A 71,890-nucleotide genomic window follows, 5' to 3' on the forward strand; every position below is an offset into this window, starting at 1 on the left:
TAAGGCTGAATGCTCTTATCTACTACTGGAGTTACTAGTCATTTACTATGATACTCTAGAAGGGAGGAATCAAATATGGAACCTCAGTACATGAGCGAAAGCTCTTGACAACTTCAATTATTAGTTCCTAGCTTCTGATCAATTTCTAACTGATGCGTGAATTTGAGTATACGGACATAGAACCAAATATGTAAGTTTGAATGCTCTAAACGAATCTACAAATCCCGTGCGATGATATTGTAAACAAAATCAAACATAGAGCATTAGATGTAAGAGTGAATCCTCTTACTTCTAAGTGCTAACCGGTGAGTGCGTTTGAGTATATGAACGTACATAATTCGATTGACCCTTTGCTTAATTAAATGAATTGATCGTGAAAATGACATGCATGAAGAGATAAAAATTGTAGTGTGATTAAGGCACTGCTGGCTTCCAATGAATTTCTTTTGTACTTCTTTTGACTATTATAATAATATTCTGCAGCCATGATCCTATGAGCAAGACAATTCCATCTCTCTCTCTCTCTCTATAAATACGTCCCTAGGCTTTTACTTGTTCTCTACTACCATAAACCACATCCCTCTCACTCCTCTCATTCTTCGCACTTCATCCTTACTATTCCTATACTACCCGCACCACCTTTTCAGTCCCTCAGTAGACGCCATGAGCAAGCTTAATGAAAAATCTCAGATTCTTATGTTTTCTCTGCTAGTTTTTCTTCTCGTCCTTGCACCTTTGTTGTCCTCCTCACTAAGGACTCCTTACCTCTACATCATCACTAACCTCCTCATCATTGCTCTCGGAGCACAAGCCGGCGTCCTCTCATCCTTTTCCAAACCTGATTCAGACCATGACAAGAAGAACGGCTCTGGCGCCAGTTTTTCTTTTGCTCCCAAGCCTGTGGTTCCCACGGAGCTAGCCTCAGACGAAAAAAGGGTTGTTTCCCGTAATGATGAACATCAAACGGTTGTTGCTCCGCAATATGTCGAAAAGAAGGCTAGGGTTGTTGAGAAATCCAAGTCTGAGAAGATTGTGGACACTGTGAAAGTGGAGAGTGTGAAGAAGTGTACTTCTATGCCTAGCCTTTTCTTCATAGGGGGAGGTGAGACTTATCATGGAGATCACGAAGTGATCGAGGAAAAGCGTTACATTGAGGGAGAAGAAGAAGAAGTTTTCGAGGAGCTTAGTGGGCAAGAGCTGTTTGCCAAAGCTGAGAACTTTATTAGCAACTTCTACAAGCAGCTGAAGATGCAGAGGGAAGACTCATGGAAAAAGATTCATGAGTTTTATCACAAAGCCTTCTAATATTTCTGCTGCAATTTTATAAATGTTGTTATTGTATGTCATAATCTAGGTCATTGGTTTTTTGGGGATTATGATGGGTCAGAGGGAAACAATCCATGTAATTTAAGTAATGGTTCCTCCTTAATATCATTATTTGCGTTTGTACAGAACTACTGAAGTTACTAGTTCAGACATATTAAGAAAAAAAAGAAAGAAAGAAAATATAATCTAATTATACATATATATAATTCCTTGTACTGAATCTCCATATATTTGAATATTATTTTATGGGTAATGAGTGATGAAATTTTATGATTATCAAAAAAAAAAAAAAAAAGTGATGAAATTTTATGTTTTCTATTAGATCCTTACTGAAACATGTTATAAATTGATTTCAAGTTTCTCTTTTTAGTTCTTGCAAGCTTAACATTTGCAGTGTTTGTCTAATATACTCATCTGCAATCCAAGAACTGTTGACATCAGTGAAAATTAATCAACTCTAGCTCCAGTACTGTTTAAAAGAAAATCAAAGTACAATATTAAGATGTTGTGGAGACGACGGTAGAATGTAAGAGGTTATACCATACAAATAATATTGGGTGTGTGGATAACAATAGCCATAATATTTGCTTTATAAGATAAAAGGTACTTAAGTAGACATGCATGCAGTGGCGGATTCAAAATTCTAATTTTGAGGGCCCAGTGTATAATATTCAAGTTTTATTTAGATAGAAATTTTGCATGTGCAGGTAGCGTGCAAAATTTTTTAGCGGGGGAATTTGTCATGCTCTAGGTGGGTCTATAGTCATCTGCATTCATGTCGACAAATGCCAAAGCAATTTGCCGAGGGATATCAAGATCCCATGTTGAGGGTTGTCGATACGTTTTGCCAAATGTTGCCGAGATATTCTTAAAAGACAGTTCATCAAACACTTGATGGACACAAAAATGTCTCATATCAAACCTTCAGAGAGTTCTAGAAGACCTTCACATGCATTTTTCCTGACTTTCAGAGGGTCTTGAGACCACCAGTTACTTATTTCCACCATCTAAAACAATTAAAGAATATAGACATAATTAATGTCTTCTTTTTTTTATAAATGATAGGAACTATACTTACACGGGGGTGTAGTCAAATAAGGATTTAGAAGGATTTTAAAAGGTTTTAGAATCTTGGTGTAGTCAACTAGGATTTTACAAGATTTTAAAAGAATCCATTCAAATACATGGGTAGTCAATTAAAGGATTTTAAAAGACTTTAGAACCCTGATGTAGTTAACTAGGATTTTAAAGGATTTTTATAGAGTCCATGCAAATCTATAGGTATTCAAAAATTCATAAATTTTGAAAGATTTCCTTCAATAAAAGATTTTGTAGGATTTGAGAAGGAATGGTAAGTATAACAAAATCCTACCTCCACCTGTAGGATTTCTTTTCAACCTTTCACTTTCTTTCTCTCTCTCCCCACACTGCAACTCTTGCTTTCTTTCTCAATCTCTATTTTTTCCGAGAAACCCATCCTTCCTTCCTTCTGACATCTCAGCCACCCACCCCATCCTCTCAATATACAATCATTATTCCATTGTATACAATCGTATACAAAAGATAGCAAAGTTGATCATACCTTTGGAGATAGGACTAGAAGAAAGCGAGAGAGGGGGTGTGGATAATTGAAGGGTTTGAGTTTCATTTGTTGATGGACTCCATTTTTCCTACCTTTGCAACATCCATTCTTCTCTCTCGCATTTGCTGATAGACTCCTTCATTTTTCCTACCTTTGTAGCATCCATTCCTCTCCCTCTCTCTCGAATAAGAGGAATCACTTTTTAGAAAAATTCAAAAGCCGAAAGCGCTTTCATGAATGAATGATTATGGTGGAAGGTTTCTGCCGTGGAGGACCATGGACATGGAGGATAGGGGATAGTTGGGAGAACTGGGCATAGTTCTTCATTCACTTTCAAGTTTAATCTTATTTTTTATTTAAAAATAAATTTTAAAATGGCAAGAGAGTCTCTCCAAATCCATTCAAATCTTTAATCAAAGTCCATAAGAATCCTTTTAAATCTTAATCAAAATCCATAAGAATCCTTAAAAATCCATTTGAAAGTTGTCAGGATTCTACAATCCTTTGAAATCTGTTACTTAAAAAAATCTTTTAAAATCCTGTGAAATCCAAATTGACTACACCCCATAATTCATCTAAATTGTGAGAAGGAGAGTTTGAACTTCAATGCAAAGCATAGAACACACTATGATCTAGCCAACTTGGCTAAATCTAGTTCTAGAAACATAAGTAGTGTTGAAGAAGAGAATATTTAGTTGTTGAAAGTTTGGATATTAATGAGTAAGCTTGTACTAAAGCAATTTAACATGATCAGAAAAAAAAACAAAAGGACATAGTTTCTTGGAAGAATCATGGTTGGTGCCAAGAGAACAATCCACCAAAGCAAAAAAGATAATTTCTTAAAATGTTAAATATTATTTTTCCCATAAAAATATTAATGGTAACATTTACAAGCTAGCTATACAAACACTAAAAAAGGAGGAGATATTTGTATCTCCACCTGCTCTTTGGATGGTAGTGCGTACGGTGCCAATAGACTGGAAATTCGAAGGATCTAATTGGTGTCCAAGTTCGTTAAACATCTTTTTTTTTTATCATTTTTTGTATCTTATATTTCTCTTTCTGGTTTTTTTTTTTTTGGACAAATATTTCTCTTTCTGGTTATGTATAAAAAGATGAATCCCTTTTGCCCTTTCTATCTCTGTTGTGGTGGTAGTGAGTGAACAACAAGGACAATATTCGTGATTTAAGTATTCGGATGATCACATGGTCCTAAAGATCTCTCTATTATGCATATTGGAATGGACCATTTGACGTTATCAATTCATTTCCTCACTTATTTTAAGGGTTCATAGTTCTAAGTGCTTAAGGATATTTATTCCAACACTCGAGATCATGTATTTGATTCTCTGTTTACGTTGGATATATAGTAGGAAATAGCTAGGACAAGGATTAAAGATAAAAATTTGAGAAATAGTGTCAAACATGTCTCTTTAGTTGGAGTTGTGTTTGAATTGCTTAGAACATGTTTGTGAAGTTATTTCAATGTGATACACATAGTATCAAAGCTTGATACCAAACAAACACACTATACCTACAAAAAAAAAAAAAAAAGTGAAAAATTCAAGTTCAAATCGCAAGCCGACAGATCATTAACATTCATTTGATCAGTCGGAATTTTCTCGGAAGCTCAAGTTCGTCATTTTGGCACGGACGGCCGGCCACTATTTTGGTCTGGTCGATTGCCATGTACAAATCAACATTATGGACATTTTGCGAAATTTTAACCGGTCACCATATTGTTGCCCCCTCGATTCCTTTATTTTGAAGACCTTCCAACAGTTTACATGTCTTTGGAAATTTAGGTCAAATATACCACATAAACTCTGCAAGTATTTTCCAACTTTACTTTGGAAGATGTGGAAAAATCATGTGTAAATGTACACTCAACCTAAAATAACTAAAGCAAACCTCATTAGATATTTCACCAAAGTAGATAATATGCGTATTACATCATGCTTCTACCCAGTGGCGAAGCCAGGATTTATCGGGGAGAGGGGCGAACTTCCGGCAATATGTAAACCCAATCTCAGTGAAGACATCACTTCCGGCATTTCCCTCTTTATCAAAATCACACATGAATAGATAGCAATAACGGCAAAATGCGGTATCTTTTACTACACTATACTCCAACTACTTAAAATTATCAAACCAACAGGTGACAAAACATCGATTATTGCTAACTTTTCTGGGCATGATGTGATCTTTAGGTTGACAAAGTTTGTTTTGGAGATAATGTCGGCGAATTGCTTCACGATAATTAGGTGGATAATCAAGCATTCGACGTTTATGTCCAGGGTCTACATGAAGATTATCCAGTATTTCATCCAACTCAGTGATCCCACTTTGTTGGGAACTACCCGGAATACTCGAAGAAGAAATATTTGGAATATTCGAAGGAGGACTACTTGGAATATTCGAAGAAGGACTAGCCGGAATATTTGAAGGAGGATTTAAGCATTGTTTCTTATAGTATCGTTCCATTGTTTAATTGTATATGAAAAAGAAAAAAAAAGTCTTAGACTCTTAATTCTAGAGTAAGCTATACTATAGTCAATATGAGTACTAACTAATTAAACCAACAATTCAATTAATCAATACCAATATTCATATAAATTATTTAATACACAAAAATTCAATTAATAGATTAATATCAATAATCAAGAATTCAATTTTTACTCTAGACAATAATTTCATTCATCAATAATCATTCATAGGATTCATATTTATATGCAAAAATCAATAATCCATAACTATATTAATGTATTACTCTATGGTTCTATATTAATTAACTAAAATTTTGTATTAATTAATCAATTAGGGTTAGGGATAATATAAATTAGAAAGTTAAAAAATTTACCTAAAATTGAGAGAGAAGTGGAAAACCAACCCATCAGGTTTGCTGCTGCTGTGCTGGAGGTTTTCAAAAAGTGGGGTGGTTTTCAAAAGGTTAAGGTGTACTTTGAAAAATGGAAGGCACGGGGACAGTGGTCCCCTTTAAAATTTTATATTTTTTAAGCAATTAACGAAACGGTGTCGTTTGTTTAAGGATTTTTCTTTTTTTTTCAATACTAAATGAAACGGCATGCCGTTTCATTAAAGAGATTTAAAAAAAAAAATTACATAAGTTGCTGCTGTGCAGCAGCAGAAACCAGAAACCGATCTGCAGATTAGAGTAGAGTGCAGCCATTCATTCCGACGAGACCAGAGGGGCGGAACCACGTTCATGGGCTTAATTTCCGGCAAGGGGAGGGGCCGCCCCTCCCAGTCCCTCTGTAGCTTCGCCACTGCTTCTACCTAACAAACAATTATCCTCATCGATCCTAGGTTTTGGTTTGACATTCTATATGCTTAAAACTTCTGCAAGTAACAAATTTACTTAGTATGAAGCATATATAAGTCCAAAAAAGCAGATAGAGATATTATAATTTGAATGAGAGAGTTTTCAGCGTACCGGTAAGACGACCCGGTACATCAAGTGTCATAATACAAGTGGATAGACACTTGAACGAAAAAATTATACCCAATTATATTATGACGTTTGATGTTCAAAATTGTGTTTCCAGTACTCTAAAAAAATCTCTCCAAGATAAGCATGCTATATATGACCATTTTTGTTGGGACCAACAGAATATTTGTTGGGAAAGATAGGATTTGATAAAAGTTATTAAGTAAATTGACAGTCTTTAGATCAAACTTTTTCTATCCTGTGTAATTAAATTGAGCAGACAAAATATTACAATATCTTCCACTATAAAAATGGAAGTAGAAAATATAATCTCACAAAAAATATGGCTAAACTATCTCTTACATTCTCTCGAGAGCACTTTTTCTTCTCATATACGGAAGAGGTTCTCTTCGTTCTCAAACTCTCTTTAGTTTGGATTTTTTGATACATTATTTTAAATGTAAGGTTCCATCACAAATAGCCATGCATTTGTTGAATGTCATTCATCAGAACTTTTACATTCCCCCACTTCAATGTCAATGAATCGTTATCATATCATTTGTTTTTGTTAGTGTTGGTATTGGTGGCATAAGGTGAAGAGTTTAGGAAAATGAGCTGTCATCTTGTGAAGACTGAAGACGTCTCCATCTCGTACAAAGTAAGGTTGCACAAAGGTAAAACTGTGTCGTGGATCAGATCTAGAAATTGAGCTTTGTGTGGTACTTTGTAAGAACCTTATTTGCACTAGTGGATTGAACTCAGTGGAGAGTCTCGATTTTTTAAACCAGAAGTGGGTTTTTTCCGGCCAACAACTCTATCTATTGTTATTGTTTTTCTTGTTTACATATTTCACTCTTTGCATATGATAATATGGCCACCATGATTTGTAAATAGATATGTTCATGCAACTAAGTTTATAAGAGTTAGAATGTGCCCTGAACTAGACTGTGGTCAACTAAGAACACTTCAATAAACCAAGTTTTAAATTGATTAATTCCACTGTTTGAAAAGTAACAAATATGATCTTAGTTGATTGGTGTAATTGTTGACAAGTTAATCAAGCAAATCTAGAATTTTTTATTACAGGTTATTCCGCGTGGTACCAATTTCACGTAACATGATTAACATTCAATACATGACCAAAATTCTTATCCAGTCCTGAACATCAAATAAGGTCATACAAACAAGGTCTTTGAAATTCCAAGAGGAATCAAGAGTGACCTCCATATATGGAAATAAAGGGAAAGGCTACCCCGATAACTAATTTGACCTACAAAAACAAAGCTTTTTCCCACTAGTTGAGGTCGACTTAACTAAGTTGGCATTAGGTGGGGTCGGCTTAACTAAGTTGACCACAATAAAGAAAGTAACTAACACAGCTATTCCTTCAATGAAACATAAAACTAGCAGCCCTATCACCCGACGAATCATAACCCAGAGTCTGTAGAGTACTGAGGGAAAATAGCCAATCTTACTATCTGCTGCTTCTTCGATGTTGTTAGATTCTAGTAAACCAAAGATCATCAAGGCAGCCGCAGAATTATCCGCATCTTGTTTTCTTGGCTTTTCATATCCCATCGTATATAGCACGCCATCGGAAGTTGCAATTTTAGCTGATGATACATATCTCTTCTTGTGCGCAGGACCAGATTCTTTCTCAATTCTACAATAGCAAAGTAAATATGCATGGATTGTTTAAAAATATTATCAACAACATAATTCCAAAAACACAATTTTTTTAACTGAATATGTTCATACTCGTAAGTTGGTCTAGGGATCCTCTTCTTGTCACAAAGCACATTCAAATTCTTTATAGCTTCATTTTCAGCAACAACTTCAACTGACTCGGAGCTTATGCCGAATGTTTTGGACTACTCAGATAGAGCTTTTCTTGCAGCATGAAGCCTTGCAATTGCCATATGTTTATAAGAAGCCGAGGCAACTAAGATACCATCAACATACACACTAGCAGTACTTAAATTATGCCAATAATTTCTTCCCCCTTTGATGTTAACCAACTTTCCGTGCTTATGGCAAAGCTTACACAACACTGACACAGGGTGATCTGACAATCTTTCAAGAGTAATTATAGGCTCCAAAAGAGGCTTAAATTTCTACAAATGTACCACAGCAGACAATTAACACAAAAACCACTAGTTAGAGTTCAAACAAACTTCCAAACCCTAATTAAAAACTCAATGAAAGGTGTGAAGACCTGTATTTTAAAAATAATATTTATATGTTAATTAAGTGTTAAATATAGGGGTAAATATCAGTTTACTACCCTCATGTTTCGTGGTTTTCAACATTTAGTACATCAAGTTTTTTTCGTCCCAAAGTCATACATAAAGTGTAAATTTTGGGACAATCTCATACATACGCTAGTCAAACTGTTAAGTCTCTTGTTAAGTGATGACATGGCGCCCATGTGGACAATGATTGGGAGCCACGTGTCATTAAAGGGTCCACGTGAATATTAAAAAAAGGGCAAAAGACTGTTTACTACCCTCATGTTTCGTGGTTTTCAACATTTAGTACATCAATTTTTTTTCATCCTAGAGTCATACCTAAAGTGTTAATTTTGGGATAGTTTCATACATCCGTTAGTCAAACTGTTAGTTCTCCTGTTAAGTAATGACATGGCACCCATGTGGACAATGATTGGGCGCCACATGTCATTAAAAAAATATTCAAATATTAAAAATATTTATATTAAAAAAAAAACCATAATCCCCTTCTTCCCTTCAACCCGCACCCTCCCCAGATTTTTCTTCTTCTTCTTCCCATATTCGGTTTTTTTTTTCCTTTTCTTTCTTCTCTTCTTCTTCTTCTTCTTCTTCTTCTTTCTTATCTTCAAGATTTAAAAATTTAAAAAAAAAAAAAAAAATCTGGGCTTTCACCCATCCCAACACCCTCATTCCTTCTCCCTTCCCTCTCTTCCCTGCACCCATCCTCCCCGCACACCCACCCATTCCCCTCCTTCTTCCTCCCTTCTCTCCTCTGCAGTCCACACGGAGCCCTCCCACCCCACCCTCCGAAGCCACTGGGAGGAGGTCGAGCGCCGTCAACACGGTGGTTATGGCGGAGATCGAAGGCCCCTTGAAGACCCATCAAGTCCGACGACCTGCAATTCCAAATTTTAATTTTTTTTTTATAATTTTTTTATACCAGATTAATGTTAGGGTTAGAGATTGGAGGGAGGGTGAGAGAGCTTCGTGTGGACTGCAGAGGAGAGAATGGAGGGAGAATGAGGGGAGTGGGTGGGTGTGCGGGGAGGATGGGTGCAGGGAAGAGAAGGGAGGGAGAAGGAGGGAGGGGGTCGGGATGGGTGAAAGCCCAGATTTTTTATTTTTTTGTTTTAAATTTTTAAATCTTGAAGATAAGGGAGGGAGAAGGAGGGAGGGGGGTCGGGATGGGTGAAAGCCCAAATTTTTTTTTTTAAATTTTTAAATCATGAAGATAAGAAGAAGAAGAAGAAGAAGAAGAAGAAGAACAGAAGAAAGAAAAAGCTGGGGAGGGTGCGGGTTGCAGGGAAGGGATTATGTTTTTTTTTTTTTTTTATATAAATATTTTTAATATTTTAATTGTTTTAATGACATGTGGTGCCCAATTATTGTCCACATGGGTGCCACGTCATCACTTAATGAGAGAACTAACAGTTTGACTAACGGATGTATGAAACTGTCCCAAAATTAACACTTTAGGTATGACTCTGGGATAAAAAAAATTAATGTACTAAATGTTGAAAACCACGAAACATGAGGGTAGTAAACAGTCTTTTGCCCTTAAAAAAATTTAAAAAAAAAATATGGGCGTTCATCTTCACCCATCCCTTATTCTCCCTCCCTTATCTTCCCTGCACCCAACTTCCCCGCACACCCACCCATTCCTCTCCTTCTCCCTCCCTTCTTTCCTCTACACTCACAACCCTCCTCCTCCTCCTCACAACCCTCATGTCCACAACCGTCATTTCACAACCCCAACCCCTCCAGTGAAAATCAGTCTAACGAGGAGGTTAGATGCATCCATAAAGTAAACGAAAAATTACCTTGCAATTTGATTCTGTAGTTGTGATTTGCCATATTCTGGAGATGCGGTATGTGAGATATACGAGTATTTGGTGACGTCACGTGTTGATCCTGGACGTATGTTGGGATCGGGGCGTGATACCTCATCACCCCCACTGAGCAAGACACTGTCTACACAGTTCTGGGCTCCGTCAACCTCGACATCCCTTGGCACTCCCTCTTCCTTGATGACCTCTGCCTCTCCGCCCCTCATGGCATCGTATGTGACTTCTTCTACGAAATCCCCCATGAGCTTCTCGAAGCTGAAGAAGCTGAAGGTTCTTGATCTGGGTTACAATTATTTTTTTCGGAAATGTTCCTGAATTGGTGGGAAATCTCTCTGAGCTGGTGAATGAGGGGAATGATTTGGCTGCTGCGGGAGGGAGAAGGACGGGTGTTGGGTCGAAATTTGGCATGGGCATTCGGGATAGAGTTTAGGGATATGAGTTGTATGCGTCGGAGAAGCAAAACCCAAAAACCCAAATACCAAACCCCACAAAAATAAAAACCCAATTTTTTTTTTCTGCAGAAAAATCAGTCTCAAGCAAAAAAGCTTCAATCTTTACTCTACACAGTTGGGTTTTTCTCAAAGTTTTCAAAAACCCACCTCAGGAACTCCAAGAACTTACATGATTTGATCCAAAAATTAAAAAGAGCAAATGAGTTTTCTATCAAACCATGTTTCCAATTTCTCCATCTATCTGCTTTTGTTATTCTTTCTCATCGGTTTTGAGCTCATCCCAGTTGCTGAATCTACCATTGACATCACCTCCTTGGAAGAAGTGTGTGGGAGGGTGAGTGCAGAGGACGGGAATGGGTGGGTATGCGGAGAGGATGGGTGCATGGAAAAGAAGGGAGGAAGAAGAAAGGAGGGGGTCGGGAGGGGTGAAGGTGAACCCCTCATCTGAAGAGAAGAAAGGAGGAAGAAGAAGAAGAAGAAAAAAAAAATCCATGTGTACCATTTAATGACACGTGGCGCCCAGTCATTGTCCACATGAGCGCCACGTCATCACTTAACGAGAGACTTAACAGTTTGACTAACGGATATATGAGACTGTCCGAAAATTTATATTTTTAGGCGGTGTAAGTTAGGATTGGGGTATGTCTATATAGGGGTTGAAGTTTTGCTAAATTACTGCACTAACCAAATTACCTACCGTCCATATCAAAATTGTGTCACAAAACTATTAGGTAATGGTACGGTATTTGTACCGTACCATAAATTTTCGGTATGATAATGGTATTCAAAATCATTAGGCCATCTTCAACCGAAGGGGCTATGTTTAGGCGTCGTCCAGATTATAGCCCTGCAAGAAATTATTTTTAATGAACGTTGCCAGCCCATATTTATATATCATTTGCAACCGAAGGGGACTATTTTTTAGCCATCTCAATAATTTATTATTTTTAAGTTTGTTCTTTAACTTTATTGGTTAATTGAATTAAACTACCATATTTATAAATGAGTAACTTTCCATATTTCTTGTCTTTATGTAATCTTAATAATTATTTGAAATGCTACGTTTGGTTTGTTTAAAAAAAATTCGGAATCAAATCCAATGGCTAGCTGACGTCAACCAACATGTGAGTTGCTGACAACTGGCCCAACATTTCAGGCTGGCTGGCTTCAATTGCCTAGCCCGATGGCTATGGGCTGGAATTTGGCCTAACGGGGCCCCTTTTTTCTTTGGCCTACACCTTCATTAGAGATGGTTTTTTTCTTCATTTCGGGCTATAAAAGAGCCTGTAGCCTTTTGGCCTGATCCATTGGAGATAGCCTTACCGGTGGTATAACGTACGTACCAATACTATTAATACTATATTATTTATTTATTCATTTATATATATATAATTAGGTATTATTATCACATTATGTACTTTATATTTTTTTTTCCTTGTTGTTTATCCAAAATCATCCTCTCACCCTTTGACATCTGCTTTCCTGAAAAAAAAAATCTAAGCCTTCTTGCCGTCGCGATTTCATGTTCTCTCTCATCTTGCCATCAACTTCCTCTCCGTTTCTCCAGTTCTGGCGATTCCCTCTCTCTCCACAATCCATCTCATTTTCTCTTTCATCAAATTTGGTTGTCTTTTTCCCTAGCGTCGTCTACTAGGAATATATGTATTTTTTTTAGGGATGTTGGGTTCTTTCAGCAATTTTTTCATCTATTTACTTTTTTTTTAAATGAATCTCTATAAATTCTCTATAATTAAATAAAAATGTTTTAGAAAAACAAGAGAATGGCCAAAAGCAAGTCTCGGCCTTGAGTTGGGTAGAAAAAAAAAAAATCAAATTTTGGCCAAAAGAGTGGCCCAAAATAAAGTGGTAATTACCATTGTCATATCATGCAAACCGAACTATTTGGCATGTCAAAATTCGGTATACCAAAAGTTTGGCACGGTAATGGTAATAGATTTTGCTAGACCAAAAGTTTAATATGGTACTTGATACAGGGATTGTCATACAGTAATCGTACCAATACCACCCCTATACCTATACATATGATATATCTATCCTTGTCGAATTGGAGAAAAAGAGACCAGGAAAGAAGAGAGAGAGAGACGAAACTGGAGTTTTTGCTGGAAGAATATTTATACAGAGAGATATATAGAAAATAGAAAGCGATTCAGATGTTTGTTAGGGTTTAGAGAAACAAATTAATATTTTAAGGTTGGGATTGGGATGTTTAGAGAGCGGCCACCTCTTCCTGTTATAAATAGGTATCTGTGCGGCAGTGCTTGCTCTTTCGAAGCATGAAAACTGAGAGGGAGAAAGAGATCGATTGAGAGAGGGAGGGAGGTGTTACATCCCACATCGTCCAAGGGAGTGGATCATGTAAGCCTTATATGTATATCCCCATCTCTACCTAGCATGAGGCTTTTTGGGAACTCACTGGCTTCAGGTTCTATTGGAACTTCGAAGTTAAGCGAGTTCGCATGAGAGCAATCCCATGATGGGTGACCCACTGGGAAGTTCTCGTGTGAGTTCGCAGAAACAAAACCGTGAGGGCGTGGTCGGGGCCCAAAGCGGACAATATCGTGCTACGGCAAAGTCGAGCTAGAGATGTGGTGGGGGCCCGGGCCGGGATGTGATAGGAGGATCGTGGAGTCACTCTGGAGCTTGCTATGTATGGGATTTTATCAAGGTGGTGAACTCTTGTAATAGAGAGTTGGAGTAATACTTTAGAGTCTAGGTAGGGGAAATACAACAGACTTTTACAGAGATTGATTTTATTAAATTTTGTTGTCAAATTTTATATTATTATTTATCTCATTAGTTGATTACTCTTGTTGAGTGTTACTTGGATATGTGTACATTATTGTTTCGTTGGATGTCTGTTTGTTACTGACTATGGAATTACTCATGGTTGAGAATATATTGTGGAATATGTGAATGATAAAATGAAAGTCTTTGTGAATCATTCATGATGTGTCATGTGGTTGAGATTCGGAGTTGCAAAAGGAATTGTGGAAAATAGGGTAATGGAAATGATCCTTTTTGTAGTTGAGCCAAACTCTTAGTAGGTACCAAGTTTCAGGCGAGCCCATAGTGCACAATTTCTTTTAGGGTAATTCGGTATTGGCGACGAAGGGTTTTGGCTAGACAATTAACAAAAGAGAAAATTAAGTTACAGGGGGTTAATTTGTATAATAGAACATTCGAATCACCACTGCAAAGGTAATATGTATGGTATGGGACGTGCAGGTTTGCGCGTTTTATTATATAGATTAACGGGTTGAGTAGAGGATGTTAAGTCGCATTGCATTCACACATTGTCATTTTAATTTCCATGACTGGTAATATGTTATAGTTGAATTGTGTGTTGCCTCGCACACGACTGTTGACGAAGAACTAATCTCGTCTAATCCTTCTCCACAAAATTAAATATATACATAAAAGAAAAGGTTATGTCCCTATTGAGCTGTCGAAACTCGCCTCTATATTGTTACACAGATTTACAAACTAGACCGTCAAGAGGGTAGGCGGAATGAGGTCGGACTATATGTGAGGCTAGAGTTTGTACTTATTTATTTTTAGGAAAACTAATGAAAATGACTTGAAAACTTTGAGTTTTAATGATAAGGACAAAATAAAGGGTAAAATGAATAGTACCAAGATTGACTTTTTAGTGTAAAAATGTGATTTTTCGTTAAAGTGAACAGTACCGGATGCTTTTCGTTTAAGTTCCTTTTATTTTTAGCCTTGTAAAGAGTTCTTAACTTCTATTTATAAGGGAATTAATTTTTCATACTGTTTCACTAAGTTTTTATTAATTTATTTAATTTTTAGCTAGCGGTCCGGATATAGATTTTCCTACTGATCCGGTCCGGGGCGTGATAAAAGGTTTCCATAATTGTTATATAAAATGAAACAAGCAAATGAAATACGCACCATCCATAGTTTGTCCAGATCAAAGTTAAAGTCAATGTATATAGCAGCTGCCACTGACTTCACAATATCTCCAAGAACATGACTGGGTTGTATAGTCCCATCATATACAAGCCTCGTCTCATATTTTTCATTCCATTCCGATACCGCTTTGGCAAACTCCCCAAACTAAAATTTAAACCAAATTGCTCATAAAAACAAAAGTAAAAATACCATTACCTAAAGCTGCCACAAATCTTTTAAACAAATTTCAACAAGAAAAACACAATGAAAACTTACATCAAAAGGACCCGTTTTTGAAATACTAACTTATGTGTGACACAGTTTCATTTACAAACTTCTTCAGAGCAACTCCACCCATGGAGCTCTTCCCCCTGACAATCCACTATTGAATCCACCCCATTGAACAGTAACTGTCTTTAATGAATAGTAACTGCCATTAATGAACAGTAATTGCCATTTGCATCTCCACCCTTGGAGCCCTCCCCCCTGACAATAGGCAATAAAATATTAGTTTTTTTTGTTTGTTTAAATAATACAAAATAAAATTATTTGTAATTTCGAATAAGATTTTTTAAATCGTTCTCGTTGCGCCACGTGTCATTGTATCTAAAAATAATATCTTTAATTCTTTTGCCAAGAAAGTAATGATGAAAACAAAAAATGGTTTTTTTTTCTTCCTGTAATACAACACCTATCATAGAAAAAGTGAAAATAATGCATATAGATAAAAAAAAAATTAAAAAAACCGGACCCAGCCTGACACAAAAAATGGTTTTTTTTTTCTCCCTTGCGTCAGCATGACCCCTTCCCCCTCGGGCAGCAGGCTTGTCAATTTTCCACAGGCCTGCAACTCGGGCTCCCACCCTCACTCGGGCCCCCACCCTCACTCGGGCCCTTCAACGCTGGACCTCCTCCCACTGGCCCTCGGGCCCTTTCCTGGAGCCTGTCCCCCGAGCAAACTCCATGAGTGGAGTTGCTCTCATAGAAATAAGAAATTAATGTTCACATTAGTTAGTTGGTAATCAAAAGCTCATATAATATGTTAGTGACTATAATTGTATATACACATTTGTTTCTCCCTTTTATGACATATCAGTCTTTCCTCAAAACACATGGGGTCAACTATATTTAACTTCTTATTGAAAAAGATGTTATTGGCATTTAAAGAAACAAAAACCTTCATCCTGCACGAGTTTAATACAATTTTTTTCCTTATATTTGAGTGTATGATGCTTTTTTTTCTTTTACTATGCCAAATTGCCAATAATAGTTCCTCTGAAAATTAAAAACCTCTACAATTTGCAAATTCAACTTTTCAACTTAAAAAAAGTACTAAAAATGATAATAATACAGTATGTTTGTAGCAATTAAAAGAAATCAGAGAGAGCACAAACAATGACCTTATCATCGAGAGCAGGTGAATTGTGGCGAAGGTAGCCATAAAAACCATGTTTAACAGCGGCGCATGCGAACTTCACCATATTAACATTGGCGGAGCGGAGCTTAGATAAGTTGCCTTGATCAATGTTGGGGTAGGCAAGAAAGAGGTGCCTACTCATAGCGATTTCAAGGGCGGCCTGGCCAAGCCCCTTGAGACGTTTATATGAGGGAGAGTAAGTGATGGAGGAGTGTGTGAGAGCTTGCTCTACAAGTCTCTTGTCCTTGAAGTTGTGACTGTTAGAGATTTCAATAATAATAATAATTATTATTATTAATATATATATATATATATATTAATATATAATATTTATGAATATATAAATATATAAATATATATGACCTAGTGCTGCTGCCATCCGCAGCATGCATGCGGCAACATGTATTGAAAGGTTGGATTTAATTCAACCTTGTACCTTTTGGTTGAATTACAACTTTTGGTTAAAAGATATGATGTTTACTCAAATTGTATGAGTAGAATTAAAGGATATAATTAGTCAATATTTATTTTCTGAAAATTCTAAATAGAACACATGTCTTTTGGGTCAACACTCTTAAGAAGAGTTGTGTGTCTTCAACTAAAATGAAATGGCTCGATGAACGGGTACTTTGATGTCTATAAATACATGTTGTGGTATAATGTTTCATACACAATTCATTCAGAAATTTGTTGTCTACATAATTTCTTTGCTCTCTTTTCTCTCTTCATCACATTCATACAATTTCTTTCTAGTTATTTCTAAGGGAATATAATTCGGTTTTGCTAATCGAATATTCCATATTTTGTTGAAGATTCCATATTTCTAAGTGATTTGCCAAGAACCCTTTAGCAAACTCATTCGAGTGGGGGCAAATAACACTTTAAGGAAACGATTCAAGTCGTACCTCAAAGTCATTATTCGGATTATTCTCCATAATTCTACATTTAATCTAACAGTCTTAAAGTGTTATTTTCGTTATGGATAACAAATCTGATAACATGGCTTTGAAGATTATCAATCAAGATGTCTACAAGTTAGACAAATTTGATGGATCAAATTTCACCCGATGGAAGGACAAGATGCGTTTCATGCTTACTGTTCTAAATGTCATATATGTGTTGGATCCGAAATTGGAGCCTATTTGTGAACCAAGTGACAAAGACTCGGACAATATAGTTGCCGATCGAAAGAAGCGTGAAGAAGATGAATTGGTATGTCGAGGACACATCTTGGGCACATTATCTGATCGTTTATATGACCTGTATGCACACATTCAATCTCCAAAGGAAATTTGGGAAGCACTTGAACACAAGTACACAACGGAAAAAAGAGATACCGATAAATTTTTAATGTTCAAATATTATGAATTCACTATGTTTGATAACAAACCCATCCTAGACCAAGTTCATGAATTATTGGTCTTGGTCTCAAAGCTTCGTGAACTTAAAATAGTTATTCCGGATCCTATGATAGTTGGAGCTATTATGGCAAAATTACCCCAAACATGGAATAACTATAGAAAGAAACTTCTACACATGGTGGAAGATATTAGTTTGGAGAATTTGCAAAAGGGTATTCAAATTGAAGAGGAAACTCGAAATCGTGATAAGAATTTTGCAAATCAAGATTTCTCTAAAGTTCACATTGTCGAAGGAAACAAATATAAAAAGAACTTCAAAGTCAAAATTGACAAAGGGAAGTTTAAGAAGACCAATTCCAACAACAATCAAAAGAATGCAAATGGTGTATGTTACCATTGTGGAAAGAAAGGCCATTACATTCGTGATTGTAGACACAGAAAAGCAAGTGAGGAATATGCCAATAAGACCAATAGCGCAAATATGGTGGAAAACTCTGGAATTGATAACATTGTTGCAATGGTATCAATGATGCATATTGGCATAATTACCGAACTGAATATGGCAGCGGTAATAAAATCCTCCGATTGGTGGCTCGACTCAGGGGCTACTATACATGTGTGCAATGACAAGGCACAATTTAAGACATATGAAGCATCAACGGACAATCAAGAAGTTTTAATGGGGAATCATAATTCCGCCAAAGTTCTAGGAAAAGGAATCGTTGAACTTCAATTTACTTCTGGGAAGAAATTGATGTTGCTTAATGTGCTGCATGTTCCAGAAATTAGAAAGAATCTTGTGTCTGCAAATTTATTATGTAAGAACGGTATAAAGACTGTTCTAGAGTCCGACAAGTTAATAATGTCGAAAAATTGGATGTTTGTTGGGAAGGGATATTCTTGTGATGGGATGTTCAAACTAAGTATCAATAATAAAGTGAATTCTTCTGTTTATATTGTTGAATCTTCCTCTCATTTATGGCATTTACGTTTAGCACATATAAATTTTAGATCTTTAAAATACATGCGCACACTTGGTTTTATTAATTGCAATGATGATTATAATGATAAATGTGAAACATGTATTCAAGCGAAAATGACTAAGAAACCTTTTCCAACTACCGAAAGAAATACAAATTTATTAGACTTAATACATTCTGACATATGTGAATTTAATGGTGTTTTAACAAGAGGAGGAAAAAGATATTTTATCACATTTATAGATGATTGTTCTAAATTTACTTATGTTTATTTATTGTCTAATAAAGATGAAGCTTTTGAGTGCTTTAAGCGCTATAAGGCTGAAGTTGAAAACCAAAAGGGAAGGAAAATTAAATGTCTTCGTAGTGATAGAGGTGGTGAATATTTTTCACATGAATTTGATATTTTTTGTGAAGAGCATGGTGTTGTACATCAAAGAACTGCACCCTATACACCACAACAAAATGGTTTGGCAGAAAGAAAAAATAGAACACTCACTGAAATGATTAATTCTATGATGATTAATGCTAATACTCCAAAATATTTATGGGGTGAAGCATTGTTTACTACATGCCATATACACAATAGAATTACATCTATGAAGACACATGTGTCACCATATGAAATTTGGAAAAGAAGAAAACCAAATTTGTCATATTTGAGAGTATGGGATTGTGTAGCTTTTTATAAGGCACTCGATCCTAAGAGATCCAAGTTGGGTCCAAGAGGAATTAAAAGCATATTTGTAGGTTATGCAGAAAATTCAAATGCATATAGGTTGCTTAATTTAGACTCAAACACAATAGTTGAGTCTAGAGATGTCGAATTTATAGAAAATAAATTCTATAATGACTACTCAGTGTCTGGAAAAGAGAATGATCAAACACATTTCTCTAATCCGTCTACTAGTCAATCTCAAGGTGAGAAAAGAAAACAGTCTGAAACTGTTAATGAACCAAGGAAAAGCCAAAGGGTAAGAAAAGAAAAGACTCTAGGCTCTGATTTTATTTCATCTCAATCTATTGTATTTTTAGTCGAAGGAAATAGAACAAAGGTTCTTAAGAAAATACCCATATTGTTGAATGTTGAGGATGATCCTAAAAGTCTAAGCGAAGCATTGACTTCAAGAGATGCAGCTTTTTGGAAAGAGGCTATAGATGATGAATTTGAATCATTAATATCTAATCAGACATGGGTTTTAGTAGACTTGCCCCAAGGATCAAAAGCAATAGGTTGTAAGTGGGTATTTAGAAGAAAATACAATACAAACGGGTCTATTCAGACATTTAAAGCCAGGCTAGTTGCCAAAGGTTTTAAGCAGAAAAAAGGAATAGACTATTTCGATACATATGCACCAGTAGCTAGGCTCACATCAATTAGAATATTGTTTGCATTGGCATCTTTATATAATTTGCATGTGCATCAAATGGATGTGAAAACAGCATTTTTAAATGGTGATTTAGACGAAGAAGTCTATATGGAACAACCAGAAGGGTTTGTTTTCCCTGGGAATGAAAAGAAGGTTTGTAAATTAGTAAAGTCATTATATGGATTGAAGCAAGCACCAAAACAATGGCATGAAAAGTTTGATTTTGTCATTTTATCATATGGATTTAGACATAACAGTGCTGATAAATGCATATACTCTAAATTCACAAATGATTATGGTGTTGTTATATGTTTATATGTCGACGACTTGCTAATTTTTGGTACAAACATGAAAGGTGTATCTGAAACTAAAGAGTATCTAAATTCAAAATTCAAGATGAATGATTTGAATGAAGTAGATACTATCTTGGGAATTAAAGTAAAGAAGCATAGTGGGGGTTACGCTTTGTGTCAGTCACATTATATAGAAAAATTGCTTCTTAAGTTTAAGCATTTACAAATAAAAGAAGCAAATATCCCTTATGACCATAGTGAAACTTTGCTTAATAATTCTGGTAGGTCTGTTGCACAGCTTGAATATGCTAGTGTAATCGGAAGTTTAATGTATGCCATGCATTGTACCAGGCCAGATATCGCATTTGCAGTAAGCAAACTTTCTAGATACACTAGTCATCCAGGTACTGCTCATTGGAAAGCAATAAATAGAATTTTTGGTTATCTTAAAAGAACTATTAACCTGAGTTTAACTTACTCTGAGTTTCCTGCAGTACTTGAAGGATATTCAGATGCAAGTTGGATAACAAGTGCTAATGATAATAAGTCTACATCAGGGTGGATTTTTACAATTGCCGGAGGAGCAATTTCTTGGGTTTCGAAGAAGCAAACATGTATAGCACATTCAACTATGGAATCTGAATTTATAGCATTAGCAGCAGCAGGTAAAGAAGCGGAATGGATTAGAAATTTGTTATTGGAAATAGAGTTGTGGCCACAACCAATGCCATCCATTTCTTTATACTGTGATAGTGAAGCTACTTTGTCTAGAGCATACAATAAGGTATACAATGGAAAGTCTAGACATATTAGCTTGAGACATGAATATGTCAAGCAATTAATAACTGATGGAGTTATTAATATTGTTTATGTTAAATCAAGTAATAACTTGGCGGATCCGTTAACGAAAGCACTTTCAAGAGCTTTAGTAGTTAGTACATCTAGTGGAATGGGGCTAAAACCCTTTACTGAAAATTAGCCACCAATAATGGTAACCCGACTTTGTCTAGAACATCACTAGTTTAAAAGTTTAATGGGTAATAACAAGTTATTGTTAAGTGGTTGTGTAAGCACTGAAAATTATTATATAGCTCATTCCAGGATGATCAGTGCAAGACTGCTACGTTTAGGAGGATGAGTTTTAACTCTTAATGAGGTTATTTGTAGTTATGTCTATAGTAGCAGGGACATGGGAAGGAACCTCACCTATATAAACATAAGAAGTGGTGCCGCTTCTGCCAAGAGTTGGGTTTTCTCTTGTAAATGTTTATGAAACCAGGATGAAGCACAAGACCATAAATAGTGCTTAATTAGTTCAGTAATTTCTTTAAGGAAATAAGACATAATCATGTGTGTGGTGATTCCGGTTTTAACATAAGAATAGTTGGTTTAAACTTAAGTCATCATCGCATTCGTTATAACTTTGAGTTACTTACACTAATTAAAGGTTTAATTCGAAAGACACCTTTATTGTATGCATGATTATATTGGTATGCTTGTGATAATTATAAAGAGAGAATTATTGTAATATCATTTACCATATTATTGAAATTGGGAAGGATTGTTAGAGATTTCAATAATAATAATAATTATTATTATTAATATATATATATATATATATATATATTAATATATAATATTTATGAATATATAAATATATAAATATATATGACCTAGTGCTGCTGCCATCCGCAGCATGCATGCGGCAACATGTATTGAAAGGTTGGATTTAATTCAACCTTGTACCTTTTGGTTGAATTACAACTTTTGGTTAAAAGATATGATGTTTACTCAAATTGTATGAGTAGAATTAAATGATATAATTAGTCAATATTTATTTTCTGAAAATTCTAAATAGAACACATGTCTTTTGGGTCAACACTATTAAGAAGAGTTGTGTGTCTTCAACTAAAATGAAATGGCTCGATGAACGGGTACTTTGATGTCTATAAATACATGTTGTGGTATAATGTTTCATACATAATTCATTCAGAAATTTGTTGTCTACATAATTTCTTTGCTCTCTTTTCTCTCTTCATCACATTCATACAATTTCTTTCTAGTTATTTCTAAGGGAATATAATTCGGTTTTGCTAATCGAATATTCTATATTTTGTTGTATCCTGGAAGTGATTTGCCAAGAACCCTTTAGCAAACTCATTCGAGTGGGGGCAAATAACACTTTAAGGAAACGATTCAAGTCGTACCTCAAAGTCATTATTCGGATTATTCTCCATAATTCTACATTTAATCTAACAGTGACCTACAATTTTCTCCATGGACGTCACTGAATCTTTCATTTCCGGCGATGGCTGGAGCTCGCGATTGAGGGACGCTGAGGTAGTGAAGAGTTTCATGTTGCTGAATTGGAATATCGCCGTTGATGTGTGGTGAAGTAAAACTAGCTAGTTGGATTTGGAATTGGAAATACCAGAAAATTCTCTTAAGTAGTGATGGAAAGCAATTAAGTTAAGCAACCTTATTAGTAAAAGTAAGGAATCTATTCCCCATTTGCGCGGAAAAGAATGTTAAAGGAAAAGGAAAAAGAATAAGGGTAATACAGTGTGGCCGAGGTTGTCATGTAGGGATTGGTTGATGAATCATCGGAATCGATTCCCCATTTGCATCAAAAGTTTAAACATCTTGAGTTTCTCAACTGTTAACAACGGATTTTGCGTTAGAATGTCTTCTATTATCATTGTGACGGAAACACGAGTAGGGACGAAGCCAAAGATTTGTGTGAATGGGGGCATCCTCAAATAACAAAGTTATAATTATAAAAAAGCTCAAGAATTTACTAAGAATTTACTAAACACTATACTAATATGCCTAATAACTAATCAAACCAACAATTCAATTAACCAATACCAATAAGCATACAAATTATTCAACAAATAAACATTTAATTCAACTAATCATATGAATAAATGTATACCCATATTCATAGAATTCGTAATTTCATAATTTCATTCATCAATAATCATAGAATTCATATCAATAACCAATAACCATATTAGTGCATTACCATATGATTCTATATTTCTATACCAATTAAACAAAAAGTCGTCTTAAATAATTAATTCAGGTTAGGGATTATAGATTTAGGAATTAACAAATTTACCTAAATATATATATATATATATGTCGACTAGAGAGTGGCTGGCTGGAGTGGTTGGCTACTGGCGTGGTTGCACTGCATTGGCTAGGAACATCACCTTTGATCATGTTCCATTCCGTTTCAAGTTGCTGGGAATTTGGGGGCAGAGCAGCACCAAGCTGCTCTCTGATTGGCAAAGGCAAATAAAAATGAAACGGGGATGGAATAGGGGTGGACCGTGGGGACAAGCAGTCCCCCACCATACATACTTTTTTTTTTCAAAAACATATGAAACGACGTTCTTTTGAATTTTTTTTTACCCAGCTCTACTGCTGCAAAACCAATATTGAAGTTAAGAGTAGGTATTCCATATGCAACATCAATATGCGCAGTGCAGCATCAGTCACCCCATATCGTCTAATAAAAGTCAAGAGTGGGTATCCAGAGCTGTTGGTTAGGTTGATGATTAGGATGTAGTGGTCACCTTACTTCTAGTGTATCTTCTTTCCTATACTTCTAGGGTGGTTAGAAGGTTTTTGCCTTACCTTCTTTCTGCTCCCTATTTTATGGAGCTGCCGTGTAGAAGTGATTCAAGGGTGATCACTGTGTTGATCACACCTTACCCTATATATCTTGTATTCTTGTGTTGTTGTTTCTTTATGAAAAGATATATACAAACAAACACTTCAAACTCAACAACCAGATCAGTTTGAGCAGAACCAGAAAAATCTCAGTGGGGGCTCTTCTGCTGCAGAACCATATCAGTTTGAGCTGAATCAGAAAAAATTTCAGTGGGGGCATCCGCCCCCTAGGCCCATGGTAGCTTCGCCCTTGAACACTAGTGGTACATCATGTGTTTTATGTAAATGATGGAAAATTTTATTTTTTAAGTTATTAACTTTTTAACACACACATCCTACCATTTATAGTGACACGTGATATACCATATCTCTCACTTTTCAGCACCTCAACCAGACCTTTCGCATCCACTTCTACTACAATCTTCCGCAATCCCTTTTCCAAGCATTCAGTGAGGCCAGCGCGCATAGCTTCTGCCTCCGCCATAAAGCTCGACTGACAATGAAATCCTCCTGCTCCCTCAGTCATCACTAAACAGCCTAACGTCGATCTTGAGCCGCCCAGCAGTTGGTTGCTTTGTTCACTGTGGGTTTGGGTCAATGCTGGAGTCTTTGTTGAGTGAAAATAAGATTGTTCTGGTTCCACGACTGGTGAACCAGATCTTGGTAACAAAGTTGCTGGTTAAAGAGCTCAAGGTTGCTATGGAGGTGGAGAGAGAAGAAGATGAGCGTTTTTCAAAGGAGAGCTTGAGCGACGTTGTAAAAATTGTAATGGATAAGGAGAGTGAGGGGTATTACGGTGAAGAACAGCCATGCAAAGTGGAGGGAAGTGGCTATATTGATCAAGCCTAGCACGTGGACAATAGAAATGGGGTGATGTAGAGTGCGTGTGATCATTTGGCTGAGCGCATGATGCTCTGATACCATTTAGCTTCATGCAAGATATCTCCTTCCATCAATGTGGGATTCATTCTCAACAATGTCTAGGTAAGCTCCTTGCACTGACTAAGCACCATACCTCACCTGCAACAATTATGTTAGCAGTGAAACCACCTAATTGACGACTTTAACTTTTAAAGAGTACTTCTATGCCTAATCTGCTCTGGTAGCTTTGAGAGCCGAGACAAGGACAAACTTTCATTTGTTTCATGTTGTCTCTCCATGTTTTCTCAACTTTAATTCCGAGCCATCGCAGGGCTCGTAACTAAATTAGTTGCTAGCATTTACACTCGCAATCACTTTTAAGTTAAACAACAACAAAAAAAAACATAAAATTGAGCTCCTTGACTAGCATAAAACTCTACTTCATTGAGTTTCTATTGTTGATTGTAGGTCACTTGCTCTAGATCATATAAATTTTGATACTAAAGTGCTGTCGAACTTAAACTACCAGTAAACTCTATCCGACCATGCCAACACTTGAAACAGGGCACACGCGGTCTGAAAACTACGGTGAGCACAAACCGCATGTTACAGGATCAAATCCTAACCTAAATCCTATAGGCATGAAACACATTATTTTCCTATAATCCATGGTTATTCTTGCAGGACTCCAGCCATACAGAATTTTCCTCTAACCTATGCATTCAAATGTCAAATGCAACAGGAGGTACAAGAGCCTACCACACATACAAAGCACATATATATCTCAGGAAGAAGATTAAAAAATCAGAGTTGTATCATATATAACCAGATTCTTGTACAGCACAGATCATCAACGATGCTGCAGAGTTGTCAACATATCCTTTATTCTCGACATTTCATCTCCTGTCACGATAGCACACCATCCGCGCTTGCAATTTTATCTGAGGATACAAATTTCTTCATATGTTTTGTCTTGATTCTGTGCTACCCATAAAAATTTCTCCTTGTCATGGGTTGCGAAATCTGGTGGTGCACATGAATATAGAACATGATTAACATTCAATCCATGACCAACATTCTTATTTAGTCCTGAACATCGAACGAGGCCATACAAACAAGCTCTTTGAAATTCCAGGAGGAATCGAGAGTGACCTCCAAATATGGAAATAAAGGGAAAGGCTACCCAATAACTAATTTGACCACAGTAAAGAAAATAACTAACAGACTTATTCCCTTGAAACAAAAAACAAGCAGCCTTGTCAGCCAACGAATCATAACCCAAAGTCTGTAGAGTACTGATGGAAAATAACCAATCCTACTATTGGCTGCTTCTTTGGTGTTGGCCATAGCATCAGATTGTAGTAAACCAACGATCATCAAGGCAGCCGCAGAATTCTCCGCATCTGTTTTTGTCGACCTTTCATCTCCCATCATTTTTAGCTCTGAAGTTGCAATTTCAACTGATGATACAAATCTCTTCGCCTGTGCAGGACCAGATTCTTTCACTCTGGTACATTAGAAAAGTAAATATGCATGGATTATTTAAAATATTATGACAACATATTTCTATAAACACAAAAAATAATAATAATAATAATAATAATAATTGAAGAGTTCGTACTTGTAAGTTGGTTTAGGGATCCTCTTCTTGTCACAAAGCACATTCAAATTCTGTTTAGCTTCATTTTCATTAACAACTTTAACCGACTTACAGCTTATGCCGAATGAATTGGACAACTCAGATAGAGCTGTTCTTGCAGCAGAAAGCCTTGCAATTTCCATATGCTTACAAGAAGCCGAGGCAATGATGTAACCATTAACACGTACACAAGCAATACTTAAATTTTTGGTATCATTTCTCGACCCCTGGATTTCAACATGCATTCCATGCTTTTGGCAAAGCTTAAACAACACTGTCACAGGGTGATCTGGCAATCCCTCGAGAGTAACTATAGGCTCCAAAAGATGCTTGAATTTCTATAAATGTACCGCAACAGATAATTAACATAAAAACTGTTGAAGGATAAGCATTACTGCAGAATTTCTTAAACAGATTGTTTTTCATAGTCTGGGTTTAAGTTCTTGTCGTTCACGTTTTGTAATGGATGACTAAGATTATAACATTATAGACCGTTGTATGTATGCCCGTTGTTATAGCAGCCATGTGTTTTTAAGTGATTAACGTGTTGTGCACGTAATTGAGTCATGCTGCAAGTGTGAAGGAAGCAACGGCTATATACAGTACTGTGAAAATTTTTAGATGAAGGTGTAGAGTTTCCAGATTAGTCCGATGAAGAACTCACTAAGAAGAAGCAGATCGTGATTCAAGACCTCATTACAAAATACAAAGGCATTGGGACTTATTCAGGGGGCTGTATCCGACGAGATCTTTCCTCGGATTGCAAATCTAGAAACATCAAGGGAAGCTTAGGACGTCTTGAAGCAGGAATACAAGGGTGATTCACAAGTTATGGCGGTGAAACTTCAAGGTATTCGTCATGATTTTGAATATTCTAGAATCAGAAATGGTGAAGCATTGTCTGATTATTTGACTAGGCTGTTTGGATTGATTAATCAAATGAAAATCTATTGCGAAGAATTGTCGAATAAGAGGATTGTAGCAAAGCTATTGATTAGTCTTATCCCAACATATGATAACATTGTGTCTGTGATTGATGGAACTAAGAAAATCAGTGACTGACCCCACTGAGGTTGTAGCAACTCTCAAGGGTTTTGAAAAAAGATTGTTGAGGCATGCTGAAGCTAGAGATGTGTCTGAGAGGGATTTCAGTTGTCTCGGTATTCAATCTAGGAAAAGCTCACAGGCTAGTGGTTCTAAGAGCAAGAAGTATTGGAAGAATAAGGAGAAAATGGGGTTTGTGAAGTCTAATGCAGTTATAAAGTACAATGGAAGTAGGGAGAATTCAAAGGAGATTTGCAGGACTTGTGACAGTTTACATTATGGTGAATGTTGGTTTAAAGAGAAGCCAAAATGCCCTAAGTGTGAGAAATTTGGTCACGATGCCAGGGATTGCCGAAGCAAAGATAGTGCAACAAGTTCACTATGCCAAGGAAGCTGGAGAAGAAACTGCAATGCTTTTTTGCCTGCAATTCCGCACCAATTGTTAAGAATGAACATGTGTGGTACATTAATAGTGGTTACAGTAACTATATGATCTCACATGAATCATTCCTTATCAATGTTGACAGAGATGTAACCATAAGAATCAAAATGGGTTGTACAACCATTGCAAATGGTACATTAGTTATTGAGACCAAGAATGGAACTAGAAACATCAAGGAAAAGATGCTAGTTCCAGGATTGGACGAGAATCTGTTGAGTGTGGGGAAAATGATAAAACATGGTTATTTTCTGGTATTTAGAGATGACAAGGTTGCAGTCTTTGAAGATTGAAAACTTGAGCATCATGTGGCTACTGTACAAATGATTGGAAATATGTGTTTTCCTCTTATTATGGAGGATATGAATCCAGCTGCATTGAAAGCTACTGTTGACGAAGATGCTTGGTAATGGCACAAAAAGCTTGGTCATCTAAATTTCCGAAGTTTGCAAATGTTGGCAACTCGGCAGACAAAGAAATGGTATATGGTTTGCCTATGTTGAGGGAACCAGATGGAGTCTATGAAGGATGTGTACCTGGGAAACAACACAGAGAAGCTTTCAGCAGATAAGTACTTGGAGAGCAAGTCATCCACTAGAGTTGATAAACTCAAATGTGTGTGGTCCTATGCAGGTGACAATATTTGGTCGAAATAGATATTTCTTGACATTCATTGATGACTGCACGATGTGTTGGTTGTATTTCTTGAAACACAAGTCAGAAGTGTTTGAGATTGTTGAGGCCCAAAAATGTCATAAGCAAGCGCAACCTAGCCTCGAAGCCCAATTGTCATGCAAGCCTATATTTAGGCCTAAATACATGCAAAGGAGCGAGGAAGAAACATATTTACAAACGTGTCATGCTACAGTAATTAGACCGGATGTTCATAAATCACGCCACACCTATTTGTCATGCCAAAATAAGCCCAAGTCACATACTCGGGGCTTGTCAAGTGAATTGTGGTGTGGATGGTTATGAAAATTCATTGGGCCTATGTGGAATCAAGGTTACTGAAGACTTTGGGCTACTTGGGGGCCTAAAGATCCTAGCCCATAACCTTTGAAGTCCACATAGGCAGGTATAAGAGAGAATCAACCTAGTTTACCTCTTTCCCTAACAAGCTAACTAGTTCAGTTAGGTCTAAACCAGATTCCAGCCCTAAGTTCACGTGAAAGCCCGCTTTTCATGCTGACTTTCCCTTCTCAGCTTATGCAAAAGTTCAACAAGCGAGATCCATTAGGCGCACTACTAAAAGTAGCGCCTGCGGAAAGCTAACTGGGAAAGCTGCGCCTCGAGAAGAAGACACGCTGCAGGTCCTAGAGTTTAGCCTCTTTACACCAAAATAGGGGGTAGCAGGAGAACTGGGGAGAAAAGGGGGAGAGAAAGAAGTCCAAAATAGAGAAAACTTGGGAATGGATCATTCTACAAATATATGTGGAGAAACTTAGAGAGAGGATCCCCAATTCCCCAGTTTTCACGCAGAGAACCAGAGAGGCTAAAAAACACCACCTTGCAACCTTAGTATTTTTCATGTCCTTCTTATAAGTATCCCAGCCATCATAAGCCTTGCTGCCACCCTAGGAAACCCAGATTATCCAACAGAGAACACCATACAACCATGCCAACTCTTTTTCTCTCTCTCTCAACATGTTAAACTGATGAACTTCTAGTTTCCACATCACACTTCTCTTGATCAAGTCATGCCTAAATCATGCTATCTTCAAGTCATTGATCCAACCGAAATATTTCCTAAAGCGTGCTAATTCTTTCAAGATAAACTGGGACTTGGCATGAAACCGAACCAAGGGAGATAAGAGGACGTTCTCAAAGCCCAAGTCCACCTCAACCTAAAAGTCCCCAAATAAAGATTTTCAAGAGATTCAAGGCAATGGCTGAGCTTCAAAGTAGATATCAAATCAAGAAATTGAGGAGTGATAGAGGTGGTGAATATACTTCTAGGGAGTTTCAAAGTTTTTGTGAAGATTTGGGACTTGAGAGGCAACTTGCAGTGACATATTCTCCACAACAAAATGGTGTTGCAAAGAGTAAGGATATGACCATTGTTGATATGGCCAAGAGCATGTGCACGATAAGAAATTACCTTTCTCTTTTTGGGGAGTAGCAGTCAATGCTACAGTGTATATTCTCAGCAAATGTCTAATAAAATCAGTGAAAGATGAAACACCATTTGAGGCATTCAGTGGCAGAAAGCCAAGATTTAAGCATGTCAAGGTGTTTGACTGCATTTGCTACTGTCATGTTCTAGGGTAATTGAGGAAGAAATTGGATGAAGCTTTTGAAAAATGAATCTTTGTTGGATATGAAAAAATGATAAGGGTTACAGGATTTACAATCGAATTGTCAAGAAGATTTTCTTTCAAGAAGTGTGATATTTGATGATAATGGAACTTGGGAATGGAAAACTGAAGAAGATGTTTCAATGTCATTTCCTGTGAATTTAGATTTGAATGAGAGGCATAAGGAGATTGAAATGACTTAGGTTAACATTGAGAGATAAGTTCAGTTAAAGGGGAGAAATTCTCAGCAACATATATTTGTTGATTCACATAGAGTTTGGAGAATCAGGTAATTCACGATACTCCAGTAAAATTGAAGACACTCGGTGATATCTAAGAAAATGTAATGTCAGTATTATTGAATATGAGAGATGAGAAGAAAGTTGCATCTAATAGTGCTTGGAAGAAAGCAATGAATTTAGAGACTGAAATGATAGAGAAGAACAAAACATGGGATTTGGTTGAGGATATGCCAATTGTTGGAGTCAAGTGGGTTTTCAAGACCACATTGAACCTAGATGGCACTATACAGAAGCACAAGGCAAGGCTTGTAGCCAAAAGTTAACCTAAAAGTCTGGTATTAACTTCAACTATTGCACTAGCTGCAAGGCTAGACACTATAAGAATGTTGATTGCTTTAGCATCTCAGAGAAGTTAGAAATTTTACCAATATGATGTCAAGTTTGCATTTCCAAAGGGTGTTCTGCAAGAAGAAGTCCATGTTGATCAACCAAAGGGATTTGTAGTAGCATGAGCTGAAGACAAGGTTTATAGATTCAAGAAAGCACTTTATGGTTTGAAACAGGCACCAAGGGCCTGGTACGAAGAAATTGAATCAAATATGCATAAGTGTAGTTTCACAAGGATTCCAAGTGAAACTACTCTCTATATCAAGACAAAGGGTGAATCTGAATCCATTATTGTGTCAATCTATGTGGATGATATTATCTATACTGGAAGCAGTCTTGAGTTGATAAATGAGTTCAAAGCAAACATGATGAAGCAAGATGAGGTGACATATTTGGGTTTATTGTCGGAAATTGTTCAATCTGAGCATGGGATTTTCATAAACCAAAGAAAATATGCATGGACTTTTTTTGGAAAATTTGGATTGAAGGATTGTAAACCAGTTAGTACTCCACTAGCTGTGAATGAAAAACTGAAAAATGATGATGGAAGTGATCTTGTAGATGAAGCTTTGTACAGCAAAGCCTGATATAATGTTTACAAGTTTGTTATAAAGGTTTATGCACAATCCTACCAAGAAACATCTTGGAACTTCCAATTTCCATAAGGTACATTCAAGGTACTTTTGGATTATGGAATGGAATATGAAAAAGGGAAATCATCACCGTTGATTGGATATTGTGATAGTGATTGAAGTGGAGATGAATCTGATATGAAGAGCACTTCGGCCTATGCCTTTTCATTTGGTAGTGGGATTTTTTCTTGGGCTTCAGTCAAGTATTACAGTGTAGCTTTATCAACTGCAGAGGCTGAGTACGAGAGCTGCAGAAGCAACAGCTCAAGCAGTGTGGTTGAAGTTTGGGTTGGAGGATTTTTGTGAAGAACAAGGAATCCTGTGTTTCACCAAAGATTAAAACACATTGACAGGAGGTATTACTACATCAGGGAAACTTTGCAATATTCCAACGTTATCAATCTGATTTATTGCAAGTCTGAAGAGCAATTGGCATATATTTTTACTCAAGCCTTGCAGAAGGACAGATTCTACATGCTTAGAGGATTACTTGGAGTCAAATATGCAACAAATTTAGAAAGGAGGGTTGAAGTATAAGCATTGGTGCAGATTTTATTCAACAGATTGTTTTTCATTTTTTGGGTTTAAGTTCATGTTGTTCATGTTTTGTAATAGACCGTCGGATGTATGCCAGTGGGTTTAAGTTATATTAGCTGTGTGGAGGAAGCAACGACTATATTCCTTCCTCTTCAGTGTTTGTGATCTGTAACCGAATCAAATCGAATCCAAGAGGAGCAATATACTCCACTTTTCTTTCTTCATTTTCTTTGCAATTCCAGCTTCTTGTGTTCATCAATTTCTCATTCATTTCTGTTGCAAAACTTACCAAAACAATACACAAACCAAGACAAACACTAACCAAACCCACTAGTTAGAGTTCAAACCAACTTCCAAACCCTAATTAAAAACTCAATGAAGGTTTCCATACGTGTAATATAAAATGAAACAAGCAAATGAAATACGCACCATCCATAGTTTGTCCAGATCATAGTTCAAGTCAACGTATATAGCAGCTGCCACTGACTCCACAATTTCAGCAAGAACACGACTGGGTTGTATAGCCCCATCATATACAAGCGTCGCCTCATTTTTTCCATTCCATATCGATACCTCTCTGGCAAACTCCCTTACCTAAAATTTAAACCAAATTGCTCATAAAAACAAAAGTAAAAATACCATTACTTAACGCTGCCACAAATCTTTTAGACAAATTTCACCAATAAAAACTTACAAAAAAAGGGGTTAAAGAGGCACCTGCTTTTAAATACCAACTTATGTGTGACACTGTTTCATTTACAAACCTCTTCATAGAAATAAGAAATTAATGTTCACATTAGTTAGTTGGTAATCAAAAGCTCAGGTAATATGTTAGTGACTCTAATTATATGAACACATTTTTTTAAGGGAGTTGTTATTGTCATTCTAAAATTTTCATTTTTCACTCCAAACTTTCTATATTTAAAAAGAAAAATACGTATACTTTGTAAAATAGAATTTTTAAAATGCAAACGATTGTTCCCTTTCTTTTTTCTCCTTTTTCCCTTTTTTCATGTTATGATATATCAGTCTTTTTTAAAAAGACATGGGTTTGAAATGCTTTGTGAGTCCCAACACCCAAAAGAACAGATTACCATAGTGAAGCCCCTTGTTGGTTTCCTTTAAAAAATATAAAAATATTTAATATTTAACTTCTTATAAAATAAATAAAATAAAATAAAAGATGCTATTGGCATTTAAAGCAAAAAATAAAAAATTTCATTCGAGTTTTATTACATTTTTTCTTCTTCTTATATTTCAGTATATGATAATTTCTTCTTTTATATGCCAAATTGCCAATAATAGCTCCTCTGAAAATTAAAAACCTCTACAAAATACAAATTCGACTTTTCAATTTTAAAAAAGTATTAAAAATAAGAAAATTGTTATTAAAATTTTAAAAATCTCATTTTACAATCTAAACTACGGAGTGTAGAAGAGTGTAGAATGAAATTTTTGAAATAACCTCATTATCGAGAGCAGGTGAATTGTGGCGAAGGTAGTCATAAAAACCATGTTTTACAGCGGCGCATGCGAACTTCCGCTTACTAACATTGGCGGAGCGGAGCTCTGAGAATTTGCCTTGATCCATATTGGGGTAAGCACGAAAGAGGTGCTTACTCATAGCGAGGCCAAGGGCGGCGTCGCCGAGCACCGCGAGACGCTTATACGAGGGAAAGTAAGTGATGGAGGAGTGTGTGAGAGCTTCCTCTAGGAGCCTCTTGTTCTTGAAGTTGTGACCTACGATTTTCTCCATGGCCGTAACTGAATCTTTCATTTCTAGCGATGGTTGAAGCTCGCGATCGAGGGACGCTGAGGTAGTGAAGAGTTTCATGTTGCTGAATTGGAAGATCGATCGCGGTTGCTGGTCTTGGAGCAATTAAGTCAACCTCAACAGTAAAAGTAAGACTAAAGAATGTTAAAGAGAGAAAAACAGAAAAAGGGTAAAACAGTGCAGCCGAGGTTGTAACGTGGGAGAATAGATCCTCTCCGGATCTTTTTCATCATGCCATTTTCAACCGAGAGCTAGTCAGATAGCTCGTTTTAGCCATTTGATCATCTAAGATATTAATATTTTAATAACAGTACAATGTCATATTTGCTTCATTCTCTAATCGAGGCCAAACGGCCATATGGCTTTGTTTTAGCCCTATCACAAAAAACATCCAACCGAAGGCTATAAGGTTAAACATAATTTATTATTTAAATTTAAAAACTATAACAACTTAAATTAAAAACAAAAACTTAAATTAAAAAACTACAACTTATATTTAAAAACTACTACTTAAATTTAAAAACAACAAATTAAATTTAAAAACTACAAATTAATGGTGTAGGAATGGTGAATGAATAGTTTAGGTATATATAGGAAAAAAAATTAGAATTTTAAGAATTTAAAACAAAAAGAAGGGCCCAAAAAAACCAAAAAAACAAAAAACAAAAGAATTTTAGTTTTAGCATTTCAGCCCTTTCAGATTCCGTGGGATCCTCTCGGATTCCACGAGCCCTCTGGCCTAACCCTCGGTTGGAGACGGTTTTCGGGCTATTTTCAGCCTTGTGGCCCTCTGGACCTTTCGGTTGGAGATAGCCTCAAGATCATCGAATTAAGTAATCCAGATTTTTAAAATTTCATCCAACGGTCAAAATTTATTATAACTTTCAAGAGGTCAAAACAGGTGCACGAAAGGATCCTCATCGGATCCTTTTTCTAGGAATTTGGGAGATCTCGTAATCGTGTTCATTTATAATATATTATACGATCAATTTTTGTTAGGTAGTATTTATATTTAATTTTAAATTTTAAATAATTTTTAACCGTACAATGTATAATGAACATACACGATTACGAGATCTTCCGGATCCTTTCCTGGATCCGGCGGTGATCCTTTTTCCATTAAGTAAAGTAACCTTAACAGTAAAAGTAAGACTAAAGAATGGCAAGGAGAAAGGGGTAAAACAGTGAGGCCGAGGTTGTCATGTGGGAATTGGTTGATGAATATTGAATAATGGTCATCTATTCCGATTTTTCAGTGAATCAGTGGTGTGGCAGGACCACATAAAACAAATAAAATGATAAAACTAATGAAAATTATTTGAAAATTTTGAGTTTTAACAATAAGGACAAAATAAAGAGTAAAGTAAATAGTACCATGATTAAGATAAAGTAAATAGTACCATGATTAAGATAAAGTAAATAGTACCATGATTAGGGTAAAGTAAATAGTACCATGATTGACCTTTTTAGTGTAAAAATGTGATTTTTCGTTAAAATAAACAGTACCAGAAGTTTTTCGTTAAAGTTCCCATCAAAATGACCACATCTCACCAAATAGGAAATTACATTTTATTACGTTTAATTTCGAATTACGTAAAAATCCATACATGATCTTTAGAACAATGTTATACATCAATTTATAAATTCATTTTGTTTATAAGATTTTGAATTCATTACAATGTTAAAATTCTATATATTTTTGTTATTGAGATATAGAGTTACATCTCTTCATGAAACAAGGTCTTGAGTTCTATTCTATATACATTCATAGCCGTTGTTTATCGGCAATAGAGTTTATTCCCAAATTCAAGTTGCATCTAGAGAGTATGAAATACATAAGATTCGCCATAGTTCTAATTGTTTGTATTAATCCTGTACATATCTAATGCTGTGATCTTCTTTATGATTATTAACATTGAAATTCTTTTATTATTTTCATATTTTCTATTATTACTCCAACAATTCTAAAGACAAAATTTTCATGCAATAATTAGAAAAATATGGATTTAAGGAGAGTGAGGCGGGTATTATGGTGAAGAACTATCATGCAAAGTGGAGGGAAATGGTATCGGTGCCGAGGTTGATGAGTGGCTGTACTGATCGATCTGTCCAGAATTTGAGAGAGTTTGTAAGGTTGTGATGTTCCGAGATTCTAACTAAACCACTCGGAAGATCAAAAGCCTAATGAAGACCGAGATTTCGATCATGACCTAACCGAGGCGAAAAAAGTTCAGAAGCATAATTCTGAACACTAAAATCCTCAAATCTCTAGGCAAGATCCATGCGCTGACTAAGAAGAACCATATCTCACCTGTAACAGTGTTAGCAGTGAAACCACCTAATTGCTGATTTCAACTTTCATAAGTGTACTACCATGCCTAATCGAGATCTCGCTCCAATCCAATCAAAACAAGGACAAACTTTCATTTGTTTCATTTCAGTGCTTTGTGGAACCTAAACAACCAGTAAACTCCATCCAATCAAACAATCACTTGAAGCGGGGCATGGACAGTCTGAAAACTACAACGAGCACAAACAAATGTTACAGGCTCAAATCCTAACCTAAATCTAGAGGCATGAGACACAACATTTTCCTATAATCCATGGTTGTTCTTGCATAACTGCAACCTCTTAAGTTGCATACGGAATTGTCCTCTAACCCATGCATTCATATTTCAAATGCAGCAGGAAGCACAAGAGCCTACCACGCATACATCTCAGAACATAAAAAGAATTAGCGTTGCATCATATATAACCAGATTCTTGTAAAGCACAGATCATAGACGAAGCTGCAGAGTTGTCCGCATCTTTTATTCTCGACCTTTCATCTCCCACCATGCATAGCACACCATCCGCAGTTGAAATTTTGACCAACGATACAAATCTCTTCTCATGTGAAGGACCTTCATCTTTCTCAATGCTGCAATTGAAAAACAAATACAAATATGCATAACTACAGAATAGACAAATTAATTCCAATAATAGAGAACATTTTTTCTTCAAATACGTTTAGAGATCATGATAAGGGTAAAGCGATTCATACGTGTAAATTGGTTTAGGCCACTTCTTCTTGTCACAAAGCTCATGCAACTTTTGTTTTGCTTCTTCAATTTGAAACTTACCATCATTTCCGGCAATAAACTCCATCGATCTGCCACTTACACCCAACGATTTCGACAACTTAAAAAGAGCTATCTTAGCAGCATCGAGTTTGGCAATCTCCTTTTGCTCAGAAGAACCAGAGGCAACAAACACGCCATCAACATAGACACTAGCAATACTTTTGGTCTCATCTCTCCAATGCTTGATATCAACATGTTTCCCGTGCTTCTGGCAAAGCTCAAACAACACTGTAACAGGTTGCGGTTGACTTTTCACTTCTTCAAGAGTAACAATAGGCTCCAAAAGGCGCCTAAATTTCTATAAATGTACATCAGCAACAACAACAAAAATTAACAGGTTATACCCAACTTCTAAACGCTTGGAAACTTAACAAAAGCTAATCAAATACACACCATCCACAATTTTTCCAGATCAAAGTTCAAGTCAACATACATAGCTGCTGCCACAGACTCCACCATATCCGCAAGAACCTTAGGAGCTCTCACAGAACCACGATATACAAGCGGCGTCTCGTCTTCTCTAGTGACAGCTTCAGTAAACTCCCTAACCTAAAATTTAGAACAAATTGCACAGAAAGCCCCAAATTAAAACCATTCAATTAACAACCCAAATCTCTGACCAAGAAGAAAAATCAACAACACCCAAACCCTTAATAAATCAAAAGAAATTATCTCGACAGATTCATTGAACTCCTTAACCTAAAATTCATAGCAAATTGCACACAAATCCTAAAATTAAATCATTAATTGACAACAACAATCATTTAAGAAAATTAACCCGGAAAAACAATGGGAAAAATCTTAAAAGAAAGCAAAATTAAAACCTACGAAACAGTTGAGCTTTTCCAACACAAATCCAGACAACAAGAAAACACAAACAAGAACAAAAACCCAAGTAAATGTTCCTGTTTTTGTTCTTTCCTTCTTTTCACACATAATCCAGAGTCACAAAAAATGAAATCGATTGAGAACAAAGAGAATAATTAATTAATTATAACGAACCTTATCGCGGAGAGCAGGTGCATTGTGGCGGAGGTGGCGGTAAAGGCCGTGCCGGACAGCCACACGTGCGAGCTTCTCGGTGCTGACATTGGCGGAGCGCAGCAGAGAGAGAGTGCCGGGGTCGACCCCAGGATAAGCAAGGAAGAAGTAGTTGCTGAGGGCGAGGCTGAGAGCGGCGTCGCCGATGAATTCGAGGCGCTGGTACGACGGGGATTCGGAGTAGGAGGAGTGGGTCAGGGCTTCTTCTAGAAGCCTCTTGTTCCTGAAATCGTAGCCCACGATTTGCTCCACGGCTGCCACGGACTGCTGAATTTCCGGCGACGGCTGGACCGTACGATCCACGATGCAAATCATGATTTGCGGAGGTTTTTTGTAATTTAATTTTAATATTTATGGGTTTTATGAGGTTGGCACTTGGAAGTTGGAGACTAGTCTGACAAGTTTTGAGTTTAAAGCACCTGGTTCGTGATGGGTGGTACTTCCTTAAAGTGACCAGCTTTAAACAGTGCCAAACCAAGGGAAGTGGGGAAACGGGTTATCATCAAATTACAATTGGGATTTTATCTCAATTGCATCGTTTGTCTAATAAATATTTGTTACGTGTTTAAAAAATACGTTATCTGTCCAATAAATAATTTAAGTACGGTGAAGTAGTGACATGAAAAGGAAAAAACTCTCATCCTAGTGCTAAATTCCGGTTATATAACAAATGTCAGGGGTTTAAAACAACAGAAATTTTAACAAAAATATAGACAAATAATTATGGGTAAAACGATGCAACGGAAAAATATGATTGACGGATCGAACAACTTTGAATACGATCATATAAGTTGAAATCCAATCCAACAAAAAATAGAAAGAAAAAAATCTTTTAAGTTGAAATCCAACTAGGAAATTTAGAAAAATAACCAGAATTTAGACCCTAAATAGAATTATAGCCACCTTTTTAAATTTATGATAATTATAACCAAATGTTTATATGAAAGTAGTAATATACTCTTAAAATAGAAATTGAGAGATAAAGAGAGTTTGAAAAATAAATCCTGCAAAAATTTACGCGAAATTTGGAAAACTAACCAAATTTTGGATCCTAAATAGAATTCTAGCCACCTTTTAAAATTTTTGATAATTATAACTGTTGATGCACAAAATCACTGAGGACTTTGATACAACAGAAAGTGTCAAGTTTGTGACCTTCGCTAGATTGCTCCGATCACTAGTGTGGATAAGTATGTAAATGGATAGAGACAGGGAAGCAAACACAAGATGTACGTGGTTCACCCAGATTGGCTACGTCTACGGAGTAGAGGAGTTCTCATTAATTGTGAAGGGTTTATACAAGTACATAGGTTCAAGCTCTCATTTAGTGAGTACTAGTGAATGATTTAGTACAAATGACATTAGGAAATATTATGGGAGAATGATCTCCTTTTATAGAAGAGAGTTTCTAGCTTTGTTCTAACATTAACACGTGTCGTGTTGTGATTGGCTTATGATGTTGACACGTGTCGTGCTATGATTGGCTTCTGATGTCGACACGTGTCGTGCTGTGATTGCCTCCTGCTTGGAGGGAAACTCTTATGGGTCCTTGATGGTATAACGTTGACCAATGCTCGGTAGTTTCAGGATTGGTCAAGTATGGTACAAACAGTGCTCCCTTAAGTTCCCGAGTGAGGGAAGCTCCTCGGTTGGGGACTTGCAAGATCCAAGCCGCTGAGTAATCACGAAACTTCTAAGTACCGAAGTGTGGTATCATTTCCACTTGCCTTTTCTGTCTCATAGGTAGATGTGGCATCTTCTCTGGAAATATTTTTCCTCCATCCAGGGGTGGTATCTTTAACCGGTAGAGATGCACAAGGTAATGTATCAATTTCACTTGAAACTTACTTGTAGTTTCAAGCTTGGTCAAGCACGATACAAACCATGTAGTAGGAGTCCCCCAAGTCGTCGGAGATTTGCCGAAAGAGGTGACAGACAAGGTAAATAATCAGAGTACCAAGCAATCAGTCCCAAATCAAAAGTTTGATTTCAAGTTCCGGCTGATTGTTTTCATTTTCCCTATCTTGCAGGCAGCAAGAAGGATAAAGAAAAAGAAGAAGATATGATATGAGATACTTTTGCTTTTGAAGAAGTAACTTTCCATAGGCTTATTCTTAAACTGGGCTTGAGGGTTTTCTGGTTTCCTCCAAAGTATAAAGCCGACTCAAGAATTTGAGGGTCAAAACAAGTCCATCAAATCTAGAGTACGTTTGATCCTGATGATATGGGATACTTTTGCTGTTGACAAAGTAGTGGATGTGGCATGGCGAGGCTTTGCTCTTTGGCGACGGCGTCAGCGAAAGGTTGTTGAAGCTTCTTGAGCTATTCGGATAGGGCAACGATGTCGAGCTTGGATTTGACTTAGATTCCTCCGTCTAGATTATGCAGTTCTGCATGGAGGGCGTCGTGCTATAGTGATTTTTTCCAACTCATCGTTGAACCTTCTACTTCAATCTTTTGCATTGCAGAAGTGGTGCGCAACCTTTGCATTTGAATGGTCATTCAGAGCACTACTTCTCAGCGACTCATCTATGCTTAGCAGCTTCAGTGTAAAGAGCCAATATTGTATCAACTGTTCTGAGGTATTTGCCGAAAGAATTCATGACCTTGACAACAGTTGAGGATGAGTACTCGAGAGCAATGTTAGGCAAGCAACCATGCAAAGATTCCAGGCAATTAGTTCCAGATCGGAAGTTTGATTTCATGTTCCGACTGATTGCGTTCTTTCTCATTGTTCTGCAGGTAAGAGCAAGGGCAAAGGAAAAGACAGGGAAAAAACATGATATGGGATACTATTGCTTTTAACCCTGATGATATGAGATACTCTTGCTCTGGTGTGGCTTGTTTACAGATGTATTATCGAGGGGAAAAGAAACTGAATATTTTGAGAGACTCTGCTGAGAGTGCCCTCTCGGATGTGAAGAAAAGTTGAGCATTTTTTTTATTTGCAGGTCTGCCTGGCTATGGAGGATGAAGGTCGACATATATAGGAATTGTCCCAACAGCGAGTAGTGATGCTGTTCCTTTACCCTTCTCAGTCATAGCAATGTAGTGATAGCTGTAAGATTCACATGTTTTAACTTTGTCAGAGCACTTTGAAAAAGTAGTCTGTGGTATCTGGAAAACTGATGTTGCGTGTGAAGATTGCAGATAAGCTTTTAGGGGTGGGTTCAAAAAACCGAAAACCGAAAAAAACCGAAAACCAAACCGAACCGAAACCGAATTCTTTTGGTTCGGTTCGGTTCGGTTTTAGTGATCTAGAAACCGAACCAAACCGAACCGAACCGAATTAATTAAATTAATTTTTTTATTTAATTATTAGTTTTGGGTATTATTTTCTAAACCCAATTTGTAAGTTAAAATGTGCTAAACCCAATGTGTTGCCAAACTTTAAGCTCAAAATATTAAAAAAAGGCCTATAAAAACTCTAAACCCTAACCTATTATTTATCCCTCATATAAGGTTCTGGAACCAAACCTCCTCCGGAAATACCTACATCCATCTCCATAGCACTATCTGCTTCTGCCCCAAATTTCTTTTCCAAATCTACTCTCATATAACATGTAACAGAATCCATAAACATTTATTTCAGGTAGATTACTTGGGTAATTTGTGATGGAAAAGAATCCAACACACACTAAATAAATCCACCCACGCATTACTTTTACTAATCAAGTTGTCAACATGCAGTTACAAGCAAACAACCCTGATCTTTGAACAACATCATACAATTTAACTTTTCTAAGTCATTTGTACGATTTTTGTGTTGTGAGGTTGTTAGTTTGGACTTTGGAAGACTTGATTGATGATTTTAGTTCAACTTTAAATGTTTATTTTTATTGTCTTTGATTCTAGTTAGAATGCTTATGTTATGATTGTGTTGGATATGTTAAAATTTAAAATTTCAATGTTTTTCATTTTTTGAAAAAAAAAAAACAAAAAACCGAAACCAAACCGAAACCGAACTGGAAAAAACCGAACCGAAATGAACCGAAATTTCGGTTTGGTTTCGGTTTTGGCAAAAAACCGAACCGATTTAAACCGAACCCACCCCTATAAGCTTTATCCAAGGAAATTTGGCTCTCGAAGTTCGGAGAGTGGTGCCTCTTCGGTTTTCGAACAAGCAATCTTATCAGGGATCTGGCTCTTGAGATTCGGAGAACGGTGCCTCTTCGATTTTTGAGAAAGCAAACCTGTTGAGAGTCTGGCTTTCGAGATTCGGAGAGCGGTGCCCCTTTAATATTTAAGAAAGCAATCCTGTTGGGAGTCTGGCTTTCAAGATTCAGAAAATGGTGCCTCTTCGATTTTTGAGAAAGCAATCATATTGGGAGTTTGGCTCTCGAGATTCGGAAAGCGGTGCCTTTTCGATTTTTGAGCAAGTAATCTCGTTGAGGGTCTGGCTCTCAAGATTCAGAGATAGGTGCCTCTTTGATTTTTGAGAAAGCAATCCTGTTGTGAGTCTGGCTTTCGAGATTCAGATAGCGATGCTTCTTCAATTTTTGAGAAAGCAATCCTGGTGGGAGTCTGGCTCTCGAGATTCGGAGAGCGATGCCTCTTCAATTTTTTAGAAAGCAATCATGGTGGGAGTTTGGCTTTCAAGATTCGGATAGCGATGCCTTTTCAATTTTTTAGCAAGTAATCCTGTTGGGAGTGTTTTCTCGATGTGAGTAAAGGTTGGGCAGTTTTTGCCAGTCTGCCTTGCCACGGAGCACTGAGGTTGACATATATAGGGACTTTCCAGTTATCAAGCAGCGATGTTGTTCCTTTACCCTTGTGGGTAATGGTAGGGTAGCTGGACCTTCAAAATTTATGTATCTAAACTTTGTCAGAGATCTTTGGCAAAGTTATCTGTGGTACCCGAGGAGCTGATGTTGCGTGTGGGGATTGTCGATAGAATTTACTCAAGAAAGTCTACTTCTCGAAATCCGGAGAGTGGTGCCTCTTCGACTTTTTAACAAATGGCCCTGCTGCCCTTTCTTTTATAGGGGCACCAATTGTGTGCAAGAAGTACGTTCAGAGAGTTATTGCTTGTAGGAATTTTCCCCTTATTTTCGTACTTCAGAGATTTATTGGACCTCATTTCTCCTTCATCATATCTGAAAATGTCTGGCCCATTTGACCGTCGTTTTGACTTGAACTTTAGTGAAGAGTTAGCCATGCCTCCTCAAGACAACATATGGCGCCCATCCTTCTTATCCCCTACTGGTCCTCTTACCGTTGGGGACTCTGTGATAAAGAATGATATGACCGCTGCGGTGGTGGCCAGGAACCTTCTCAGTCCCAAAGATAACATACTACTTTCTAAACAGTCGGATGAGTTGGCTGTTAAGGATTCTCTGGCTCTCACTGTTCAATGTGCATGTTCTGTGTCTAATATGGCCCAACACCTATTTGCTCGATCCCCCCAAGTTGAATCATTGGCGGCTAAAGTGATAAGTCTCAAACAAGATATTAGAAGGCTCAAGCATGAGAATAAACATTTGCACAGGCTCGCACATGACTATACTACAAACATGAAGATGAAGCTTGACCAGCTACAGGAATTTGATGGTCAGATTTTACTTGATCATCAAAGGTTTGTGGGTTTATTCTAAAAGCATTTATTGCCTTTGTCTTCTGGGGCTGTACCGCGTAATGAAGCTCCAAATGATCAACCTCTGGTGCCTCCTCCTTCTGAGGTTCTGTGATAAGAGCATATTTATGTGACTTAGTTAGCTTGCTCTTGTGCATTTATGTTGTTATTTCTTAGTCAATTATGTATTTTAAGCTATTTTCGTGTGTTTGTAGGTTCAAATAACAAAGTTAGCAACAAAGTGCTATTTGGAGCATTTTGGAGCATTTTTGGGCCAAGATTGGATAGTGCAAACATAGAGACATGAGGATGGACGTTTTTGAAGATTTGAAAGCTAGAAATCAGCATGTGTGTGTGCAAGTGTGTTGACCTATAACTCCAAACATCCATCAACTACACCCATTACATCCACTCATTACCAAACATCCATCCACAACACCCATTACATCCACTCATTACCAAACATCCACCCACTACACCCATTACATCCACTCATTACCACACATCTACCCACTACATCCATTACATCCACTCATTACCAAACACTCATCCACTACACCCATTACATCCACTCATTACCAAACATCCATCCACTACACCCATTACATCCACTCATTACCAAACACTCACCCACTACACCCATTACATCCACTCATACCACAACATACACCACTACCACCTTAATTAGATGGTGGTCCTCTCCCTAGCCTATAAATACATCCACCCTTCACCATAACAAGAGGAAGAGAAAAGATCCATCAAAAGACACTACATTCACATCTCACAACTCCATACACTTACACTTTCATTCCTTGGCTGGGAGAACACAATCCACCCATCCACCCTTCACCATAACTCACCTATATCCATCCACCACCATAATTTACCACTCATCCATCAAACCACACCTTGTGCCGCAACAAAGAGAAGAAGGAGGACCCTTAGACGTGCTTGCCATTCAAGTTGGATTGTTGGAGCGTTTTTAGGTGTTTTCATTCTTTTGTTTTCAATGTCTAAATTTGTTTATCTTTTCTTTGTGAGTATGAGGAATTAAACCCCCCTTAGCTAGGGGGAATTCGAAACCATGTTCATGCTTGCAATATGATTTGATTACCTTCAGTTGTGAATTCATAAGTTGTGAATTCAATTTGTTTAACTGCTTGATTGATAACTTATTCGTGTATTTTTATTAAGAGTGCACACTTATTTTGCATGCATGAATATAATGTTAGAGTATAAGGGAGTTTCACCTAATAGTTACAAACTTATATTCACAATTAGTGGAGGTCGCTTATAAACGATCGCGTTAAATAAATTCTTGGCAGGAGTTTCATGCTCATCATAGTAACGAATGCCTCGTCAATACTTATAGTTTTCATAATGCTTAATGATCTTTGATTGTATCTTTATTGTGCTGTTCACGTAAAGAACTTTTGAAGAATGCTTGAATTGTTGTATGCGATTTCCCATCCAATTCAATAACTTAAGGAGAACTTGAAGGTTAATTTAAGCGGACTTAATTAGCCTGAGGTGTTGAGTTTCATGATTGATCGAAAGAACAACTGAAAATTGGTTTATGTGCAAGTATGTCATATGTGGAGAAGAACCTCATAGCTAGCCTTCCATCCATTCAATTTACTCAAATTCGTGCAGATTTCATTAGTTCTTTAATTTATTTGTTTTGTTTTCAAATTCGTCAAAACCAAAACCCCCTTTACTTTAAAGTGTTTTATTAGTCAAAATCTATTTTGATTTGTGTTTTTAGGTGTCCCAAAAGCATGTTAAAGTCCAAATCTGCCCGGTTTGTGTTTTAAGGCAAATTTGAGCTTTTTTAGCTTGTTTTGAGTCATTTGAGTTTGTTTTAAGTTCTTTGAGTCTAGTTTAGTGTTTTTAACTTTGTTTATATGTTTTTAAGTTAGTTTAGAGGTTTTAGCAAGCCCTCATAATCCCCGGTTTAGAACGATCCCTACTTGCATTTATACTACAATTTGACAACAAGAGGGTTTAATTTGTGTGTTAAGTAAAATTCGCATCATTCTGCCCAATACTAAGGCTCCGAATAATCACCCTCTGGTGCCTTTTCTTTCTGGGGCTCTGCCGACTGCTGAGACTTCTCTTGAGCAACCTTTGTAAAGGCTCCCTCTTGTTTGTTTATTTTGATTCATGTATATGTACATATTTGTAACTTATCGGAGATATCAATAAATAAGCTTTGCTTCATTTCAACGTAATGTGTTAAATACACCAAAGCTTTCTTCACTAAGTTCTTTGAATTTTTTCTTTTGTTGAAGCTTGTATGTTGAAGCTTTATGAGTGAAGCATGTAGGTTGAGGTAGTGCTTCCTTAATTTCTCAAGTGAGGAAAACTTCTCGGTTGGAGACTTGAAAGATCCAAGTCACTGAGTAGTCGTGAACCTTCAAAGTACCGAGGTGTAATAGCATATGGTAGGAGTCCCCCAAGTCTCCGGCCGAGGGAGTTGAATGAGGTGTCTTGCTAGTAGTCAAGTTTCCAAAGTAACAAAACTTCACCATTTTCCTTTCTAAGTGGTAGCCCAAAACTCCTCATTCATATATATTTGTTATGAAAGTTGTTAGGCCCAAATAAGATGAGGCCTAGGCCCTTTTTTTTTTTTTTCGAATTTCCGAATTTTCAAATTTCAGAAAAGAAAAAAAAAATATATATATATATATATATATATATATATATATTTAAACTTTATAGGTGAAACTTTGGTGTTGAAGTTTTGTAGGTGAAGCTTTGAGGTTGAAGCTTTATTGGGTACCATGAATTGATTTTGCTTCACACTATCTTGATTTAGAGTGTGAAGCTTTTGGCATTTGTAGTTGAAGCTTTGGTTTTTAAGCTTTGTAGGTGAAGCTTTTGTGTTGAAGCTTTGTAGGTAGGTGAAGCTTTTGTGTTGAAGCTTTGTAGGTGAAGCTTTGTAGGTGAAGCTTTTGTGTTGAAGCTTTGTAGGTGAAGCTTTGGAGTTGAAGCTTTTGTAGGTGAAGCTTTGGAGTTGAAGTTTTGTAGGTGAAGCTTTAAAGTTGAAGCTTTGTAGGTGAAGCTTTGGAGTTGAAGCTTTTGTAGGTGAAGCTTTGGAGTTAAAGCTTTGTAGGTGAAGCTTTAGAGTTGAAGCTTTGTAGGTGAAGCTTTGGAGTTGAAGCTTTGTAGGTGAAGTTTTGGTATTGAAGCTTTTGTGTTGAAGCTTTGTAGGTGTTGACCCTAAAAAACTACCAAGCCTACGTGGCGCGCAGGCCGAGTAATCTATAAGCTAACTACGTCATTCGGTAAATACGGGGCGTGCCAACTCGTCGGCCGAGCTTGACCGAGGAGTAAATTTGTTGATGTTACGTTGGGTGCGCGGCTGACTTCTGCGTCTTGCAATTGCGGCCAAGGAAGGAACACGTCTCGGCCTCTCGGGTCCTCAAACTTGAAGACAAGGCTATTATTCTTACGAAGTTCACGAATCGTCGTCGTTGGATTCGGTCACAGTGATGGTATTCGTCAGAGTAAACTCACGCCGAATCGACACCAAAGTGTAAGGGCACAAATACTCAAAGCATATATGAGTCTTAATAGTGAACGTGGTTTGGCCGTCTGAATGCCGAACTTTAAATCCCACTTGAGAGTATCCAATCATAAAATAACTCGGCGTGCAATGCGCCGAGCTCAATAAGCTGTAACATCTCACTTCGCGCGAGAAGGCTAATGAGATGACCTCAATCAATAAGGATTTGGAAACCCTTCTCGACCAAGACTTGGATAGGTAACCAGCCGTCCTCGCCGCAGTGCTGTTGATGCCAATGGAAGATGTTGCAAGATCGGATGATTCTATAGCGACAGAGCTATCTATGCCGACTGAAGATATCACCGGTTGCTTTCACAGTGATGTTGATGCCAACAGAAGATGTGTCATCGAAAAGAGAAAATAAAAATCTCTTGAGAAAGTTTGCGCAGGGTTGTTGTGTGTTAAATTGAAGGTCCTCTTCACGTTGCAACGCACCTTGTATTTATAGCATTCACTTAGCGCAAAATCCAACTGTGACCATCAATCACCACAAATAATAATCGTTATGCGGAGATGATTATCCAATGAGAGTCATCGCACTCGACGTCTTTGGTGCTAACCACGCATTTCAAGGCATGCCAATTCCATCTTTGCTAAAGATAAGCATTGTCGTTTAAATTTCATTTCCAAAGCCTTGGCATATCAGGCTTTATCCACTTCCTTTGGCAGCCACAAGTTTGCTATTAATTACCCCATGCATGCATCACATTGGCGCGCTTCACGTAACTATACTTTCAAGTTGGACTCCATCTTGGTTACCAATTGATGCCCCCACGTGATAGGATAAAGCATGATGCTCAATCCCCATGCTAAGAATCCCAAATTAAATTGAAATGTTCTGCTTGTTTTGATTTAGTTGGAGATATAATTTGCATCCTATTTATCCCGTATGAGAAAATTTCAAGATAATTTATATTAAAAGATAATTATTATGATAAAAACCATAATATTATCCTTTAATAATAATAATAATAATAATAATAATAATAATAATTATCTTCACTTTTCCATCTAATGGTTGGAAGCTAGCTCACTCAACGGCCTTGATTGCACGGACTGACGGTGTAAATTCGGGTCCAAACAATAGGTGAAGCTTTTGTGTTGAAGCTTTGGTGTTGAAGCTTTTGTTGGCACCATAAATTGGTTTTGCTTCACACTGAAATGATCAAGAGTGTGTGAAGCTTTTGAGAATTGTAGTTGCCCTCCATTGATGAAGCTTTTGTTGGCACCATAAATTGGTTTTGCTTCACACTGTTTTGATCAAGAGTGTGTGAAGCTTTTGAGAATTGTGGTTGAACTCCTTTGATGAAGCTTTTGTTGGCACCATAAATTGGTGTTGCTTTCACACTGTCTTGATCAAGAATGTGTGAAGCTTTTGAGAATTGTTGTTGCCCTTCATTGATGAAGCTCTTGTTGGCACCATAAATTGATTTTGCTTCACACTGTCTTGATCAAGAGTGTGTGAAGCTTTTGAGAATTGTAGTTACTCTCCATTGATGAAACTCTTGTTGGCACCATAAATTGGTTTTGCTTCACACTGTCTTGATCAAGAGTGTGTGAATCTTTTGAGAATTGTGGTTGCCTTCCATTGATGAAGCTCTTGTTGGCACCATAAATTGGTTTTGCTTCACACTGTCTTGATCAAGAGTGTGTGAAACTTTTAAGAATTGTAGTTGTCCTCCATTGATGAAGCTTTGTTGAATTTCCCAATTTCCCTTATTTTATTTTTTTTTATTACTTTTTTTTGGAAAACTAGAAATTTGAAAATGTAGGAGAGACAACATATACAAGCCACACTTTGTAGTAGTCGAAGGTTTGGATGAACCATATAAATTGAATTTGCTTCGAACAATCTTGATGAAGAGTGTGTGAAGCTTTCTACGAGTTGTAGTGTTTGCATTGTTACAGAGGTTAAGGTGTTCAATCAGGTTCTCATTTCCAGTATAGAGTTGCAAGCCAAGCTTCTGCTTTGTCTTTGCTTGGAGAGGGTGTCAAGGATCCTCCTTGTAAGAGGGTCATGCCTAGGTTGGTTTCAATCAGGTATCCCAGCTTGTCGTTCAGCCTTCAACTTGTTTACTTCCTTAAAGAGCTGTAGGGACAAGAAGGTCTTGAGTGGAGTCATGTACCATTAGAGCTTTCTTTCGTAAGTCTCCATCTCCTCTGGGAAGTAGGAAGGTTTGATCAAGAGCGTGTGATTTTTCCCTGAACTCGTCGTACTGACTTCCTGTGTCGAGGGCAGATGACCCTCCGTGTTGGGGGGCACCCAGTTGATGGTTGACTTCCACTGGGGTGATGAGCTCGTGTGTTTTAGTATATCTAGCCTCATGGATCATCTCGAAGACCTTCTCATACTGCTCTTGGAGGATCTCATTCTTCATCACTATCTTGTTATTCTGAGCCTTCAGCTCATCAACTTTAGCCTGAAGAGCAAACTTCTTTTGTTCCTTCTTTCATTGCTTCGTACCAGGTGCGAGGGGGGTGTCGTTATGCGTGTTGTGGCTTCCTTCGCTCCCCATGTTGGAGAGGGATGCCTGGTCAAAAAAGAGTGTACGAATGCTGGAAACCAGCTTGACAAAGCTGAAGAAAGTAGGAATAAATATGATTCCCACAGACGGCGCCAAATGTTGATGCACAAAATCAATGAGGACTTTGGTACAATAGAAAGTTTCAAGTTTGTGACCTTCACTAGATTGCTCCGATCACTAGTGTGGATAAGTATGTAAATGGATAGAGACAGGGAAGCAAACACAAGATGTACGTGGTTCACCCAGAATGGCTACGTCCACGGAGTAGATGAGTTCTCATTAATTGTGAAGGGTTTACACAAGTACATAGGTTCAAGCTCTCATTTAGTGAGCACTAGTGAATGATTTAGTACAAATGACAGTATGAAATATTGTGGGAGAATAATCTCCTTTTATAGAAGAGAGTTTCTAACTTTGTTCTGACATTGACACGTGTCGTGTTGTGATTGGCTTCTAATGTTCACGTGTCGCGCTATGATTGGCTTCTGATGTCGACACATGTCGTGCTGTGATTGGCCTCTTGGTTGGAGGGAAACTCTTATGGGTCATTGATGGTATAACGTTGACCAATGCTCGGTAGTTTCGGGATTGGTCAAGTATGGTACAAACAATAACCAAAAGTTGATATAAAAGTACTAATACACCCTTCAAATAAAGTTTTCTCAAAAAAATCAAAAAAAAAAAATTGTCATCCATGGAAATTAAACAAAACAAGATTCAATTAAGATCAAGAGATTCGAAGTATAATTGAATAAGTTCAAAGCCACCCGTGCTCCTTGAAGTTCCTTAAACAACCCAAACCCTAATTCAATCACAGAAAAAAACAAAATCCAAAGTTCAACCTTTGGAGAAAATGAGAGAAAAAGAGAAGGGACCATCGCATTTTGGGCTTTTCACCAACGATTTGGTTCTGGAGCTGATCTTAAAAGTGGAGGTCCCAGTTGAGGGGATGAGATGTTGAGGAAGGGCAGTGGACACTAAAGTGAGCGAATGCCTCGTTGTAAGGTTGGTGGTGCAAGTGCTCGAACTCAAGGATTACATCGTCGTAGTTGAAAATTAGAAATTGGAGAGCAGAGGAGGAAGCTGACTGAGACTGAGACTGAGAGTCATCTTCTTGTGGAGGAGGTCGAAAAAAAATTTGGGGTTCAGAACTAAACGAAGGTTATGTGTGAGAGTACAAAAGAGGAGAAGGATGAGGAAGAGAGAAGGATCGTGCTGCATGCCATGGCTAGCTGTGCTTGGGTTGGGTTTATGAGGTTTTGGATTATCATCTAGAAAGGACAGAGATGATGGTAAAAGACAGCTGAGCCTTTTGTTTTTTGGTTTTTTGTTTAGAAAACTTTATTTTAATGGTGTATTATTATTTTCATATCCACTTTTGATTATAATTATTAAAAAATTTAAATGATGGTTAGAATTCTATTTGGGATCCGAAATTTGGTTTTTTTTCCAAATTTCCCAAAATTTACTTCTTTTCCACCTCAAATTTCTTAACAACAATGGAAACCCAACAACAATTTCACAGAAAAATGATGAACAATAAACAATTTTTGTTAAAGCTTCCATTAGTCAAGCAGAGGTCGCACTTGGTGCGATGGCAAGTGCCTTCGCCCATGAGCGGTAGGTCTCGGGTTCGAGACTTGGGAGCAGCCTCTCCATAAATGGGGGTAAGGCTAGCCGACATTCACCTCTCCTAGACCCTGCGTAAAGTGGGAGCCTTGTGCACTGGGTACGACCTTTTTTTTCCATTAGTCAAGCGTTGGAGATTTTAAGTTTTAGGGTGAAAAGTAGGTCTGTTTGAGGGATAATTTCCTTCCTTTGGGTGTTGTCCTGCGCTTTAATCTGGCGGACCGACGCATCAGTAAATGAATTTTGATGTTCCTAAAGCAGATGGCTTAGTACTGTCACAGGCTTTTATTCATTTGTCAGATGGCTCTTCAACAAGAAAAGTTTATGGTGCCCAAACATAGAGCACTTCCGACAGATGAAGTAGAGTATCATCGTCAGAATCAGAGATAAAGAAAAGCAACAGAATATCAGCAAACTTTTATCTCACGGTACAGGGAGTGGAACAAGTCTATTGCCAGCTAGCTACTTCAGCTTCAAGTCATCGCCTTGGAGCTCTGATTGCTTACCTTGTCTGTCACCTCTTTCAGCAGATCCCCTAGCTCGGCGACTTGGGGGACTCCTACTACATGATTTGTATCGCGCTTGACCAAGCCTGAAACTACAAGTAAGCTTCAAGTGAAATTGATACATTACCTTGTGCATCTCCACTAGTTAAAGATATCACCCTGGATGGAGGAGGAGTACTTCCAGAGAAGATGCCACATCTACCTATGAGACAGATAAGGCAAGTCAAGACGATACCACACTCCGGTACTTAGAAGTTTCGTGATTACGAGATCATTCTCCCACAATATTTCCTAATGTCATTTGTACTAAATCATTCACTTGTACTCACTAAAGCAGAGCTTGAACCTATGTACTTGTGTAAACCCTTCACAATTAATGAGAACTCCTCTATTCCGTGGACGTAGCCAATCTGGGTGAACCACGTACATCTTGTGTTTGCTTTCCTATCTCTATCCATTTATATACTTATCCACACTAATGACCGGAGCAATCTAGCGAAGATCACAAAAAACGACCGTTTTCGCTACCTAGGATCTATCTTACAAGAGAACGGAGAATTAGATGGAGATCTCAACCATAGAATACAAGCTGGATGGATGAAGTGTAAGAGTGCATCCGGCGTGTTGTGTGACCGTCGTAGGCCTCTGAAGCTCAAAGGAAAATTTTATAGGACGGCAATAAGGCCAGCGATGTTGTATGGCACAGAATGTTGGGCAGTGAAGTATCAACATGTACACAAAATGGGTGTAGTGGAGATGAGGATGCTTCGTGGGATGTGTGGGCACACGAGAAAGGATAAGATTGGGAATGAGGATATCCGAGGTAAAGTAGGAGTAGCCGAAATTCAAGGAAAGATGAGAGAAAATCGGTTACGGTGGTTTGGACATATGCAAAGAAGGCCTACTGACGCTCCGGTTCGAAGATGTGACTACGGGACAGAGGTTCAGAGCTGAAGGGGTAGAGGAAGACCTACGAAAACTTTGGAAGAGACCCTAAGAAAAGACTTAGAGTACTTGGATCTAACGGAGGGACACAAAACCGAGCGCAATGGCGTTCTAGGATTCATATAGCCGACCCCACTTAGTGGGAAAAGGCTTTGTTGTTGTTGTTGTTGTTGTTTATATGTGCGAGCGTACCACCTCGCGAAATGTACAAGTGACTGTATTTGCCTGTCTGGCATGCCTTCACTCATCTTTCGCTCTCAATTCCGAGAGATTTTTCAATGTGACTGGAACACGAAGTGGTACATCATGTGTCACTATACTAATGATAAAATATGTCCACTCCCCACCCGCAGCACTTCTCTGAGGTTCTCCTCCTTAAGCTATCTTTTCGTAGGCGTTTGCCTCCGATGGAATCAGAGGTTCTCCTCGACTTTGTCCGCGTCAACAAACAGTTCAGTTTGATTCTAATCAATGGATTGTCACAATTCAAACAAAACATGTTTACAGAAAAAAAGGTTCACTTTATTCATAATTTTGCCACAATTCAACATTAGAGATGAACAACTAAGAAGACCATTTATTTCTTCCGGGAACAATCGACTTCAAGCGAAGTCAATAGTTTAAACTTGGCCTGCTCAGACCAAGTTACAGAAGAAACATTTTGCAAATTACAGAGAAAGATAAAAGAGTTGGCCAATTAGCATTGAGACAGATAAATTAAAAAGCATCCAGCCCTCTCTGATGCATTATGCAACAGATGGCAGCCCAAAGACGACACCGAATTATTTGCATTAGTTCATCATCATCTGATCAAATCCTCCTCCACCCTGAAGCGCAGGAACCCGACTAACACCAACGTTGTGAAGCAACTGCTGCAGCCATCTCCTTGTCGTTGGATCTTCCTGAAATCGTGACAAATATAATTAACTTTGAAAGTAGACCAGACAACTGCGTCCAAATAAAAGAGTAGGGGATACCGAAAAGAAACAGTAAATCGGACTCAAACGTATATTTTTTCAAATATCTCACAAACTACGTCTGGCAACTATATGTACCCTCGAAGACGAAACAGGTTAGCTTTTACTTTATTTCCAGACTAGACGTTAAGATCAATTATGAATTACACAGCATACGCATCCAGAAAAGTACTTACACGGAGGGAAACACTGAAGGTAGCATCTCTCAACATATCGGGAAGACAGCTCCTCAAAGCATCACAAGCCCTGATGATAAAAAACAAAGAACAGATCCAATCAAATGATTAACACGAGATACTGAAGAAACAAAAGTAATAATAATAAATCTACTTCATTCAACCAACCTTGGGTTATCTGACAATCGTAGATAACATCGGATAATATGTTTTAGCAAGCGAGATGAAGGCTGGTCAGCAAGTGATGCAACCATGGTTCCCAAGACTCGACCCACTGCAAAAAAACGCTCAGCTGTAGTACAGATATAATCCAAGCCTACGTCATCCAACAAAATCTTTTGAACAATAAATGTCGCCACCTGTGATGATAACAACTTCTGTCAGGCAACCATATACCTTGCATTCAAACTCGGGCAGTAAGAGAAAGGCTTTGCAGAGATGCTATACTGAGATCTACTGAAACATATAAAGATGGGAAGCTAAAAAGAAACAGACACTCAACTGTTTTTGACAGTTCACTACCCATTTCCATAGTTCGCAGGCACAACGGGATTATTTCAGTTGATAGAAGAAAACTAATCACTTCTGTATCGTCGACCTGGTATAAAGAAGTAAAAGGAATTAATATTCCAATTTCCAAATATATTTGTCTGGCATAAAAATGCTATATAGGGTTTATCACAGTAACATTATTCTCCTCTTCAGGTTTCACATGTGAGAGAGTGAGAAGAAGAGTTGCAAATAAAGGTGCATGTGCAGGATAATATTAGAAGTAATGTTACAGATAAACTATTTTCTCGTCGGAGTTCACGCTACAGGACTGGAAAGGGTCCAGTTAAATCTTTCACTAAATGATGGATGTAGTAAAGCCACCTAACTCAATCAATGTTATAAAATAAATAAATAAAAAAACTAAGCGTTCTTTTTATCCCCTCATTTATCTCACGTTAGATTCTGCTAGTCCTTTTATTTCTCAGATCAGCTACACAAGCAAGATTGGAAAGAGCGGTTTTAGTCAAGGCATGCATCAAGTTTTCATATTTAAACTCTTTTACGTATAATTTCTCAAAGCATGTGGCCATATACCTATCCAGTTATACTTGTATATCAGCTGGTTATTTACTTTTGTTCATTTTATCACACAAACAAATAAAAAGACAAATATACCTATCGGTTTGCCAAATAAGAATAACATACCTTCACTAAGGCACCAATGACCCCTAAGCTAGTGAGTCTCAAGTACTCGAAAGGCCTTGACTTGCTTGTTGTATTAAGGAAAGGGTACAAATATAAAGGTATATGAGCTACCAACCACAGGAGAAATGAAAAAATCGTTCGTTAAATTTTATACGTAAACATCTAACAGAAGCTGCATGAAAAAAAAATTATGCTTCTGTGTACAAGCACGCTAGAAAGAACATTTCAAGCTTTAAATGTAAACAAGATAAACGTTATTACCGTTAAGGAACAACATCCTTGTGTCTGGGTGTGATGCCACACACTACAAAAAGATACAAAAGGAATATGAAGCATACAATAATAATGAGATGTGTAAAATATAGGCCAAGCCTCTTGTACATGGAAGATAACTGTAGTTTAGAACAAAAATAACGTGCATCGATAAAGATTACATATATAATTTAAAAGGCGACAAGAATGGACCTGAAGAAGTGCTAGAGCATTGCAAACTCGATTTGATTGGGCAGGAGTTAAATTTGGTGGGGACAGAACAGGGTATATTGAAACTATCTCCTGCACAAAGGATAAAGAGTAGAGTGAGAATCCATCATCAGGGAATAAGACAAAAGAGAGTGTCTAGTAATGTTGATTTATCAAACAGGAAGTCAAATGATGGTACGTCAACGATGCACGGACATATGTATAACACAAGTCCTACTCCTACATACAGAAAGAAACTTGCTAACCTTGTAGATGAACGAATTTACAAAACAAGCGAACAAAAACCACAAAAAAAAAGGAAGTGCAATAAGAATGACATGAATATAAAACCAAAAAATTACATACCTGTAATAGAGCAGCTATAGTACCAAAAGAATTCCACAACAATGGAGCCAAATCTTGAAATAATTCTCTCTTCTGAAAAGGGGAACAGGAAAGGAAACAGGGGGTTAACTAGGAGTATGTGTATATGTACATATATAGTACCAAAGGGATTCAACATTAAAAAGACAAATCTTATTAATGAAAATAAAAACCACGAAAGGCAAACCAAGTACACTTTCAGCACAAAAATTTTAGCAGTAAGAACTAAGAACTTATTTCCTCAGTGAAGAACACATGAGCATAGCTCACACGGGTGGCAAATTTATCGTTGTATCACAGGTATAGTCATACCCATTTTTTCTTTTCTTATAACTTTAAAAATAAAAGAGAAAATTAGGTCAAAATAGTATTTGGAAAGTGCTTGAAGGCACCGTCAGGCTCTTATGGATAGAACCAACTTCTTTCCAGATCTGATATGCAACTGTTACTAATGTAGTCAATGAAAACTTCAAACTAATAAAGCAAATTAAGAAATTATGCAGCCTATTTAGTATGTTATAATGGCATTTATATCACTTTCATTCCCATACCACCGATAAAGTTAGAGCACCCAACCAAGGACCAATTGACAATGAGTGGAGAGGCACAAGATCGTAAATATATTCCTATGTGAGACTTCACATTCCAATTGTGTAAACACACTCAACACTACCCTCATGTGTAGTGTAGAGTAAATTGAGCTAAACACATGGAGCTAAGCGCGTGGACAACGCATACATGGGATGACATGAGAGCACGTGTAGCCGTAGGGGCTTGACATGTAGATTGTGTGCTTGGATACGTAATGTAAAATTATGTGCATGGCTTTGCAATCCCGACGTTAAGATTTATACTCTAAACAACGACTACACCATTCTAAACCCAGACACACAAAACAGATTGCAGCTACCCACCTTCTCCATAACCAATAACTGAAAAGGTTCAAAACTCCATCTAAAACAAAAACTGATTACACATAATCGATACAGACATACCGGAAACATAAACAAATGCATCAAGATCCAATTTTGATCCTACCCTAGGAACAACTATAGTAAGGTGGGTACCACATGCATGCTGTGACTACAAAGATGATAACTTGAAATCTCAACTCTGACAAGAAAAAAAGAACAAGCAACCCCTCTTCTCACGAAACACATATCATGCAGAAATAATCATCTCATTACCCCAATTGCCTTGATTTTCTCAGCAAACAAACAGAATCACAGAACAACGAAATGATGCTAAAACAAAACAAAACTCAATAGAACCCAAATCACAAACCCTAAACCCAAACTTTATCATAAAATCTTCAACCCCATAAACCCTATAACAAAAATTAAACAAAAACCCAACATGCTAAAAGGGATTAATCAAACACAGAGGAACCAAATTATTCAGAAATAATGAGAGCAAAAAGATTAGACCTTGGAGAGTTCAAGGAGCGCGTTTTCACGAAGTTGGGGGTTGCTGAGTTCGAGCACCAACTGCTCCGCCGACGCCATGTTCGGGTCCCTGTTCAGCTGGGCTCCGGCAGCACTGGGGTTAGAGCCGATCGGGCCTCCAAACGGTGCGCTCATCTCCACAAACTAGCAGAGACTCGCCATTTCACAGCAGGAAGATGTCAAAGCTCTCAGCTTTTGCCATTGCTTTCTCACAGTTTGCTCTCAGCTTTCTGTCTAGAGAGAGGAGAGAGAGTGAAGAAAACAAGTACAATTTCTAGAGGAGGAGTTGATTTTATATTTGAAGACACGTACTGGACATGCGCGTGGGAATCGCCCCTGATGTTGACACCTCACTTTGGATTGAACTGATATAGTAGTACTGTTGAAAGGGAAAGTGTGTCTACGCGCCACTCTGTCGCATGGATGCGGTTTTAAATGCTTCCGAGCAACTTATCCGAATGAATTAAATTCGATACAACTTTTTAATAAAATTGGATTCACTATTAATTCTGTAACTTTTAAATATAATGAAATAATATTTGATAAAACAACTCAAATTCCGTGTGATAACAAATTTGGATTGACATTTAATTGTGTGAGCTTGTATACAAAACCACCTGCTAGCTTGTTACGGTAAAGCACGATTAGAATTTAACATGTTGCTTAACGAATTCGGATTGACCTTTAATTGAGTGATTCATGTACGACAAGACTCGCTAGCTCGTTATAATGGGGAAAGATTAAATTTGACATTGAGAGAACCCAACACGAACATGTACATGACTTAAACATCGAGGCATGTTTGGTCGATAACTAAAGGGTGATGAATTCGTAATATGAAAGTGATGTGTAAAAGGCACAAATAAATTAAAACCAAAATTTTAAATTAAGGGTAAATATTAGTTTACTACCCTTAAGTTTTGTAGTTTTCAACATTTGGTACATGATATTTTTTTTGTCCTAGAGTCATACCTAAAGTGTTAATTTTGGGAGAGTCTCATACATCTGTTAGTCTGGCGATTAAGTCTCCCGTTAACTGATGATGTGGCGCCTATGTGGACAATGAATGGGCGTCACGTGTCATTAAAGGGTCCACGTGAAAATTAAATATTAAAAAATAATTATAAAAAAAACCACCTTCGTCTTCCCCGAATCCCACCCACCCCATCTCAGCAAACCCTCCCACCCTAGTCGTCACCGGATACCCCCTATGTTCATGTGCCTCTTGGCTCGTGACCAGCAACGATTTGCATCATTTGCAACTCCTGAATCTCCGCCTGAGACATCACCGATTCTTCAATGTGGCGATCCCTAGGAAATCGGGGTTTGTCGGCGATGCCGTGACTGGAACCATCGAAGATGATCCATCAGGAGACCCGATCTGAACTGAAGCCGTGACCGGAGCGGTCGAAGAGGATCCATTGACGCCGTTAGGGGCGTCTTAGAGGGAGGAGAGCTTGGAGATGAAAGCAGAGAGCTTGATATTGCGATCGACGACGAGGATTTTGGTGTCACCGCCAACGTAGGCGAGCTGGTGGTCGTGGGGGCGGGGCTGGATTTTGTCGCTGTAGCTGCACATAAACTTGACTTTGTAGGTGCAGGTTGCGGAGTGGGGTTGGTCGGGGGTGTTGCGGTCAATTTTGCGGGAGCGAAATGAGGAGTCGCAGGAGTCTGGGTAGGAGTGGTGCGAGAGAAAGAGTGTTAGGGAGTGGGAGAAAGGGGGTGATAGGGGGTGGGCACGAGTGGGATTTGGGGGAGAAGGGGTGGGCAGGTGGGCACGGGTGGGATTCAAGGAAGAATAAGGTGTTTATTTTTTTAATAATTTATTTTTGAATTTTTAATTTCCTCGTGGACCCTTTAATGACACGTGGTGTCCAGTCATTGTCAACATTGGCGCCACGTCATCAGTTAACGGAAGACTTAACCTAACGGATGTATGAGACTGTCCCAAAATTAACACTTTAGGTATGACTCTGGGACGAAAAAAGCTTCATGTACCAAATGTTGAAAATAACAAAACTTAAGAGTAGTAAACTGATATTTACCCTTAAATTAAATTAAACTAAGAGTGCTCGGTGTGGACATGAACCTTATTACAATGCATGTAGTGTCGGGAGCATAGATAAAATTGCAACATAGTTAAAGAACATTCTCATCCTGAGAATAGGAGGATATTTATACAAAATAATGAGGAATAACTTACTACATTATCAAAAGTCGATGTCAGCAAGTGTCAGTAATCCTCAAACTCCACCAAAGTACTTCCACTATATTAATCATTAAACTAGTCAACTCAAACAATTAAGGAAAAATACTCAAATATTCCCTCTGTTTGCTCGTTTCGGGAGTTAATAGTGTTTGAAAGGAACTCACATGTCATCATGTGCTGACAGTGGCCTAGTTCGTCGACGTTGACCAGAATTTCCCAAATTTATTGTCACCGGCAGAATATTCCGTCGACATCAAAGGATATTCAGGAAAACCAAAATACCAAACACTATTTCATTAATTGCCTTTCTTCTTTTACAGGATACTATTTGTAGGAATCCTTCAATTCTAACTAATATGATTGTAAATCTATCACCACAAGATGATGTCATCTAACATCCTAACAAATTCATTCAATCCGACGGTTGAAAATGGATGTGTGAATAGCACCGCCATGTTCTTAAATGTTAACCTGTTAATTGTTATGTACTCCTCAAATTCTTGTTCTGAAATAAATACTTAGATTATGAAGGGGGAAAAAAAAGAAAAAGATTAAGTTACTTTCTATCATATGCTTCTCTCAAGTCTTAACTACCAAACTTCAACACACACCCTCCACCAGCCGCCTATCGGCATTTCCTCAGCTAGAATTGACGTCCAGCCTAATTTATATATGTTGCATGCTCTTCAAATTTACCCCTTGAGGAGGTAGGGTGAGAAATAGTTCAGCTTTAACCCTCTTCGCTGAATATCGTAATTCCCGTCATCCAGAAGTTCAGCTTGAACCCTCTTTGCTGGACACAATGCATTGCTTCCTCGAGTTTGCTTTTGGGAGAAATAAGATTAGCACCCTCGAATCTCCAAAAGAAAGAACCACGATAACGTAGAGGATATACCAATGCACAGCCTTTCTTCTTGAATGCTTAAACTTCTTGTTAAACTGTGAGATCTCCTCATCAATGTCACTCGTGAAGGTGGTGAACAGCCATATATACTTTAACGTGATGGCCGGTAGGTAGTAGGTGCTAGCTTTCGTTCTTCAAAGTCAGCTTGCAATTTGCTTTCTGAGTGCAATACTCTTTATATTCTCAAGATCCGGCTTAGTTTGTAAACCTGCACACAAGAAATTTAACCAAATAAATATGAACGTCGAAATGTAGTCTAGTTTAACAACTACTTAATACATCACAAATTGAAAAAGGGGTTCTTAAGAATAGTAGCGCCAACCCCTAGCCATCCAAAGCACGGAAAACTAACAGCCACAAAATAAAATACTAACAAAAACAACGTGCAGAAAAATTGATCAACCTGGGCAGTCCTACTAGGCAGAGGCACTTCTAAGCAGTTTCGGAGGCCATCGACTCTGCAAAGACCAAGCACAGTGGTGACAGAACAACATCAATCACTGAATCAAAGAAAGTAACCAAAACTGAACTAAAAAACACGCAATCACAAACGGGTAAAATAGAGAAGACAAGAAATATTGAAAAGGTAGTCAGTACTTACCTTCTGCTAATAGTTTTCCTAGAATATTGATCATCCTTTGTAAGTCCCTGACCTCCATACTTTATTTCATCCGTATTTAGCACGAGCTGTGGTCAGAAAAGTAACAGGTTCATTTACTTGAAGCTCTACAGTTAGACAAATACATATAATTGCTTGACTAATACATATAACTGCTTGACATACACAGAAACATATATAAAAGATATATACATATAAAATCTCCAATTTAAACTAGACTATATATCATCTCCAACAGACCCTGAATCCATGTATTCATGCCAGCACACATATAATAAAAGAACACAATGCAAATTACGAGTTAGAAACCATATCTCTGACTTAAACTACTCAAAGCTGTTTGATAAAACTTACTTGATACTCTCCAGCCTCTTCTACACCTATTCCGTATCCTTCATAAGAATCTGTTGGGTGAAAGTTGAATACAAATAGAAGGGTGCCTCTCATGTAAGCTATTACCTGTAAATAGCAAAGAAATATCATAATCAGTAGAAGGCATAAAATTCTTTCCAAATGCATTATTGAGTTTAGTTTCACCAGTACCATGGTATTGTCATTCACATGGTGAATGCTCGGTAAAACTCTCGCAAGTACTCTTTCAGTTTCATCCAACTTCATCAAGTCCTAGGAAAGAAGAAAGATAAAAATTACTTTGCTACCATGATCTCAAGGGATGTTTTAATCTCTCAAGAACAACGACCAATTAATACTTCGCAACTTCAAGTTGAATATGTTAATGGTAAAGCGAAGAGCGAAATTAGAGAAACTGCATTTATGGGGGACTTTTTAAGTTATTAGAAATCTATACTAAACAGCTTTCAGCACTATTAACAACAGTAGATATAACGGAGAGAGCCACAAGATCACAACATGTAAGCATGTCAGGGCAACAGGATGGCAACAAAAAGTTAATAGTTGATACCTTATCAAAGATAAACAAGTTCCGATGCAATCCTTCCTTGGCAAGAAGATCCCACCTACGGTTGGCAAGAGCAAACGAGAAATTGTTGCTTGACATGGGGAACTCAACACACTGAAACATGAGAAAGATCATTAGTCACGTCTCACGTGAAATAAACTTCTTGTACTTGCAGGAGCCAGTAACGTCACCTCTGGATGCCCAAATTCATTGCCCATGAAGTTGAGATAAGCACGGCCACTGATTGTCAAAGTAATCAACCTGATCATCTGGCTCAAGACCGAAATGTAAGTATAAATAAACAGACCAAACAGAAATATGAAATGAAAATAACAGCTTACAGAAGCAACACATTACATGTTGCAGTCATTGCAAGTGTTTCACTAAACTGCAACTGCAATTACATGCAGATACACATTATGCATATATCAGAAGCAATGCATGTGTGGGATCATGTATGTATATAAAGCAGTACATAAAACTCTGTACTTAGACTTTGATTATGACAAAGATGTATTTACACTAGCTGGTACGTAGCATACCTTGTGCAAGGAACAACCTCTGAGCAGTAATTTATCCATGTCTTGAGAACCATCCTTTATTTCACCAAATAATATCTCTGCAAATGACTGCCCTCCAGATATTGACTGATATGCAAGATTGTTATAATATGATTTAGCAAAAATCAAACACAAATAAATTAGAACAAGATACAGAATTTATGAGTAAGGTATGTCAATATAGTTTTTGACGAGCAAGAGATTAATACCTGGTTGTGATTTTCAGCATACACAAGCATTTTATCAGCATAGTTTCTGTTGCCCATTAATGTGCTGACAATCTACAGTGTGGGTTAACGTCATTTAGTTTTCACTTTGTGGGATGGAAAAACAATCAGTGAATTAACAAGAAACAGCACGATCCCACTCGATTCTAAGACAATGTGTCACAATTAAATGGTTCAACCTTACTCATGCTCCAATCATGGTCCGGAACATTCTCAAGGAAATTTGACCACGTCTCTGATACAGAAAGATTGACACAATAATCAAATCCCAACCCGCCTTGAGAGATGGGTTCACATAGCCCAGGATAGAAGGTTGCCTGGAAAATAATTAAAATATCACTCTTTAGAAGCCACAAAATACAGTGCATATCACTGAATAAATTCAATGAGAATATTATGTTTTTTGCTACCATTTTCAATGATGTTAATAAATCTGATCTACTCGAATACAAAGTTAGAATAGAATCAGTGGAGCTAACAACCCAATATGATCTGAACTCTTGAGCCCACTAGCAGCAACTATATGCTAATTTTCAAGAGCGTTCTATGAGAAAAATGTTATGTGAGTTTCTCTTCAAGGAGTTCTCATACTGTAAAGTGTAAACAACGATTTCAATATCAATTTCTTACATCTTCAGCAATTGTTATTATATTCGGATGGAGAACATGAAGTATCTCATTTGCCAAAATGAGGTATAGCAATGCGTCCTTGTCTACATATTGATTACAGTACCTGCCAAAGTATGAAGATTGAGTTCCAAGTTCATAGCTAGCATTCAATCATAAGAATAGTAGGAGGTTGAGTATGAAATAGCGTATTATGCTCACATAACACAAGAATTTATATTTACTAGTTATGTTTTGTAAAACTTCATTTATTCTGCTTAGTGAATGTAATTCAACCACCCATTTATTAACAGAAGCAGTTGAAATGTCTTCTTATATAAACCATAAAGCGCGCGCACACACACACACGTACGTACACATATATATACAATTATGATAATACAATACTGCACGCCAAATCCAGCTTGTTATAGGTTAGTCATGTAAATATTGTTGAAATTCACTAGCAACAGCATAAGGATATAAGCCATATCTTGGAAAGTTAAGATGCCTTTGTTTAAGGCCCAGAAAATTTGACAGTTCTTATATCAGTGTAAATAATAACACATTACGAAATTGTAGATGGTTCAATAAATGCCTTACTCCTCCAAGTCACCGGTAAAAGAAGCAAAACCATTGTGTGTGTACATCATTGATGAGAGTGAATGGAAATTAAAACCATCAATTTGGTACTCTGTGGCCCACCTGTAGAAAATTGCAATTATTGAGATACTATGCTCAAACCCAAAGAAAAACAGAAAAAAAAACTTCCCAAAACAAAAAGAATAGAGGATAATGTGGTATTAGAACACGGAACTAGGTGGTAAAATGATGATTGGTCCAAAGAAGCAACTCTACTAATGTTTTAAAACTTTGAACCATTCTATAAGCTTCACATTTACCAGTTCAAATTTGAGAGAAGAAAATGCAGGACATCCAGATCGCCATATTTAAACATTCTGGTACCCCAGTACTTGTGTTGTCCCCGTTTACCTGTAAAGAAAATAGTGTATCATGGAACAAGATACATGAAATGAGAACAAAGGCCAATGCTGTCAAAGAGAATAAGCTTTTGGGTGGGATATTCTTTAGTACTTAAACAATTACATAGCCCGGTTTTGGCTGGTTTCTCTCCATACCTCATATATCACCGCAAATCTAACCTCTTGGCTGTTAGAGCATTTGGAACCCGCTTCATTCAAGGTTTTCTTTTCGGCCTCATAATCAAAGCGGGAGGGTTATCTGCCTATTCTAACACTTCTTGGCCAATCAGTCTTTTAGGTTTGACAACTAGCTCCATAATTTATTACTTTAAAAAAACGTATGAATCCATCCCACATCTCAGGTATGGTCTCAAGACAAATGTCCATTGGCCCTTCAAACATTTAGGTTCTCTTCTCCCATAACAGTCAAAACCAACCCAATCAATATTGTGTTGGATTGGCAAGTAGTCCCGGTTAGTAATCATAATATATCTCTGGTTCAATGTAAATTGGGCACCGGATTTGACACGCTTACTCCTAGTGAGACCTATCATACTGTCAATTACAAGCACAAGTAGTATAAACAAACACATACCTGCGTGGAAGTAGCAGTCATTAGTTCCATCAAATAGTGACAATCCAACCATCTCATCTGCAGCTGAGTAGGAATGTACTATGTCTAAAAAAACCAGCAGTCCTAGTCCTGTAAATAAAGAAGGTAGGTTACAGTTTGTAAGCTTTAATTGTTAAATAAAAAATATGGTGGAAAAACATGTTGAAGAAACATGTTATTGACGCCAAAATAGTTAAGAAATAGCATTCCTTTTCATGAATATTATCAGTAAGAAGCATGCAATGAAAATACTTGTTATCTATTCCTACTCTGTCTAAAAAAACCAGCAGTCCTAGTCCTGTAAATAAAGAAGGTAGGTTACAGTTTGTAAGCTTTAATTGTTAAATAAAAAATATGGTGGAAAAACATGTTATTGACACCAAAATAGTCAAGAAATAGAATTCCTTTTCATGAACATTATCAGTAAGAAGCATGCAATGAAAATACTTGTTATCTACAGAGGCTAATGCCATTGACAGCCTATGGTGTCATTTTGTTCTACCAATGATTTTCTTTTCCTAAAAAGTTCAACAATAAAAGCGCTGATAGACAACTCTATGCTACACATGTCATTGATATAAATCCTTTGGAATTTACAAACAAGATGCAATCACCATACAAACCTACGCTGTTACCTTTACATTTTGTAATCCAAAATTTTAGAAGCCAAGCTCAATATGTCACATAATAACAAAATAATAATAATAATAATAATAATTATAGTAACGTTCAAGCAATTAAAATAGCTTTTGCATAAGCTGAACAAGCCAAGCAGGAATGACAACTAGTAAAGCGTACATAAATCTTGAAGGTTACAGGTTAATGAAATGAATGGAATTAAATGGATGATAGTGATAACCATGTGCTTCATCAACCAACCGCTTGAAATCATCAGGAGTTCCATATCGGCTGCTAACAGCATATAAATTCGTGACCTGAAATCCATAAAAGTGTTTGACCAGTTTGTTGAACAGCCATGTAAATCAAGGATCAAGATCAAAGGAATTTTTTGAACAAATGCCTCTTTTGGTTGACATCATAATGATATGGATGTAACCAACCCATTACAAGTCAGAAGTAATCAATGTCTAATCCGAGAACATAATGAGAAAGGATGGCTGACTCACTCTATAGCCAACAGTAAAATAATCTTTGTGCTCAATAACTCCCATCAGTTGGATCGTATTATACCCGGCCTCCTTTACATGAGGAAGGACCTGCAATAAACATAACGAGTGAAAATTGAGGAATCTGATTGCCCATAAAAGATATAGCAGATTCAAATTTAAAATGAAAATTGCAGGAGTTACCTTCTCTGTGAAATCATTGAAAGAAGTCATTTTTGGCTCTGATCCACTTATGCCAACATGGCATTCATAAATGCGCAAAGACTTTGGCACTTTTGGGCGTGAATTTTTCCATTTGAATGCATACTCTGGTGGTGGCTCCCAGTGTATTGCAAAAGCTTGCTCTCCTTCTGCCTCTGAAGGTAATCAAAAGAGTGCTTTGATAAGAAATCAATAAATTACAGGAAACATAACATTCCTATATCTCTTAAAATAATAAATAAATAATATGCCTGTACAAATTACGAAACAATGCAGATAATATAAAAAGGTTTATAAGATATCACCAAAAATATAATAACCTGTCATTGCTTATAAGAAACTCCTAAGGAAACCAAGAGGATGCTAGAGAGGTAGACAATGAGAGACAGACACACACATGAAATTTGTCCAGTTACAAGCAGGAAGAATAATCTACATAAGCCCCAATTGCGCAAAACATGGCGGTAAGTGGAAAATCTATTAACCTGAAGCCAATTCTAATCTGAAATCAAACCTCTTGTGAAAGTAAAATAGCCACTAATTCTACATAAGGATCTTCAACAAAAGCCTAGTGTTGGATGAACAAATTATGCTTAGCAAAAGAAAAGAAAATTTACCTGGTTGCACATAAGTAGCCCAAGCAGGTACTCGTTCCAATGGCCCACTAGGAGTGTTAAAATAGACCCTGTACTTGCTCCCATGAGGAATGCATGGACTGTACTTTTTCAACCATGCCTTCCTTCCTTTGCGTGTCTCAAACCAATATGCCAAGGGAGGCTTCTTTCCTCGAAATTTTTCTTGCGACACAGGATCAAGCACGACATTGAAAATGTCGTACTCTTTTCCATTGTCAATCACATCATAACAAGGTGCGTTACTAGGTATGTCATCTTTATGCTGTTCTTTCCAAGATTTATATCTAGTTTCTGCATCTGGTATTTCTTCAAGCTCCTCTAATGTTTGAGGACCATTAGGCCCAAAAATCTGCTCATACAACTTTGCTGGCATTTCAAAACGGTTCTTTATAAACCGGTCTTCTCCAGGTTCCCAATACTCATCATTTGCTTTCTTAAAGAGTTCCTCAATGGTAACACCACTGTCACCTTTATCATAGTCATCGATGTAGTTATACTGTTGAAAATAGAGCTCATCTGGTTTTTCTCCATCTCTCAACTTATCTTCAAGAATGATGAACCAGTATCCATAGTCATCGTGGCCAAAATGACCCTCTCTTGCACAGTTCTCAGTAGGGGACCACCCGTTGAAATCACCAACCAGTGCACAGTAGCGAGCACCTGTATTTGACAAGCTTATCATACACATATCATCTGGCAGATGGAAAGTCCAGACAACATTATAGTTCAGGCCACAGAAGCAAGTTTTTATCGTGGTACCGAACAATTGGTGACTAGCCATCAATTATAATTTACAAAAGAAAGAGTGTTTAGGCTTTTATTGAACCTGGAGCCCACTCCATATAGTCCTCTCTGTGTTCCGGGTGTCGATGCATACCCAATATCTCAAACCTAGAGGAAGAAAATGGCAATTACACCCTGAACCGTAAACCTCAACCACCAAAGGGTCAACCAAATGAATCTCTTTTTTGGTTTCAAATTCCATACATGATAAAATGAAGTTATAAGTTATAGTATCCTCAACTGTAAAACTCGAACATACTTGAATTAACCATCTAAGCGCATTTGAATGCAAATCCTCTTTAGTTAAAAGAATGAGGTTTCCATTAAAAAAATCAGACCGCTAAATTAAGAGGATGAAGTTTAACTTAATCAATGCAGGCATTGAAAAACAAGTAGAATTGAACTGAAGTGAATGGAAGTTAAGTTTGGAACAAACCCAGAAGCCAAATCCCGGAGATTGGCGTGACGATTGAAAATTTCATCAGTGAGGTCCTTCACAGATTTGTGTCTGCAAATTCAAACCAAAATTACAAGTAATTATTTAAAAACCCAATGGAATTAAAAATTCTAATTTTAGCTTACTGAAGTTCTTCCAAAGTTAAACCAAGCACAGATTATTAACAAGTTAACATCTCTACACTTCAAAACTTTCCCCATTGTTTTGGCCAATCAACTGATATGAACATACCTTTCACGGAGGAACTGAGCAAATTGCTTATGGGAAATGCCATGTTTGGTAAGGAAGCCAACTGGGTCGACCCCTTTCTCACCGTCAGCGACGCTTTTCTTCTTCTTCGGCGGTTTTTGTCGTCGCTTCGGCTGCTCTGTGGCTGAGCACGCTATCGGTGTTTTCCTGGGGAAGGTGATTCTTTGAGGTCTGTTTGGGAACATAAAATGGAGAAATGTGCCGTTTGGGTAGAGAGAAAACTTGGTTGAAAGCAATAGGGAAGTCATGGAGAGGAGTGCTGCTGCTGCACGGAGGGAGACGGGTTTTGGGATAAGGAGGTACTGTGAGTTTTGTCGTGGGGGAGGACAGAGGAGTGCTACGAAGAAAGAACTCGAGGAAGTATTTGAAAATTTTGAGTTCACGGGGCCGGCTAGATGGACCGGCTCATAAACAATCATTTTTTACGAAGGAATTTTTCATTATGACCGGAATAAGAGTGATATTTTTATATAAATGATGGAAAATTTTATTTTTTAAGTTATTAATTTTTTAACACCCATATATTACTATTTGTATAATAACATATAATATACCACCATATTTTCCTGCCGCATTGAAAAATCTCTCCATAGTGAAACCATCTCCAATAATTTATATGAGTCGGCCTCTATAAAATAATTGTGCATATTTCCGGACGATGCTTGCGAGCAAGAGATATCTACGGGTAGAGCTCGAGTGGAATGTTTCTCTCATAGTTGTAGTAGTAATCAGATTCGAGAATTTAATAAGTTTTAGCTTTTTGCACAATTATTTCAAGAGCAAGTTAGAGGCGTAGAAGGATGAGAAAAAAAATGATTAGATTCTTTAAACTACAAAATTGTATCTATTCATGGATGTGAAAGTTTGAATCATGTCTTACTTCAACATGAGAGATCATCTTTTCATGATTGCAACGGTTCGTAGGAGCGAATAAAAAAGTCATAGAATCCTCTTTGAGAAGTACTTCCATTCTTAATGTTTTAGGCATAAGCCTTTGAATAAAGATCATGGTGGAGGTTTATTTAGCTCTATCCTTACTATTAGACCAAGTCCAACGGTGGTGGATTAGGCCAGCACCCAGCACAAAAAACAGGTTGGGACCCTGTCCATTCACTCCAACCTACAAAACAGCCTGGCACCCAGCCCAAGCTGGTCTCTGGGCTAGCACAAAACAGGCTGACCAATAAGCTGGGCCATTTGCTGGCGTTGGCCACGTGGCCGATCCTGGGCTCTTGGATTTGAATATTTTTCAAATCCAACGGTCCAGATTAATTAACTACATTAAAATTAATTAAAAATATAAAAAAAATACAGATTTTTTTTAAAAAAAAATACGGTAAAATTTAAAAAAATTTATTATTTTTTTCTATAAATACCTAACCCTCATCTTCCACCTTACACCACATTTCAATATTTTCTACACCTTCTACCAAAGCTTTCATATACTTTTTGTGTGAAAAAAAATACCAAAAAGCTCATCCTTAATTTATTTGATGAGTTTATGTAATTTTATTTTTAGTGTGTTTTTTTTAAGTTTATTTGATGAGTATGTAATTTTATTTTAGTGTGTATTTTTTTTTAAGTTTATTTGAAATTTTATCCGAAATTGGTTAAAAATCTTATCCGAAATAAACTTAAAAAAAAAACACCAAATAAATGCGCTGGGTGCCAGCGCATTTTTTTAGGGATGGAGATGCCTTGGCCTATTACTGTTCACTCCAGTCTATTATTGTTCACTTGAGTGGATAAATGCGCTGGGTGCTGGCGCAAAGTCCTTAGGGGTGGACTTGCTCTTAGTGGCTTCAATGGTTTCACAGCTTTTTGTAGTCAAGTGGAGCTTTACAACTTGTACTCATATAAAGTAGTTTTTGTTTGAAACTTAGTGAAACCAAACTTGTTACAGTTTGACAATTCACAAATGGAGGGAGCAAGATTGTGATTGGTGCTATAGGAGACTTATAAGCAAGGACCAAGATTGTGATTGGTGGTGTAGGAGACTCATATAAAGTTAGAACATTCAATTTCGAAGACATGGTTTGCTTTAAACGGATTAATCATGGAGAACTTTAGTTCTCAACATGAGTGATACGTGTTAGGAAACTTCCAACAAGTAATAAAAGAAAATGGAAAGAAAGAGCTCGATCAAGATTGAGACGAAACTCGAGAGGGAGAGGGAGAGAACCTGGAGGAAAGAAGATTCAATCTCCATATTCTTAGGCCATTTCCAACCGAAATGACTAAATATAGCTCCGTCCAAAATTATAGCTCTGCAAAAGATTTCTTTTAAATGAACAGTGTCAAACCATACTCATATTCCATCTCTAACCGAAGGAGCTAAACATAGCCCCTCAATAATTTATTAGTTTTAAGTTTATATTTTAAATTTATTGGTTAATTAACTAAACTACCTATAGATGTTTTCAAATCTAATCGTAGAATTTGAATCAACCATTGCAATTGAGGAGCTGGGCTCCAAAAAAAGGGCTAAGACCATCTTCCATCAAATGGGGCTATTTTTTAGCCCCCTCAATAAGTAATTATTTTAAGTTTGTTCTTTAATTTTATTAGTTAATTGAATTAAACTGTCATATTAAAATAAGGTTTTTGGACATATTTCGAGTGCCACTTGTCGTTAAATGAATAAGGTTTCTGATTTCTTATTTTGATATAATCTCAATAATTTTTCAGATAGGTATATAGGATGTGAGAAATGGTGTAAAAATGGCTTAGGTATTTAGAGGGAAAAATTAGAATTTTTATTTATTTATTTTAAATTTTGTCTTATGAAAAAAAAGGTTACATGACGTCAGCTGGCAACATAGTTGGGCCCAACTGAACGTGCTGGCTGACTGGTTATGCTTGCCTAATCCGCTGGGCATATGGCTGAATTTTGGCCCGTTAGGTCCCCCAGGATTTTTGGCCCAAACCTCTATTGGAGATGAGTTTTGTGTTAAAACGGGCTATCATTTGGCTTATGGCCTTTTGGTCGGCCCGATTAGAGATGGCCTAAGAGGGGGCTACATTTGTCCAGCCTAATGCCCTTTTGGCCAAATAATGGTCTGGTGGGCTTTATAGAATATAGCCTAGCCATCAGTTAGAGATGAGTTTTTGGACAAATCAGATAATATTTTGGCTTTTGGACCTTTAGGCTGAGCACAAATCTCCGTAAGAATCAATTTTCCCATATCTTTATATGTATGAGTTTTAATCTTTCACCATGATTTCTAAATTTGTGTTCTTATATGTGAGTTTAAACTCTCAGCTCCATGTTTGCTGTCTTGTTTGGCCTGATAAGAGAATCGATTATGTTTTTCTTTGAAATGAATATAATTATGTATTCTGTATACCTGCATCTACAGATTTCCAAATTTATTGATTAAGTCTGATATCTTTTTAACTATTTTCCCTTGCTTAAGCTAGTCGGACAAGCTTATGAGTAAACTCATATATATGCCTATAGTCTCTGGTTCTTTTATGTAAGT

At 37.3% G+C, this 71,890-nt stretch overlaps 4 protein-coding genes and 1 pseudogene across 6 annotated transcripts; all 5 read right to left on the reverse strand.

Moving 5' to 3' along the window:
* Positions 1-7,566: 7,566 nt before the first annotated feature.
* LOC126590363 (ribonuclease 3-like protein 2) lies at positions 7,567-22,594 on the reverse strand (annotated as a pseudogene).
* Positions 22,595-25,572: 2,978 nt separating this feature from the next.
* On the reverse strand, positions 25,573-33,912 carry LOC126588262 (ribonuclease 3-like protein 2). 2 transcript variants are annotated; one of them, XM_050253345.1, is made up of 4 exons: positions 33,459-33,912; positions 32,423-32,587; positions 26,398-26,753; positions 25,573-26,283 (listed from the first exon to the last, which is right to left on the reverse strand). In XM_050253345.1, the coding sequence occupies exons 1-4, from the start codon at positions 33,825-33,827 to the stop codon at positions 25,956-25,958; spliced, it is 1,218 nt and encodes a 405-aa protein (XP_050109302.1). In that variant the 5' UTR covers positions 33,828-33,912; the 3' UTR covers positions 25,573-25,955. The 2 variants fall into 2 exon arrangements, with proteins under 2 accessions (XP_050109302.1, XP_050109303.1); XM_050253346.1 differs by having other exon boundaries at positions 26,398-26,642; positions 33,459-33,911.
* Positions 33,913-36,171: 2,259 nt separating this feature from the next.
* On the reverse strand, positions 36,172-38,354 carry LOC126588200 (ribonuclease 3-like protein 2). Of its 2 annotated transcripts, none has more exons than XM_050253273.1 (4): positions 37,892-38,354; positions 37,283-37,438; positions 36,890-37,187; positions 36,172-36,687 (listed from the first exon to the last, which is right to left on the reverse strand). In XM_050253273.1, the coding sequence occupies exons 1-4, from the start codon at positions 38,243-38,245 to the stop codon at positions 36,578-36,580; spliced, it is 918 nt and encodes a 305-aa protein (XP_050109230.1). In that variant the 5' UTR covers positions 38,246-38,354; the 3' UTR covers positions 36,172-36,577. The 2 variants fall into 2 exon arrangements, with proteins under 2 accessions (XP_050109230.1, XP_050109229.1); XM_050253272.1 differs by having other exon boundaries at positions 36,811-37,187; positions 37,892-38,351.
* A 14,821-nt stretch (positions 38,355-53,175) lies between these two features.
* On the reverse strand, positions 53,176-57,586 carry LOC126589642 (uncharacterized). The gene is made up of 9 exons (XM_050255002.1): positions 57,299-57,586; positions 55,854-55,925; positions 55,491-55,580; positions 55,287-55,329; positions 55,026-55,132; positions 54,331-54,426; positions 53,997-54,187; positions 53,829-53,898; positions 53,176-53,577 (listed from the first exon to the last, which is right to left on the reverse strand). The coding sequence occupies exons 1-9, from the start codon at positions 57,449-57,451 to the stop codon at positions 53,467-53,469; spliced, it is 933 nt and encodes a 310-aa protein (XP_050110959.1). The 5' UTR covers positions 57,452-57,586; the 3' UTR covers positions 53,176-53,466.
* A 2,218-nt stretch (positions 57,587-59,804) lies between these two features.
* Positions 59,805-68,769, reverse strand: LOC126589639 (1,4-alpha-glucan-branching enzyme 3, chloroplastic/amyloplastic). The gene is made up of 21 exons (XM_050255000.1): positions 68,391-68,769; positions 68,139-68,210; positions 67,746-67,810; positions 66,902-67,579; positions 66,267-66,439; positions 66,084-66,173; positions 65,816-65,891; positions 64,939-65,046; positions 64,263-64,353; positions 63,964-64,065; positions 63,385-63,487; positions 62,934-63,071; positions 62,737-62,808; positions 62,510-62,614; positions 62,159-62,236; positions 61,971-62,081; positions 61,592-61,672; positions 61,403-61,507; positions 61,031-61,116; positions 60,833-60,887; positions 59,805-60,637 (listed from the first exon to the last, which is right to left on the reverse strand). Exons 1-21 carry the CDS (start codon positions 68,654-68,656, stop codon positions 60,605-60,607), a joined length of 2,688 nt encoding a protein of 895 aa, XP_050110957.1. The 5' UTR covers positions 68,657-68,769; the 3' UTR covers positions 59,805-60,604.
* Between the last annotated feature and the right edge of the window lie 3,121 nt (positions 68,770-71,890).

The sequence above is a fragment of the Malus sylvestris genome, chromosome 11, assembly GCF_916048215.2.
Source record: "Malus sylvestris chromosome 11, drMalSylv7.2, whole genome shotgun sequence".
NCBI lineage: Eukaryota > Viridiplantae > Streptophyta > Magnoliopsida > Rosales > Rosaceae > Malus > Malus sylvestris.

Coding starts and splice junctions, on each gene's coding strand:
- LOC126588200 (XM_050253272.1), bottom strand. CDS start 38,245: ATGATTTGCATCGTGGATCGTACGGTCCAGCCGTCGCCGGAAATTCAG. Junction 37,439..37,891: donor CACCTGCTCTCCGCGATAAG/GTTCGTTATAAT, acceptor TCTAAATTTTAG/GTTAGGGAGTTTACTGAAGC. Junction 37,188..37,282: donor ATCTGGAAAAATTGTGGATG/GTGTGTATTTGA, acceptor GTACATTTATAG/AAATTTAGGCGCCTTTTGGA.
- LOC126588262 (XM_050253345.1), bottom strand. CDS start 33,827: ATGAAACTCTTCACTACCTCAGCGTCCCTCGATCGCGAGCTTCAACCA. Junction 26,754..32,422: donor ATCTGGACAAACTATGGATG/GTGCGTATTTCA, acceptor GTACATTTATAG/AAATTCAAGCATCTTTTGGA. Junction 26,284..26,397: donor ATCCCTAAACCAACTTACAA/GTACGAACTCTT, acceptor CTAATGTACCAG/AGTGAAAGAATCTGGTCCTG.
- LOC126589639 (XM_050255000.1), bottom strand. CDS start 68,656: ATGACTTCCCTATTGCTTTCAACCAAGTTTTCTCTCTACCCAAACGGC. Junction 62,615..62,736: donor ATGCTGAAAATCACAACCAG/GTATTAATCTCT, acceptor CTTGCATATCAG/TCAATATCTGGAGGGCAGTC. Junction 62,237..62,509: donor GAGGTTGTTCCTTGCACAAG/GTATGCTACGTA, acceptor GTCTTGAGCCAG/ATGATCAGGTTGATTACTTT.
- LOC126589642 (XM_050255002.1), bottom strand. CDS start 57,451: ATGAGCGCACCGTTTGGAGGCCCGATCGGCTCTAACCCCAGTGCTGCC. Junction 55,330..55,490: donor ATGCTCTAGCACTTCTTCAG/GTCCATTCTTGT, acceptor ATCTTTTTGTAG/TGTGTGGCATCACACCCAGA. Junction 55,133..55,286: donor AAGGATGTTGTTCCTTAACG/GTAATAACGTTT, acceptor TGTGGTTGGTAG/CTCATATACCTTTATATTTG.